The sequence below is a fragment of the Saimiri boliviensis genome, chromosome 5 (genome assembly GCF_048565385.1).
Source record: "Saimiri boliviensis isolate mSaiBol1 chromosome 5, mSaiBol1.pri, whole genome shotgun sequence".
In the NCBI taxonomy this organism is placed as follows: domain Eukaryota; kingdom Metazoa; phylum Chordata; class Mammalia; order Primates; family Cebidae; genus Saimiri; species Saimiri boliviensis.
The window spans coordinates 15,306,952-15,379,040 of record NC_133453.1 but is presented as its reverse complement, the minus strand read 5'-3'; the positions used below and the strand labels follow the sequence as shown (position 1 = coordinate 15,379,040).

The following is a 72,089-nucleotide window of genomic DNA, read 5'->3' as shown; positions in this document are numbered from 1 at the left end:
CTTTCTCCTATTCTCAATATCTGCATGCCATATTATCTGCAGTTTGGATTCTCCATCCTTCCATCATCAGAACAGCCAGCATTAAACTCCCTTGGTTTTAATTCTTAAGAGTTCCTACATTACTGGTGGGGTCCTGAGAAACACTCACCTTAACACACAAAGACTGAAACAGAGAAAGTGTGTTGGAACCTAAAGTGACCCCCAGGCAATCTTACTCCAGAGTCTACCATATTGGGCACCATTCTAGATCTTTCTCTCAATTGAATTTACTCCTGCCTATAATGTTTACATAAATTTTGGCTAAGTCCCTTAGTCTACACTTTGGGAAGACCAATGTGCACCCTGAGGTTTCTGCATAATTCTATAATCTAATAATCTGGTGTCTTCTTGTTCTGGAGCTCCTGCTTTCAGTGGAATTAATGTCATTTATCTCCCTGCTCTACTTTTAGGAAGAGCTCTTTAGCTTCTTGGACTCCTTTCTTGAGATCATGCCTTCTGGGCCTCTCTTTTCTCTTTCAATGTGACAAATTAAGATACTTTCCTAAATAAAGATGATTCCCTACCTTGAAAAATCTCTAGTGCAAACTGCTAAAGTAACAATTTCTCACTTATCCATAGGGGTTATTTCTGGCTAGTGAGATGATGAATGACTGTTTTATGTTAATTTTTAATTTTGCAGTACTCTGATGGGATTAAAATAATTCTGCCAGCCACAATAACTGTTTGCATTTTCCTAAAGAAAAATTTTGCTATTAGTTCAGAGCTACATAAACTGAATTCACCATTGCCAAGAAGTTGTGATACATTTTTCAAGCAAAGGCGTAAATGATTGAATACATAGGCTTTAAGAATGAATGTTTAAAAAAAAGGAAGACGAGGGCTTTATTCATTTTCATACCCCGAAAGAGATAATTATTGTTATAGAATAATTTTTAGGGTCTATAGAATAGTCTTCACTCACAGGCTTTGCTTCAAGACTATTTCTTAATTTTAGTATTACACAAAGGGATAAGAAAAGAACAGAGAAACTGTCATGGATGTATTTTTCAGAATATAATTTATTCTTTTACACATAAATTCCACCCCACTCCCTGCCCCCGACAAAAAAAGGGAAATCTACTGCTGGAATTGTATAAAATCTTAGTTATTGTAAATGGACCACTAAAAGAGGTTTATATATTTTAAAATCCAATAATTTCATTTTAATGGTGTTTGTTGCAATGAGATTTCACCTGTATAGATCCCTGTACAAGATAAATGCATAAAAGTATAATAAGAACAAAGAGAATGAATACTAGTGGCTTGCATCCAACTTAGGAATACCTAGGCCAAAAAAAAAGAGAAAATCCCTACAAATAACAAAGATACTTTATTAGAAGCAAAAGAGACCCTAGAAGAATAGAAAATAAAAGATAGGGCATGGCGGACATGGTGGCCCATGCCTGTAATTTTAGTGCTTTAGGAGGCTGAGGCAGGAGGATTGCTGAAGGCCAGGAGTTTGAGGCCAGCCTGGGCAACATAGTAAGACTCCATCTCTACAAAATATTTATTTTAAAAGAGAGAGGATGTATAGACAGATAATTTTACATTTTTCTTTCAGTTCACACATAGTTGTTACTTAACAAACATTGTTAAACGTCTAGGTGACAGGAAATGTGTAAAAGTTAGGAGTCTAAGTTATTTCTCTGAGAGAATTTTCAACCTAGAGGAAGAGCAGACGAATTCTCATAATACAACAGAATGTGACACATGGATTGCAGAGATACTTAGAGTGCTATTAAAACCCAGAAAACTGTAAGAAGGAGTGGAGAGCGAGCCCTGTCTGGGACTTAGGGAAATGGCAGACTCTCTCCCTGACAAGCTTTAGTCAGGCTCCTCTGAGCCATCTTCTCAACTATGCCTCCATCTTGGCACTAGCCCTGTCTTTGGCGTGATCAGCCCAGTCTTAGCAAAGAATCCTGCTGGTTCATCCCTGAGTCTTTGTTATCTAATCATCCTTGATATTTGATCTAGTTCTTCCTCCACCAAGGATACATAATTCCTTGGCCTGTTTTTAGCAAGAATCTTGTTAGATCCGTTTTATAAGAATCTCTCTCCCCTTGATTTCCCTTCTTAGCACTTGTTCCATCTACTGACCTCGTTCCTCTGCTCCTTGGCTGTAATTCCCCACTTGCCCTTGCTGTATTCAGAGTTGACCCCAATCTCTCTCCCCTATTGCAATATCCGTATGGTGAGTTTTGTATACAGTCTTCCTTACCACTTCAATGAGTGTCAGAATATTTTTTTCTTTAACAGAAGGCTTCCTTAAAGGTGCTATAATGACACTAAGTCATGAAGGATAAGGAAGAGCTGATGGAGAAGGGGTAGGGTGGTGGGGAAGAGCAGTGAATAGCATTCTAGGCTGAGGACAGGCATTTGCAAGGGCAGTTGGCTGAGAAAGTCTGTGGCTGGAGAATAAGTTGCGTCTGACATAGTGGTATGGGATGAGGCTGGAGATCTTGGCCAGGGACTGCTTATGCATGAAAGGCCTTGTGTGCCATGTCAGGGAATTTGCATTTATAGTAAACAATATTTTATCCCCTGCAGGATTTTTTTTTTTTTTAATGAGATGGAGTCACATTCTGTCACCCAAGCTGGAGTGCAGTAGCCTGATCTCGGCTCACTACAATCTCTGCTGCTCGGGTTCAAGCGATTCTCATGCCTCAGACTCCAGAGTGTCTGGGACTACAGGTGCGCACCACCATGCCCAGCTAATGTTTTGTATTTTTAGTAGAGATGGGTTTTACTGTGTTGGCCAGGTTGGTCTCGAACTCCTCACCTCAGATGATCTACCTACCTCAGCCTCCCAAAGTGCTGAAATTACAGGTTTGAGCCACTATGTCTAGCTCCTACTGCAGAATTTTAAGCAGAAATGTGACACTGCTAGATTTGTATTTTATTTATCAGCTCACTGCAAACTCCACCTGCCAGGTTTAAATGATCCTCCTGCATGAGCCACCCTGTGTGGCTAGATTTACATTTTAAAGAGACTTTGGAGCCACTATACTGAAGAGTTAGTAAGGGCTGTATGTTTGATGAGTTACATACCTCATGAGGAGGCTCAGAAACTAGTGAGTAAGGGGGAGCAGATGGTGGGGGAGATGGGTGAGACTGGGCCCGTTCACCTAGGTATTTATGAGGCCATAAGAATTGAAGTAATGAGTAGATGAGAGAAGCTGAGGTGATTCCTGGGTTTCCCTGATTGGAGTGTCTGGACGGGTGGTGGCTCATTTATTGAAATAGAACATATAAGAGGAAGAGATAGTTTTAGCAAAACCCTGATGATGTCATTTTTTCATTCAATCCCATTATGAGAAATTTAGAGAATGGAAATTGCTAAATGGGGCTGTTCAGTCTTTTGGAATTAGCTGTGTAAGACCAAATTACAGTAATTCACAACTATAATCATTCTAAATCCACTTGATTTTAATATGTTTCAAATATTTTTTTGCTGTATAATTTAAAAGAAAATTGTTCTATATTAAAATGGTCATTTTCTCTAATTGCATATTACCAAATCAGGATAGACTATGAACAGAATTTGAGTAAATCTGCAAGGCAGTATTAGCTAGAATTGCTGAAGTAGCTTATTGCCGAGCTCTCCTGGGTAGGATAGCACAGAAGATACCAGGATGTCTTGTTTTTGATTGTTTATTTACACTGATACACACAGTGAATTTAAATCCTCGTTATTTAATGAACCTCTCTCCTTTTTCTCTCTCATTTAGATGTTAAATGTAAATCCTTCATAGATCAGCTGATTCAAAAGAATGTTTTCAAGTTGTCTTTTGACAAAGACAATTTTAACTAGAAAACACAGTGCTAGAGGTTTCCAAAAAAAAAAAAAAAAAAAAAAAAAAAAAAAGAAAAAGAAAAAAAGAAAGAAAGAAAAAGAAAAGAAAAACAATCTTTCTCAAATATAGATAGAAAACGGATGTCTAAATAAGATTTACTAAGTCACTGGAATATGTTTCAAGATGTATGGAAATATCAACATTTTTGTGCAAATACCATTGGCTAGAATATGTAAACATCCAAAGATGGCTATTTTTCTAGCAACTTTCAAATGCTCCTCACAAAAAGACTTGACAATAATGCTGAATGAAAACAGTAAACATGCATACATCCTCATTTTCATCTTAAGGAGCTAAAAAGGCAATATTCTCTTAACCCTTACAAACACTCAGCAACATAAGGCATTTACCAATTATATGATAAAATTGTAAGATTGTTAATAAGTCAGGTGATAAAATTATTCACTAAGCATATATTGCTGGTGAAAAGAGTCTTCAGAAATATGTTTATACAGATATGCAAACAGAAAAAAATCAGTAAATACTAGTTGTTGGAATTGTACCAAGTACAAGTGGAAAGAGGCTAAATGTGTGAAGGTAAACTATCAAATACCAAACACAGTATAAACTCCTAGTGTTAGTCGTAAGAAAATGTAATATTTATATGCAGGAAAATGGGCATGTGGGGAAAAACATCGTTGGTAAACCACGCAGTATCACCTTGGATGAAAGAAAACACTTATTAAAATTCAATGGAACAGAATCATTATAATATCAGCTTGGGTTTTACATTCTAATCCTAGAATTATGCAAAACAGCAATAGGAGATTTTCTTTCCCAGTAGTAGTAGAAAGTGTAAAAGATAATAAAGATAATTTATCATCTTCTATAAAAATGATTTTTAAAAATTAAAACATAATTTCAAAGGGCTTTTCATTTTATTTTTTTTAATTTTTACTTTTAGTATACTTTAAGTTCTGGGGTACATGTGCAGAATGAACAGGTTTGTTATATAGGTGTATATGTACCGTGGTGGTTTGCTGCATCCAACACTCCATCATCTAAATTAGGTATTTCTCCTAATGCTACAGGTTGAAGTAGTTTAGTTTCTTCCATTAAAAATCTTTGTATTATAAATAAATGTATAGTAACAAACGTTCTGAAACCTCAGAATATGTACTAGCATCCAACTAATATTAGATTTGATAGCATAGGAAATGCATTTAAAAAAATTCTTCACAAGGTATCATATGACCTATTGGAAGATCAGATTTAACCTAATTTTCTGAAATTTTCCCCAAGCAACTAGCAGACTGGAGTAGATTTAACTTTTTGTTGTTGTTGTTGTTGTTGTTGTTGTTGTTGTTGTTTTTGAAAAATGAAAGGACTCAAATTATTAGTGGCTTTTTTAAACTAATGGAATAATGAAAAATACATACCACAGGACACAGGATTGAGAAAAGTCAAGTAGTACAGGAAGTAACTACAGCATTTACTAACATGCTCAGCCAAGAACATAATTGCCAAAATAACCTTGAAAAGGGGTGAAAGTGCTGAATACTGCAGTGGTGATTATGCTGATTTCAATTACTCCAGTTTAAATGGAATGAAATAGGGCTCTAACTCCTTTAATTAACAAGCCTATCCACAGGTGATCTCTAAATGCTCCGCATATAACTCCTATTAATGCAGAAAACGTGCATGCCTAGAAATGGCACGTCTGCATATTAAAACCAATTACGCAGTTTACAAGACAATTGGCATTCTTTTATTTTTCCACAAGAAAATTATAGTGAAGAGTAGAGAGAGGAAAGAGTGCGGCAGAGGGAATGTTGCATACATTCATGAATAATGATCTAGAGGCAGCGCCGTCCTTGAATTAGTTCATCTTTAAGAACAAAGGGGCCATCCTGCTGGGTCCATTTTCAGCAGGGATGTCTGACTGGCTTATTTTCGATCTGCACCATGACGTGGTTTCAATTAGCAGTAGCACTTACAAAACTGGTAGCAGTCATTGTAGCAGAAAATATGAGCCTAAAGGGGTTGAAAGGCACTTTAGCTGTATGCAGGAGATGTCTAAGAGCGCCATGCTTTAACTTCTCCATGGATAACCATCCATGTCCACAATAGTCCTTTCAGCTTTTCAGAATTTGAGGTTGGTGTCTTTTCACACCTATATAATGTCCCCTAACTTTGTTTCCTTTTTTCCTTGCCTAACTCTGTTTGGGGCAAAGTCAAGAGAGACTTTCTACTTTCATATTCAAAAATATAAGTTTGAATGTCTTCAGCATTAAAGAATTTACAACACAGATACATTGACTCAAACACTACTGACACTTTGTTAAAATTTTTCCAGATAGGACATGATTAAACCAAAAAGCTTATGCACAGCAAAAGAAATAATCAGCTGAGTAAATAGACAACCCACAGAATGGGAGAAAATCTTCAAAATCTATACATCTGACAAAGGACTCATATCCAGAATCTACAAAGAACTCAAAGAGATCGGCAAGAAAAGAAACACATACTCTCATCAAGAAGTGGGAAAAAGACAGGAATAGATAATTCTCAAAAGAAGATGGACAGCCAACCAATATAGGAAAAATTGCTCAACATCACTAATCATTGGGGAAATACCAATCAAAACCACAATGAGATACCACCTTACTCCTGCAAGAATGGTCATAATTAAAAAGTCAAAAAACCACAGAAGTTGGAATGAATGCAGTAAAAACAGAACACTTTTTTTTTTTTTTTTTTTTTTTTTTTTTTTTTTTTTTTTTTTTTTTTTGAGACAAAGGTTCTCTCTTGGTTCCCAGGCTGGAGTACAATGGAACGATTTTGGCTCACTGTAACCTCCGCCTCCCAGGTTCAAGTGATTCTCCTGCCTCAGCATCCCAAGTAGCTGGGATTACAGGCACGTGCCACCATGCCCGGCTAATTTTGTATTTTTAGGAGAGATGGAGTTTCTCCATGTTGGTCAGGCTAATCTCAAACTCCCTAGCTTAGGTGATCTGCCTGCCTAGGGATCCCAAAGTGCTGTGATTACAGGCATGAGCCCCTGCACCCAGCCAAAAGAGAACACCTTCACTGCTGGTGGGAATGTAAATTAGTACAAACACTTGAGAACAGCATGGAGATGCCTTAAGTATTTAAAAGTAAAAGTAGAACTACAATTTGATCCAGCAATTCAACTACTGGGTATCTACCCAAAGCAAAAGAACTCACTTTATGAAAAAGACACATGTACATGCCTGTTTATAGCAGTACAATTCACAAATGACCATTATTCTAAGTGAAGTAACTCAGGAATAGAAAACCAAACATTATATGCTTTCACTTGTAAGTGGAAACTAAGCTATGGGGATGTAAAGGCATAAGAATGATATAATGTACTTTGGGAACTTGGCAGGAAGGTTGGGACGGGGGTGAGGGATAAAAGACTACATATTGGATACAGTGTACACTGCTCAGGTGATGAGTACACTAAAATCTCAGAAATCATTGATAAGGAATTTATCCATGCAACCAAAAATTGTTGAAATAAAGAATTTTATAAAAAGACACAAAACTTTCAAAAAATAAATTTCTAAAAATGAAGGAAGGCTAAGGAAAGAAAAGATCTATGAAACAACTGCTTTTCTGGGACATGGGCAGAAAACAAAACAAGAAAAAACCCAGGAGAATGGTAAGGACTTTTTTCAGTGTTAGTACACCCTTCCTGATTTGGAACATTTCAGGAAATGTTCTAGGAAAACCCTGACACAAAAGAACCACTAACTGAAACAGCAGCTCAGCTTGTTGGTGTCTCTCAAGATGCTCTATGGGTTTTACTATCTGGGCTTGCAAGTGTTAGTACCCAGGGATGATTTCCTTTTGAGTGTTCCATCTTTATGAGAATATTACCTACTACCAGGTGTGCAGTTGCAACTTGCTTATGACCTTCAGAACCAAAGGGTTTTCACAGGTAAGACTAATGGAACTGAAGAGAAAATCACATTTTTCCTATATAGTTATACATAGATGAAATCTTTGAGAACACAGTCAAGTGTGAATTGAAAGAACAGAATTAACAACATAAAATGTAATTACAAAATTCAAATACCTATGCCAACATTATTTACCTGTTACCAATAACCATGCAACTCATGGGTTGGCAAGCTATAGCTCTACCTGGTCTGCTGATTGGAACACAGTCACACTTACTCATGTGTGTAGTGTCTGTCTGCTTACCTGCTAGAATAACAAAGTTGAGTTACTCTGATAGCAACTGTATTGCCCACAAAGCCCAAATTATCATCTGGCCCTTTATGGAAAAGGTTTGCTAATCTTATTCTTAATTCAGAGAAAAACAAAATATTTTCATCAACTTCTCCTGAATCATTAGTGCCTCTAGAAAAAGCTAAAGAAAAAATTTCAAGAATACACATTCAAATTTGATGTAAACAGGTATGAAATGAAGTGTTGACAAACAAAAGCCCAATAGAACCATAAACAAATAATATTAGCTGCTTTGCAGTTGATGAGGAAGCTGCAGATGTCAGAAACCAAGACAAACCGTAGAGCAGAGGTTTCAAAGAAACAAGAAACCAAACTTCCAGATGATCCCTGTTGTTTTCTTTACCTAAAATATGACATTGCCTTAAAACCCTTCTTCTCTATGAACCAAGAGGTAAACCAAGAAATATTTCTAGATAGAGAAAAAAATTCACAAGCCATGTGCCTTCATTAAATTTCTAACTTAATATATTATAAAAAATAATAAATATTATTTAAAGTAAATCAATGGTTTAAATACAAAATACAATTAATGAAGCCTTGCAGGTACAACAGAAAAATGTCTCCATTTAAATGATTAGAGGCAAAAAAAAAAAAAAAAAAAAAAATCCAGCAAAGGGCAAGATCTCAATCCAGAATGAGTAAGGACAGGAAACTCTCCTGAGAGCTATTAGCAAGAAGTTATTATCATTAATATTGATTCATTGGTAACTTACACTTGTGTATCAATTGTGAATGACAAATGCTTATACACAAATATTCACATTTATGTCTATATGTGTGTGGGTATGCATATATATACTGTTTAAAATGTTATCTATATAGTTTTTAATACTGATCAAAATTTTCTCAACTAGTCCTTTAAACCTCTCTATAAATTCTCAAGTAAAATAATCCTTGAAGTTATTTTAATGGTAAGGTAATGTTATAAGTATGATAGGTTGTAGCTTCCATTTATAAATTACACAAGTGAAAGAGCTATATTATTTTTCTGACTACATAAATTAATACAAATGATTGTTTACTTGCCACTCATTCATATCTATTGTTAATTCATTTATTGTATTTAACATATTTGTTGAAAACCTCATATGCCATGAACTAGTTGAGGTGCTTTGGATTCAGCAGTGAGCAAAACAGAAATCTCTGTCCTCATGGACTGAACGATCCAGTCCATGAGACAGATAACGAATGGGCAAATTTAGCTGGTCTACCTTCAAATATATATTCTGATCTAATTACATTTTGTTACCTCTGCCATTAATATTTCAGCCATTATTTCTCATCTGGATTATTTCATGATTTTATTAACTTCCTGATTGTTCTACCTGCTTCGGCCCTTTCCCTTACATTATATTTTCCATATTAGAACTGGAATAATTCTGTTAAAACCAAATTCAGATAATATACCTTCTCTCCTAAAATCCCCCAGTATTTTTCCATCCCATAGGAATAAAATGCAAAATGCTACTCGTCTCTGAGTGTCTGCTCCCAGCTTCATCTCTGACCTCATCACCTACAACTCTTCTCATTCATTCTACTCAAAACCCACAAGCTCTGGTTTTGCTCCCTGAAAACACCAGACATAAAGAAACACCTGCTTCAGGAATATTGAACTTGCTGCACCCTCTACAGATTGTCTTTCTCCAGAAATTAATATGCGTTGTGTCTTCCTTTCATTTCTGTTTCTGCTCAAATGTCATGTTATCAGACAGAACATTCTTGTTATCCCATTTAAAATAACTAACACGTCATACATCATGACCATCCTCTTCTGTGTCATTGTTATTCATGGTATTTATGAATACCTGTCAAGATTTATATGTTAATTATTCATTTGGTTATAAATTGGATTATTGTAAATATTAATATCCATTTTCTCCTTTCTGCTTTTTCTAGATCCTTATACTTTCTATATATCTTGAATATTGACTGTTTTTCTCGGTAAGATTAAATGTCTTCATGATCCAATTTCGACTTTTACACAATCTGTTCGCAGAGTTCACTGAAATAATAAAAGCTTAGGAAAATAGAAGATTTTAAAATCATACAATTGTGATATATCACATATTTCATAACTTTTTATGTACAATTGATTTAAACTAAGGAATAATTAATTTTGAAAGTCTTACCTATTGCCCCTCAAAGATTTATTTTTAATAATTCACATTTTTCAATGTCTAGTTATGCTTTATCAAATTTATTAAAGGTGATAATACAAACATCTCTTTGTTCTTGCATTTCAGAAAGTATGCTCAGATATAATACACATCTTGTATCAAGAAAAATTATATAGCTACACACACACATATATATGCAAATTCATGTAAACTAAAGAATGAAAATGCTTTTATTTTGAGATAGGGTCTCACTTTGTCACCCAGGCTGAAGTATAGTGGCATAGTCACTGCTCACTGTGGGCAGCCTCCACCTCCCAAGTTCAAGTGATGCTCCCACTTCAGCTCCCTTAGTAGCTGGGACTACAGATATGGATCATCATACTTGGTAGGGATGGGGTTTCACTATGTTACCAGGCTGGTCTCAAACTCATAGACAGCTGGGACTCAGAGCACCAAGTCCCTAGGCTACACACAACAAGGGAGTCCAAGGCCCAGCCCACAAAACCATTTTTTTCCTCCTAGGTCTCCAAGCCTGTGATGGGAGGAGCTGCTACAAAAGTCTTTGACATGTCCTGGAGACATTTTTCCCATTGTCTTGGTAATTAACATATGGCTCCTCATTACTTAAGCAAATTTCTGCAGCCAAATTTAATTTCTGCTCAAAGAATGAGTTTTTCTTTTCTATTGTATCCTCAGGGTACAAATTTTCCAAATTTTATGTTCCACTTCCCTTTTAAAAATAAGTTCCATTCCAAACCATGTTCACTTTTATCAGTGAATACATAAAACTGAATGCTTTTAACAGCACCCAAGTGCATCTTGAATCCTCTGCTGCTTTGAAATGTCTTCCACCAGATACCCTCCATCATCTCTCTCAAGTTCAAAGTTCCACAGATCTCTAGGGCAGGAGCAAAATGCCACCAGACTCTTGGCTTAAATATAGCAAGAGTCACCTTTATTGCAGTTCCCAACAAATTTCTGATCTCCATCTGAGACCACCTCAGCCTGGACTTCATTATCCATATCACTATCAGCATTTTGGTCAAAGCCATATAAGTCTCTAAGGAGTTCCAAATGTTCCCACATTTTCCTGTCTTCTTCTGAGCACTTCAAACTGTTTCAACCTCAGCCTGTTACTCATTTTGAAAGTTGCTTCCACATTTTCGGATATCCTTAGAGCAGCACCCCACTACCCAGTACCAATTTACTATATTATTTCGTTTTCACACTGCTATAAAGAACTTCCCAAAACTGGGTAATTTATAAAGGAAAAAGGTTTAATTGACCCAGTTTCACATGGTTGGGAAGGCCTCAGGAAACTTACAATCATTGTGAAAGGAATGATGATAAGTCTTCTTCTGCTCTTTACAAGGCAGCAGGAGAGAGAATGAGAACCAAGCAAAGGGGAAAGCCCCTTATAAAACTATCAGACCTCATGAGAACCTACTATTACAAGAATAGCATGGGGAAAACTGCCCCCGTGATTCAATCACCTCCCACAGGGTTCCTCCCATGACATGTGGGAATTACAGGAACTACAATTCAAGATGAGATTTGGATGGGGAAATAGCCGAACCATATCAACCACTTAATATTTACCAACAGGTTTCTCAGGTTTAAGACTACAGAATTAACATGCATGAACTTTAATTCTGACTAGATGCTTATTGTAGCATTCTTATATGCATCCCCAGGTAGAATAAAATCAATGCAAACTCTCTTGGTCTTTATTTCTTGAGAATCATTTTCATAATTATTTGATTTGTTACTATTTTTACGCTCAGTAAATGTACATCTTTACTTAACAAAAATCCAGTATCCAAAATTCCAGCACACTTTGCCTAGTGTAAACTAGGGTTAAAAATAAATACTATCAAAGTTTTCCTCCCTAGTTTAGCTAATAAGAGTAAACCATAAGTGAAAACCAGGCTAACAAGTGACAATGACTGTGAAAAATAAGCTGATCAAACACTCTGTCTCAATCCTGTTTTCTCAACCTCCTGCTTTCTCAACCTCCTATTTTCTATTGCCTCTTTCCCAATAACACTCATACAACTCGGACTCACCCATCCCAAAACAAAACAAACACACAAGCTAGCAAGCAAACAAATGGCACATTTTCTCAAAAGGGAGAAAAGTGAAGCTGTGTGACATCAGAGCCTTGTCAGTATCACAAGCCTTCAGATTCTCTAGCTTCTAGGTTAAAAAATGCCAATTCAAGAAAACAAGGAAATCCACATTTCAGCCTGCCTATTCCGTCTACCAGTGATTAATTAACTCTCTTTATACTATGTAACCTCATATGTAAATGAGTATTACAGAAATAGAACCTACTTCACAGAGTCATCACGAAGAATTATAAATAATGCTTTACAGGTAGTTGCCCTGGAATTTGAGATGTGATCAATAAATACTAGTATTGCTATTAATCCTTATTCTATGTCACTACTTCACCTCTTGACTGGGTTCTTTAAAATACAACTCTCTTTTATGTTTTACCTGCAAAGATCTATGTGTGCCCTGAAATCTCTTTATTCTTGCCATTATCATTGTGATGAAGGGCTTCATTCTCTTTCTGAAAAGGATGCCAGCTAGTCGGAGAACCTACCAATCTCCTACAATTTTGCCTAATCAATATTCCTTAAATACTGTCTCTACCATGTTAGTCCTCTGCTCTCAAACCTTCAGTGGTACCCTCCACATCACCACAGTATGACTACATTTCTCAGCCTAACTTTCAAGTCTGCCTACACTCACTCCTCACTTCATGTTCTGTTGCACTGGTGCTCTCACCAACAACACTGTCCCTCACCCTGTTACTGCATGGCTCATGATGGCAGCATAGCGTAATATCTCCAGAATCACGATGGTTGAGTTGAAGGCAAGGCTTTTCCAGTATCTGCAGTAGGCAGGTTACTTAATCTTACTAAACTCGAGTTTCTTTCTGTGTAAAATGAGACTATTAATAGTAAAATAAGTTTTGGAGGGACTAAATAAAATAAAGCCATGCAAGATCAAGTGAGGAGGCTGAACCTTATGAAGCACACCACAAATATCCACACCTCTAATGGATGGTGCTTTTGTTCAGCTTTCTTCACTCCTCTCCCTAGCTAGACCCTTTTCATTATTTAAGACTGCCCTGGTCCACTTCTTGGGCAACCTTTGTTAAAAAGCTCTACACCATTACCACAGTGCTCCTTAGTGCTCATACGTTGTACTGTATTTCCCAATAGACTGAAAATCCTTTAAGGGCAGAGGATCATATTTAATCCTCTAGTAGGGTCCATGGTGCCTGAGGAAGCACCACACAGATTTTAGAGTCTTCCCAAACGATCTAACCACACTGTTTCTTGAGGAGCTATTAGACTAGAAAGTGAATAGGTGTTCATTATACTTCCCTGACTCATACTACGTGACATCATTTGTCCACATGTACAGCACTTAGATGCTAAACAGCTATGGGTGAGACCTACAATTAGAGCAAAGATGAGGAGATAGTACATCAACATCAGGCAACAGTCCCGTGTTTCTGGCACCAGGGACTGGTTTCACAGAAGAGTTTTTCACTCGTGGAGCAGTGGGAGTCAGGGATGCTTTCAGGATGAAATTGTTCTACCTCAGATCATCAGGTATTAGATTCTTATAAGAAGTGCATGACCTAGATTTCTCACATGTGCAGCTCATGAAAGACTTTGTGCTCCTATAAAAATCTAACGCCACCACTGATCTAACAGGAGACTGAGCTCAGGCAGTAATGCTGACTCTTCTGCTGCTCACACCTTTTGCTATGCTGCCTGGTTTCTAACAGGCCATGGACTAGTCCACGGCACAGGGGATAGGGACCCCTGATATACAGTAAGGTCAAGATTTTATATACTTGCTGACCAAACCATTTTTACTACGTATTTGTCCATATCTTCTGTTCTCTGAATAACATATGTAAATTTCAAGGGTTCATTTTCTCAAATAATAATTATGTCTCTTCAGATGGCATACATGTTCACATCTTGACAGGATAAAGGGTAAAGAGCAGTTGACCAAAAAATCTATTAATTTTACTGAGAAGTATAACATTTTGTAGGTAGCAACAGATGACTCTTCTTTCCTTGAGTACTTTTGTTCCACAAACAGAGATTATAACCTAATGCAGCCCTAAGATGCCTACTCATGATAGGCATGTTAAATTGACATCTAACAAAATTAGCATTAAAAGAGGCATTATATTAAGTGCTAAGATATATCACCCATTTACCTTTTGAATATTGATAAAATAGTGCACGATGTTAGAAACAATGATGTAAACTTGCACTCAGAGTAGTTTATTTGAATATGCTTATGCTCTGCTGTATAAATTTAATAGAGTAAAAAATAATGCTATTTGGAAAAAAAAAATCTTGAAGAGGTATGTAACGTAGAAGTAGATTAAAACTGTCCATGTCTGCAATCCTAGCATTTTGGGAGGCCGAGGCAGGCAGATTATGAGGTCAAGAGATTGAAACCATTCTAACCAATATGGCGAAACACCATCTCTGCTAAAATACAAAAAATTAGCCAGTCCTGGTGGCACATGCCTGTAGTCCCAGCTATTCAGGAGACTGAGGCAGGGGAATTGCTTGAACCTAGGCAGCGGAGGTTGCAGTGAGTTGAGATTGGGCCACTGTACTCCAGCTGGGCAACAGAGAAAAACTCCATTTCAAAAATAAAAGAAAGAAAAACTGTTCATATGTATATATGTGTGGCAGCTTTTTGCCTTGGAGATAGATGTATATGTAATATATAACACAAATGTATTGACAACATAAATTGTAACATATATATGTTATACAAATGTTATAATTTATTAAATATTTGTGAAATAAATGATAAATAGCTGCTTAAAATAATTTTTCAAGAATAAATACAGTAGAAGTTATATTTAAAAGACACAAATACGGTGGTCTTAGATTGGTTTTATTATTGAATACACTTAATTTTAGAATTTTAAACTATTACCTTATATAAGAAATCTATTCACCTGTGATAGACCATCCTGAAACAATGTAAGAAAAAAAAATGATTTATCTGATACTATTAGTGTTATCTCTCACAGTAAAGAAAAGAAATCCAGTTTCAGAGAGATTTGTGGGAGAAATAGACCCTGTGATGCACTTCTCTAAGCATGCTCACATACATACATATCAGCCAGTTGTTTGATAGGGGGACCCCCAAGAAGGTGGCATGCCTACCACAACGTGGTTTTCCTCAACTGAGGGAAAACCCTGGAGCTGCACTCAACTGAGAAAGTCAGCCTCCAAAACCCCAGTAGCTGAGGGATGAAATGTATCTGTGAGACACACCACAGCATCCACTACACTGATCTTGTGAGGTGATTTCTTAAGAGGTGTCAACTGAGGAAGGTAATGAGACAAGTCTCAATCATTGTAGGAGATATATTTGCCAAAGGTAAGGACACACCCAGGAGACAGATCTAACTAAGCCTTTCTACAAAGATGATTTTGAGGGCTCCAAATTTAAAGAGGAAAGGGTGGGAGACTGAGAAGTACATGTTTTTCATGTAAGCCAATCTGCCTTTTTCATGTAAGATAAGATAAACAACAGGATCAGAGGAAAAATGCAGGGAATCTGTATTTTACATGAAATATCACAGACAAAATGGGGTAGAGGTGTCTGGTGGGCTGGAGTGACTGCTCCTGTAAAGACAAGCTATCAATTTCCACTGCCATGGGGAAATTTTAACAGCTCACTATGAATTTCCTTGTGGGCAAAATACAGGAGAGGCATGTAGCTTTTTATCTGGCAGCCTTCTTATTTAGGAACTACAAGGGGAAAGCAGGTTTGCATGACCCAGTTCCCGGCTTGACTTTTCCCTTTGGCTTAATGTGTTTGAGGTCTCAAAATTTAATTTCCTTTCACAGAGGTAAATCTTTATGTCTGCTCTTTCTTCTTTTTGCTCAAACTGAAATGTGACTCATCTCCAAGGATACAACTTTCATCTCTGGTGACAACTACATGTTTTCCTCTACCATGCTGGCACAGGGCAGTTCACATGGATCAACATTGTCCTTTATCCTCACTGCCAGAGCTTTTTTTCTTCACTCCTTGGAAACTCCTACCTAGACATTTTCTTCCCTACTCTTCCTTCTTTCTACCAGCTAATGAAGGCCTTCTCACAAAAATGGCAGCACATGCCTCATGGTATTATTCTATAGGCTACATCCTGGCCCCATCCAGGTGACTTCATATCCACATGCACAAGTTATAAAATGTTTTATTATTTTTATACTTAAAGAGTGATCCACAGACCAGTGATATTGGCATCACCTTGAAACTTTGTAGAATCCACAATTCATCCCCCTGCTGGGATACAGACTTAGAAACAAAATTTTAATAAGATCTTGAGGTGTATGGTACACACATAGAAGTCAGAAAAGTTCTGTCTGAGACTCTCTACTCCTTGACATCTTCGTCTATGGCCTTCATATGCCCTCTGCTTTAGGACATCTGTTCTTTGACTGTATCAAGCTCGACATTGAGATGTCTAGACCTCTGGTCCTTTAATTTCTTCTCACAAATTGACACCCTTTTGTTGTTGGTGTTGTTCTTTGTGAAACTCTTAGAAGGACCTGTAACTCTAACTTGCCAGGTGAGATGTTCCCAACATTGCCAAAGAGCATCTGTATTACCATTAGTGCTATAAAAAATTAGCGGAATCAAGTGAAGCTGGGGTGGTGTGTACAGTGTTTGAGCTTGCCCCATTTCTCATCTTTGACTTTAGTTTTTGACTTAACTTGAAATAAATGACTAATATTTAAATCTTTGTTTACAGTTTATGAAGCAATTTCACACACATTACCTTGTTTGGTAATAAAAATTAAGTTGTGCAGCAGAAAAAGCATTCCATTTCACAATCAGGCAGTTCAGATTGAGAGAGAAAAGGTTTGTAAGGTATTCAGACCTCATAACCAATCGGGGACTCAACCTCAGATCCTCTGATTCCTACTTCAGCCCATGTTCTATGGCACTTAAAATATTGTCATTTATTCTAAAATTGTATAACCATTAGAACTTCATGTGACTTGACATGAAAACAAGTGAACTTATACTTCTCTAATCTGAATTTATATTATTTGAATAAAAGAATGGATTTTTACCTACAAATCCTTTTACACTGTAATATAATTTTATTCGATGAAATATTAGAGTGAATTATTTAAATATCATAATATTAAAAATGGCAAAAAGCAGCTTTAATAGAATTGACTTATTCCATCATTTTCTCTGTAATTCTTGAGAGGATATATATTTATTTCTTCATCTTGTTTGGCTGTTTAGCAGTAGCCATGCTGTTATTTTGGTAAGGCTGACTATTTATAATTCTTGGCACAGATGGAATCAGAGTCTTGGTTTTAACTATTTTACAAAGCGAATTTCTAAATTTTCTGTGATAGGAACCAAGTATCACAAAGCATAGTCTTTGTTACCATTCAGATAGACTGTTCGGATATATCCAAGTTATCCATTTCAGTTCCATCATCCGTAATAGAAACTATTAGATACTATGACCTAAATGTTTAATCCAAATGACCTTGTTTTTGAGGAATTTACAACTTAGTGTGGGAGACAGAATGCAAGAAAATTAAATAGAGTCTTTGATAATGATAACAGAATAGAAAGTAATTCAAAATATGAGACTGTCAGAAGAGGGAAGGGCAAATTAGGGGAAGAAATTCACACAAGAAAGAGCATTTGACTTGAATCTTGAAAAGTCAGAGCCATAATGAAGGGCAGGGCATGTTAGTCACTGGGGAAAAATATGATAGTGACCCCACAGCAGGTAAATAAAATGGAGGATGATGTGGTTTGGCTGGGTCCCCAACCAAATCTCATCTTGAATTGAAATTCCATAATCCCGCAGGTTGTGGGAAGGACCGGGTGGAGATAATTGATTCATGGGGGTGGTTTCTTCCATCCTGTTAGCATGATAGTGAGTGAGTTATCATGAGATCTGACGGTTTTAAAAGATCTTCTCCTCTCCTTCACTGGGCATTGATTCTTCTCTCTTCTGCCACCAGGTGAAGAAGGATGTGTTTGCTTGCCCTTCCACCATGATTGTAATTAAAGCTCTTTTCTATATAAATAACCTCATCTTGAGTATATCTTTACCATACTAGCAGTGTGAGAACAGACTAATACAAAGGGCTTGAGCCATGAGATGGTGCTGACAAGTTTGAGGAGGGAAGGAGGTCAGTGTAGAAGTTGATAATCTGAAAAAGTCAGTTGGGGCAAAATCACAAAGTTACGCAATGAATGAAAAGAGTGTGGCTATTCAGATGTAGGTTTTCAGGTAGTGGTAGCATGAATAAATCTGCCAAGAAGCTTTGGAAAACATTAACAGGGGGAGCAACAGAGCTTCAGAAAAAGTTAGGAGATGATTTTTCAAAAGGAGTCTATGAAGGTCTAAAATAGGGGTGAAGTAGGTAGAATGGAAGGATACTATGATTGAAAGGCACTTCAGGAGCAAAATCAATAAGATGTATTCATTTACTTTATGTGAGGAGGGGAGAGAGAAACCATGTGAAAGAGAAACAAAATAATCCTACATATTCTAAATAACCAGGAGAAGGTGGTTCCCAGTGCTACCCTATGAGCAAGTGCCCAAAGGTATCAATCTCAGAGCCCCCATGTGTTAGTCTGTTCTCACACTGCTAATAAATACATACCCAAGACTGGGTAACTTATAAAAGAAAGAAGTTTAACTGGCTCACAGTTCCACATGGCTGGGGAGGACTCACAATCACAGCAGAAGGCTAATGAGGAACAAAGACTCATCTTACATGGGCGGCAAACAAGGAAGCTGGTGCAGGGCAACTCCCCTTTATAAAACTATTAGATCTCATGAGACTTATTCACTACCAGGAGAACAGTATGGGGGAAACTGGTCCCATGATTCAGCTCTCTCCACCTGGCCCACCACTTGACATGTGGGGATTATTACAATTCAAGGTGAGATTTGTGTGGGAACACAGCTAGACTGTATCACTCCATTCCTGAAACTATTATTCAGGATGTTTGTGACAGTGCTAGAAATCTTCATTTTAAAAAAATTTTCCCAGGGAATACTTTCTGTGGTCATTTCTACCACAGGCCTGGTAGGTGGTAAGCCATGTTGTTAACGCTGACCTGTTCCATCAAATGACACCTCATGTCCAGTTTTACAGAGAGGATGTGTGTTGCTACTTTAGGAGAAAGAAGAACGATGCCATCATTTATAACTTTTGACAGTGGCTATGTCATATATCCCTATAAGAAAATAAATCTTGAGTATATTAATGTTTCTAAAAACCCAAGGAACCAGGAAGTCTGATAATTTTTATTTAATAAGCTGTTTTTCTTTTTAAAAACAATTTCAACTTTTATTTTAGATTCATGGGGTACATGTGCAGGTTTGTTACAGGGGTATATTGTGTGATGCTGAAGTTTGGGGTACAAATAATTCTGTCACCCAGGTAGCGAGCATAGTATCCAATAGGTAGTTCTCAGCCCTTACCTCCCTGCCCCAACTCCCTGATTTAATAGACTCATGTCTATTGTTCCCATATTTTTGTCCATATGTACCCAATATTTAGCTCCCACTTATAAGCGAACACATGCAGTATTTGTTCTCCTATTCCTGTGTTACTTCATTTAATAAGCCATTATTTTGATGCTTTTTCTTCTCTCCACAATCCATAGCCATTTGTGGAGTCTATTTACAGGCAAAGCCTTAGTTTAGTGCAGGGGAAGACGTACTCAGTGCTTTGGTAAAGAGAACAAATGAATGTAGAGTCCTACTGATTTATTGATACACTGTACACTCATTTTAATGTAGAATGGTCTTAAAGAAATAGAAACAGTTTTAGACAGCTAATCTGCCATCTGGAATACAAGATAAAAGTACATGTTCTTTATTAAATTTTAATTAGGACACAACCTGAAGTCTATAAAAGAAATTGCTGACAGATTTGGCTACATAAAAATTCAAATGTCCCTATGATGAAGTTTCCATAATCCGAGTTCAAAGATAAACAACAGGCTAAGAGAAACATTTATACTAAGTAAAAGAAACAAAGGTGTTCATCATATGTAAAGAATTTCTTGGAATCATAAAGAAAAATAAAGATCCAAAGAAAAAATGTGACAAATGTGTAAACAGGCAACTCAAAACAAAGAAAGAAGCAAACAAAAACTACAAATGTTCAATATACTTAAGACTTGTACAACCTCAGTAGTAACTAGAAAAGGCAAATCAGAGAAGAAATTTTGCTTTTTTTTTTTACAAAATATTGATGAAATTTTTTAAATTGACAACAAATCATGATTGAGAGACAGTGTAAAACAGTAGTCAAGTCATGGACAACTTGATGGAATATAAATTGTTTTTGTACTTTGTGAGAGTATTTTGGTAGTATCCATAAATTTAAAATGCATATATCCTTTCACTTACTTATTTCAATGCAATCTAGCCCATAAAAGTACTAGCATGTATGGTTAAAGATGTATACCTAAGAATGCCAGTTTCAATATTATGTATAATAAAAAAACCTGGAAATACCCTAATTATGTATCAATAATGTAATAATAAACCATAAAATTTTATGCAGCAGTGCCAAAATGAGACAAATTTATAGGTCTTGATTTTTTTTTTTAAAGATCTCTTTGGTATAGTAAGTGAACAAAATCACTTCACAGAATAAAACATAATATAATTGAATTTGTAGTTTTAAAAAATTTATCATTGCATATATACATATAAAAATATTTTACAAGGGCTGGATGGATTTTACAAGGGTTGGATCAATACTATTACAGGGTAGTATGAATTTACTTCTAGGGAAGGGAATAATTTGGATAAGTGGGAATTTATAAGAGATTTTCATTGTTTATATAGCCCTCCATTATGTAAATATTCTACAATAAAAATATTTTCTTATATAATTGGAAAAATAAACAATAGATATTAAAAACCTCCCAACATTGGAGAAAACAGTAAAGTTAAACACTCCTCAAAGGTAAAAACAAAGCACACCTGTTCTAATTGTAAGAAAAAATTCTAAACTTCCTGTCTATGCTTATCTTTGACAAAATGCTAGTACTGTGTTAAAAGAATACATTAAAATGTAACACTTTATGATTAAATGTAAGATTTAGGGTGTGGAAATTTCAAAGTGTGAATTTGGGTAAAATTAATTTGCTTGTTGCAGGTTTTTTTTTTTTTTTTTTTTTTTTTTTCTTGTAAAGCGTAGCTGATAAAAGTCTTGCGTGTGAGAGAGAGGAAAATGTAACTGATTCTTAGGCAAAATAAAGTCATATCACATGAGAAAGTATTTCTCATTCTATTCAAGCCCCTTAATAACTTTATTGGATCTCTAGCTCTAAAGATCATATCTCACTAAGGGAAGAAAAACTGCGTTATACACGCTGGGCGGCTGCCTACCAACCATTCTCATGCATTTGTTGTGAGGGCAACACCTGTGTGTGTGGTTTTTTCTACATGTAGGACGGTTCCACCGCCATCCTTCCCAAAACTTCTGGAGGTCATCCTTTTTACAACAGGAAATTTCCCGCACCAGTGACCTGCATTGTAACACTTTGCCCTGTTATCTATGGAAAGAGTTCTTTCCAAGTCCCAAGAGTGCTTTAAACTTATTTCTTAGGTTACTCAGACTCACACAAAGTTAGCTTTCCCCAAGGTGGAGGGGGGTGCCTCTGCAGAAAAATGTCCTCCAGTGGATAATTCATCATGTGATATTTCAAGCACTGAGAAAGCAGAAGTGACATTTGGAAAGAAAGGGTGGAATTTCCTTTCTTTACATGTGTGAGTAGCGCGCGCGCCTGTGAGTGGGGGGTGGAGTGGGGGGCCTATGGGAAAGAGGGGGTCTTGTAGTGGACAGCATTCTTTGAATATAAACATACATGTAAACATATAAATATAAATATATAAATATATATGCGGGTATTTTTCTCCTGCATAAAGGAGTCAGGCCTATCTCTTTCTATTTGATCTTAATCCCTCTCCCCTACCAGCGTGGCCCAGGAGCACCCCTCTCTTTCTAATAAATGGCTGGCAGAGCAAGCTGTTCACGCAGTTGCCTTTGATCACCTTGGAGCTGTCAGCCCGTGCTGCTGTTTTCCTCACAGTTCTTGTTCCTGCCTAAAAGTGGAAGTAATACTCCCTGAAAGAAATACCCTAGGTGTCCTGCAAAGCATTAATCTATTTCTTCTTTTCCTTCTTTTTTCCTGAGGCCCACCCTCCCAGCTTGAACAAAACCCCCTCTTCCTACCTCCTCCCCTCTCTGCAGAATCCCAGTTCCTTTTGAGACACCCTCCACTGTGCTGGCCTGACCTCCTGGGCCCTCGCTGTCTGAGAAGCTACCACCCGGCCAGACAGGGGAGGCCCCGCCCCGCCCCTGCACCCGGCTCCCTCTCCCCCGCCCCATGGGAGCCCGGATCCCGCAGGCATCTGGGCTCGCAGGTTCTGCCGTTTGCTTTCCAGAAGGCGAGCTTTTGCTGACCCACGCCCCGCTTCCTCAATGCCTCCGCTTCCCTTCACCCTCCGGGGACTTGGGATTGCCCTGCAGACCCCCTGGACTTGCGTTTTGGGCTCTGGCTGCAGTGTTTGGGAGGAAGGCTGAAGGTGCGACCCAGCTCCGGCTCAGCTGCGCGCATTTGCAAATGTGGCTGCGTCCAGACAGGGCATGGAACACATTTCCAAGCTCACGTCCCCGTTTCTTGTTTACAGCTTAGATAATAAGCAATCCATGTCCCCTCTTACCATCGTGTCAGGCAATGATATATAGATTGTAAATATTATTCAAAGGAAATCATTTGCACGGACAAACAATTGCAAGCAAAGTATATGGACCATGAGGTTTGTCTTTAACGTACTTACCAGAAGGACAGGGACGGGGGCTGGGAGACGAGAAAATTGTGGGGTGGGGTGTGTGTGGGGGCGGGAGGAAGGTGGTGGGGATGACTCAAAGGATTCTGGTGATTCGATGACAGTGGCATAACTAATTAAATGTAATGTTGCTTAAAAGCCTTTGCTCTCTTTCTGAAATTGCTCGAAAGTATGCATTACTAAAGAAAAAAGATAATGTAGAAGGGGAGGGCGCTTAGAATGACTGAATACAACTCATTGTGCTGGCTCAAAAATGTCAAACTGCAGTGGAGAGAAATACAGCATTACAGGCTGGTGTGCTGGGGCCCCAGCTAGGGAAGGGGGAACTGTTAAGTGGAAAATTCCTGCAGAGGACTCGTTTCCATTTCCAATGGGAAGAAAGAGAGTGTTGTTAGAAGCTGGCAGATCTTTGGAAAATACAGGGTCGCACAGAGAAAATGACAAAAATGATCTCATTGAACTCCCAGAAATCAAGCAAACAAATAGCTTTAGTCAACCTACCACATTCTTATAGTGACTGTGTCTGCATACCTAGATTGAAAGAGGCTGAAGTCTCAGCTCTCCCTCTCTCTGGTCGCCCATGTCTCCTGAGAGGAAAGGAATGATGCTTGAGACACTGGCAGCAGCAGAGGGTCACGGCTGTAGAAGTGTGTCTATGAGTACATGTGTGCTCCTCAAACAGACTAGTGTGATTAGGGAGATACCTACTTTGCATCCTGAATACTAACATGATGGGGCAGCTGTATTTGTTGGACATCAGAAGATTTCAGTTTAAGGAGCATTTTTCTGTCCTTAAGAACCACAAATCCTAAAAGGAGTCACCAGGTTTTGCCACCCAGGGGTGGCCTCTGTGTGTGGTTTTTCTGTCTAAGGATAGCCTAAATTGCATCACGAACAGCTAGGTGACGGAGCAGAGAGCGAGGGCAAGCACATCTCAGAGGCTGTGTGCAGGTGTATTCGTATCACCGCAGCCAGGAATGTTAGAATTATCATTTCATGTTCCAGTGAAGAAAAACAGATACTAACAAGAAGCCATGTTTTCTGTTATTCTGTAAAGCTTCTGTCGCGAAGAAAGAAAAATGCCAGACAGTGAATATATTGCATGTACACAAACGAAGTTCAAAGGATCTTCATTTGCTCTGCTGATTTTTTTCTCTATCAGATCCACAACACATTGACAAGGTAAAGAAAACCTGTTTTTTTACATTTATGAGTAGAGTATGTGTGTATGTGTGTTGAGTAACACTTTTTATTTTTTTTTCTGAGACATGTCTTGCTCTGTCACCCAGGCTGGAGTACAGTAGTGCGATCTCGGCTCACTGCAACCTCCGCCTCCTGGGTTCAAGAGATTCTCCTGCCTCAGGCTCCCAAGTAGTATAAATACAGGCTCACTGCAACCTCTGCCTCCTGGGTTCAAGAGATTCTCCTGCCTCAGCCTCCTGAGTAGCTGGAACACCACACCTGGCTAACTTTTTGTATTTTTAGTAGAGTTGGGGTTTCACTGGATGTTAGCTAGCCAATATGGTCTCTATCTCCTGACCTCGTGATCTGCCTGCCTTGGCCTCCCGAAGTGCTGGGATTACCGTGCCTGGCCTGAATAGCACTTTAAAATCCAATTCCTGTCCATAATAGTCTGAAAATTTAATAACTTTTGAATCATACTAAAAACACTTTATGAAAACTATTTACCATTTCAAGTAAGCTTTATTAAAAATTACAGATGACTGAATTTATGTGGTCAATATTCCACCTACTGACAAACCCAAAGCATAGACCAGCATTGCTTGTATCATTCCAATGTGTCCTCCAAAAATTTGATTTTACTTGTATATGTAAATTCAAAGATGCGATGGACCTTGGGACTTGTAAATTTTACATAGAAAACAATATTTGGTTCAGAACAATTCTTAAGCTATGTCCAATTGCCAGGTCAATTCCTATAGTTAATTGAAGAAATACACTGTGAGTTAGTCATACATTTAAGATATGAATGTTCTTGTCTCTTCTTACAAACAATTCGCTTACATAGTTTTAAGGAGATATAAGTCATTTCCCATAACATTCACTTACTTTAAGTGTTCAATTCAATGGTTCATAGTATTTTTACAGTTACACTACCACGACTACAATTTCATTTTAAGTTATTTTCATCACTCTGCAAAGAAAGATTGTGATTATTTACAATCACTATCCTTTCCACGCCAGCCCTAAATAATGTTTTTGAGGCCCATCCTTGTCGTTCCTGTTAATTGCCAAAGGGTTTTCCACTGTATGAGGTATACCACACTTCATTTATGATTCATCAGCCGAGGAACATTTAGGTTGCTTCCATTTCTGGGCTATGGTGTCTAAGGCCGCAATGAACATTCATATGGAAGTCATTGTGCAGACATGTCTTCTCATTTCTTTTTGGTAGATACCTAACCAAGGATGGAAATGCTGTGTCATATGGTATGCTTATACTTTTCAGAAACTGCCAGATTGTTTTCCAAAGTGACTATAGCATTTTACATCCTTACCAAAAATGTATAAAAGTTCTAATTGCTTCAGATCCTCACCAATACTTGTTATTGTCTGTCTTTTCGATTATAGCCATTCTGGTGAGTGAGAAATAGGATCACATGGCAGTTTCATTTGCATTTCCTTATGTTCAGTCATGTGAATCTTTATCTGTGCTTATTAATCGTTTGTATATCTTCTGAGGAGAAATATCTAAATATTCAAAACCTTCAACTATATTTTTAGCTGTGTTCTTTGGTTTTTATTACTGACTTGTTAGAATTATTTATATATTCTGGGTACAGAGCTTGTATCAGATATATGATTTGTGAATGTTTTCTCTCAGGTCATGGGTTAGTTTGTCATTTTCTTCATGGTGTCTAATGTTTTTATTTTGATTAAATTTAATTTAGCAATTCTTTTTATTTTATCACTTGTGCTTTTGTTGCCATATCCAACCTTCTGATACAGTCTTAAGATATTTTATTTTATTTACTCAATATATATTTTTAACCTACCATGTGCCTATCACTATATTAGAATGGAAATATAACTCAACTACAATCATACTGGTGATTTATAGCTTAAAACGTTTTAGAAAATCATGCATAAGGGCTTAGATTTGAGGGCAAAACCAGTAACACATGTTTATCAGCTTAAGATTTCTGATGATAGAGCTTCTCAAAGTTCCAGAAAGGATTGAGCCACTTTTAAGTTTTTGAATCACTTCTCGGCCTTTTGGCTAAGATCAAGTAAAGTTTTTGAGATTCCAAGTATATTTTTTTAAAGTGCAAGTGTTGTGAAATTATAGAATATCTGAAACATACCTTAACAATTTTAATGCAATATATCTATGCAGTCTTAAGACAAATTTCATGAGTCCCAGGACAAAAGTTTGACATTGATGATGAATATCTTTCAGTCTAGTTCCTGAATGTCTGGAACTGTATGTATAACTTGAAAACTACATCAAAGGTCTAAATTTCATGCTGTAAAGCACTTCCTTACCTCAGGAAATATATACAACTTCTGAAGATTTTTTTCTTAATTTTTTCTCATTCAAATACTGCTGCTTACATGGGTGTCCATAATTTGTTATGACTTTGTAGGAAAGCTGACTTTTCCTCCATAGGGAAAGAGGTAGAGAGAGAGTGTGTTAGGTCATTCTTATGTTGCTATAAGGAAATACCTGAGACTGGGTAATTTATAAAGAAAAGAGTTTCTGCAGGCTGTACAGAAAGCATGGCATGGGCATTTGCTTAGCTTCTGGGGAAACCTCAGGGTCCTTTTATTCATGATGGAACACGAATCGGGAGTAGATCCCTCACCTGGCCAGAGTAGGAGCAAGAAAGAGACAGAGCAGGAGGATGCCACACAGTTTTAATGAATCAGATCTCAAGGGAACTCCCTCACCATCGTAAAGAAAGCACCAAGCCATGAGAGATCTGCCTCTGTGACCCAGAACCTCCCACCAGGCCCCACCTCCAACACTTGGGATTACATTTCAACACGAGATTTAGTGGGGACACAGATGCAAACCAAATCATAGGTCTAAAATATCGGCAACAGAATATATCATACACTGGAATCAGTGTGAGCTGCAGTATGCAGTGGGGATAGTATTGTTACATAGGCATACTATCTTTTCTTGTGTTTCACTTTATTGAGCTTCACGGCTAATGTATTTTTTACAAATTGAAGGACTGTGGCAATCCTGTGTTAAGCAAGTCTATTGGTGTCATTTTTCCAATAGCATGTGCTCACTTTCTGCCTGTGTCACATTTTGGTAATTCTTATAATATTTCAAATTTTTTCATTATTATATCTCTAATGGTGATTTGTGATCAGTGATCTTTGATGTTACTATCATAATTGCTCGGAGGTGCCACAAACTGTACCCATGTAAGATAGTACACTTAATTGATAAATGTGTATGTCTTCACTGGTGCATCAACCGACCATTCCGCCATTTCTTTCCTTCTCCTCAGGCCTCCCTATTTTCTGAGACAAACAGTGCTAAAGTTAGGATAAGTATTTTATGAAAGAGTCAATCAACTCTAAAATGGCCTTCAAGTGCTCGAGTGAAAGGGAGAGTCACATGCCTCTCATTTTAAATTAATAGCTAGAAATAATTAAACAGAGTGAAGCAGGCTTGTTGAAAGTAGAGAGAGGCTGAAAGCTTGGCCTCTGGCAACAAATAGCCAAGTTGTGAATGCAAAGGAAAAGTTTATGAAGGAAATTAAAATTGCTACTTCAGTGAACACACAAATGATACAAAAATGAAAAAGACTTATTGCTGATATGGATAAAGTTTGAGTGGTCTAAATAGAAGATCCAACCAGTCACAACATTCCCTTAAGACAAAACCTAATCCAGAGAAAGGCTATAATTCTCTTCAATTCTGTGGAGGCTGAGGGAGGCAGAAGAAGAGTTGGAAGTTAGCAGAAGTTGGTTCATGATGCTTAAGGCGAAAACTTGTGTTCCTAACATAAAAGTCCAAGGTGGAGCAAGCAACAAATTATTTGGAAGATCTACCCAAGATCATTGATGAAGGTGAATATGCTAAACAATACCTTTTTAATGTAGATAAAAACACCTTCTAACGGAACAAGTTGCCATCTAGGACTTTATAGCTAGAGAGGTGAAGTTAATGCCTGGCTTCAAATCTTCAAAGAGTAGACTGACTCTCTTGTTAGGGCCTAATGCAGCTGGTGACTTTAAGTTGAAGCTGGTGCTTATTTGCCATTTTATAAATCTCAGGACCTTTAAGAATTGTGCTAAATCTGTTCTGTCTGTGCTTTATAAATGGAACAACAGGCTGAGCACAGTGGCTTACACTTGAAATCCCAGTATTTTGGGAGGCCAAGGTGAGTGGATCACTTCAGGTCAGGAGTTCGAGACGAGCCTGGCCAAAATAGTGAAACCTCTTCTATACTAAAAATACAAACATTAGCCTGGTGTGGTGGCATGAGCCTGTAGTCCTAGCTACTCAGGAGGCTAAGGCAGGAGAATTGCTTGAACCTGAGAAGCAGAGGTGGCAATGAGCCAAGATGGTGCCACTTCACTCCAGTCTGGGCGATAGAGTGAGGCTCCATCTCAAATAAATAAAATAAAATAAAATAAAATAAATTGATCAACAAAGCCTAGATGACAACACATCTGTTGACAGCATAGTTTACTAAATATTTTAAGCCCACTGTTGAGACCCACTGCTCAGGAAGACGTAAGTTCCTTTCAAAATATTACTGTTCCTTGACAATGTACCTAGTCAGCAAAGAGTGCTGACGAAGACATAAGAGAATAATGCTTTTTGTGTCTGTTAACACAATGTGCCTTCAGCAACCCATGGATAAAGAAGTTATTTATTTCAACTTTTGAGTCTTATTATATAAGAAATACATTTTGTAAGGTTATAGCTGCTATAGATAGTGATACTTCTGATGGATACACACAAAAGAAATTGGAAACCTTCTGGAAAAGAGTCATCATTCTCAGTGCCATTAAGAACAGTTGCTATTCTTGGGAGGAGGTCAAAATATCAACATGAACAGCAGTTTGGAAAAAGTTGAATCCAACCCTCAAGGATGACTGTGAGGGGTTCAAGACTTCAGTGAAGAAAGTAGCTGCAGATGTGGTGGAAACAGCCAGAGAACTAGAATTAGAAGTGAAGCCTGAAGATGTGGCTCAGTTGCTTCAATCTCATGATAAAACTTAAACAGATGAGGAGTTCCTTCATATGGATGAAAAAGAAAGTGATTTCTTGGGAGCAAAACTTCTGGTGATGATGCTGTGTACACTGCTGAAATGACAGCAAAGGATTCAGAATGTTACATTAATTTTCTTCATAAAGTAGCAGAGGAGTTTGAAAGGATTGACTCCAATTTGGAAAGAAGCTCAGCTGTGGGTAAAATGCTGTCAAAGAGCATCACATACTACAGACAAGTCTTGTAAAACAGTCATTCAATACAGCAAATTTCCTTTTTTTTAATTTTAAGAAGTTGCCATAGCCACCCAACCTTCAGCAACCACCATCCTCATCATTCAGCAGTCATCAGCATCAGAGCAAGACCCTCCAGCAGCAAAATGATTATGACTTATTGAAGTCTCATAATCATTATCACTTTTGGCAATACAATATTTTTTAAATTAAGTATTTTTAAAAATACATATTTTTTGTTACACATAATGCTATTGCACGCTTAATAGAGCACAGTAGAGTGAAAAGTAACTTTCATATGCACTGGAAAACCAAAACATTTGTGTAACTTGCTTTATTGTAGTGATCTGGAACCAAACCCACAATATTTCTGATTTATGCCTATACTAAAGTGATGCATTTTTATTTCTTCTTCAAATTACTGAACACTTATATGTTTCTCCTTCTCAGAGGGATCCTTTGGGTTACCATCCTAGAGACAGGGACAGTAGTTAAGAAACTTAACAAGAAAATAGGTTCACTGACAAGTCTGGGTGAAAAGGATGCCATGCTTAGCAAACTAGACTGTCGGAGCTCTTCAGCGGCATTTCAGACAGGAACAGCAACAGGGAGAGTTCCATTCTTTCAAGTCCCTGGAGATTGAAGAGGAAGAAGGAAATGACATAATAAAAGGTTCTCTCCTCATTTCCATCCCCTATTTCTTGGTAAATCCAATCCCCAAAAACTGAAGGTAGCTTCAGAAAAACCTAGACATGTTGGGAAAGAGTGTGGGAGGGACACCAAGGCCACTAGGAGCTTTCTCCCTTCCAGACTTTGAGCTCTAAGAAAGACCATCTTGAAGGCTACCCCCACACCCATTTAGGGCATTGCTATATCAAAGTAAGGGGAGTGTGTTGGGAAGAGGAGGCCTCAGTGTTTAACTCGTCCTAACTACCCTCAGTTCCTGTTTGGCAGGGATATGGCTCCCAAATAGATCAAAGCCTGTCCAGAGCTTTCTAGCAGCTCCTACCATCACATAGAGTAAATGGACAGCAGCTGTAGGGTGGATGCCTGGGCCAAAATGGCTGGAGACCATTAGTGCTTCCAGGACCAAGAACACATTGCAGATTGAAGCAAAACAAAATAATAGCAAATAAAACAAAAATAACTTATTCCGTTAGAGATGGGAGTGGACACAGAAGGAGAATCTGTCTCAATTATGAGCAATGCCAATGGGAGTTTAGAGTCCCCAAAAAGCCAGTTTAAATTATAGGATTGTTTTCGGATTCCCAGATGGAGAATGTGCAATTCAGAATTCAATCAGAGAAATAGAACCGATAGTCTATGTATATTAAGACATTTATTGCCAGGAATTGGTTTATGAAATTGCAGGACTGGCTGAGAAAGCCTGAAATCTGTGTTGCAGGATTTCAGAAAGGATGATCTGGAATTCTCAGGCAGGAGCAGAAGCTCCTGTTCACAGAGTTTCTTCTTCTTCAGGGAAGCCTCAGCTGTGCTCTGAAGGCTTTCAACTGCTTAGATCAGGCCAACTCAGATTATTTAGAATAATCTTTGCATCAGTCACCTGATTATGGACCTTAATCACTTCCATAAAATACCTTCATAGCAACGTCTAGATTATCAGACACACAGAGCTGATCATCACAGGGAAGTATGTTTATTCTCTCACTATACTTTTTATCTACAAGTGGGCTTCAAAGAAGAAGGCTGGGTACATTTCCCCCAAAATGTAAAAGCACTCTTTCTTTTTGCAGTTAAGTTGTCCTGTGAACTTATTAAGTGTAATTCTGTACAAGAAAGAGAGATGCTTCATCATGGTCTGAGACCTCAAGGAGGTAATCTTCCTGTTATTCTCCACCTGGAGCAGAGCCAAAATTTAAAAAAAGTGGAATCTGTTCTGGAAACCGGTTCTAAGGGAATAACCTTGATTTCAGACTTCTGCCACCAAGTTCATGGTAATTTGTGACAGCAGCCTTCAGAAAGTAATACAAGCACTGTGTAAATCTTGCTTTAATTAAAAAACTTGGAAAGCTTCTTGGAACTCTGACTTCAGGACATTCTTTGGGCTTTTTTACTTTTATTTATTTATTTTTTTAGCAGTCTTTTCTTCTCCCTAAATAAGAAAACAAGCATGACTCAATAAGTGCTCAAAATGAGTTTTTAAAATATCTGATTTTGAGTGGTCTCTAGGATTTTGGCTTTGTTACATTCAGAGGGCTTTTAAACTTTTCTCTGATCACCAAGGAAGCACATTCTTCACTCCAGTGAATAGTACCACTGAGCATGAAGTCATGCGAAGTCTTTTTTCCCCTCTCCCCAAAGAGCTTGCTTTCATGTGTCTGTCTCTCTCCACCTTTACAACTCATAGCCATGGTCTCTCCTGGCATCCCTGCTTCAGTTCTTTCTCCCCTAACAAGTCACTCTACATATAAAAGCCAGGGCAATATTTTAAATACCTCAGTCAATCTTGTTACTCTACCTCTCCTTTCCCAGCTTAAAAATCATCAAAGTCTTTTCCATTGCCCTTAGCATAACATCAAACGCCTTACCAGGCCCTGGAAGGCCCCGTGTGATCTGGCTTCTGCCAACACAGCCACCCCATCTTACCCTCCCTTCCTCCTGCTCACTGGGGTGGGGAGAGGGAAACAGGCTCATAAGGTTAGGGGACTTCCCCAAGATCACTGAGCTGTAAGAGCCAGGTTAGTGTTGAAAGCTGGTGTTTTTTAAAACTCATGTTCTTTCTCCTTTTTCATGAGCCCAGCAAAGTGCTAGGAATAGGCTCCAATTTAAATTCTTTCTCCAGTTTTCAGGTTGCCCTGTGAATCCCAGGACCCATTTGTGTGGTCCCTACATCCCCCAGCTATGCCTAGGCAAGACCATCTCATGCCTCCCTAGTTCATTTCCTCTCCTCCTCCTCACACCCTTCCTCCCGCCCAGGGATGCAGCAGAAGGCAGAGGGCCTCAGCCTGGGGAGTAGAAGGCATGTGGCAGGGTTTGAGCTATGACTTCTTTTTAGAATTAAAAAAAAAAAAAAAAAAAAAAAGAGGCAGAGTGACTGCCCCAGTCACTCTGGCCTAATTCCGGTTCGTGCGCATGGTTACCTCTGGGCCTTTGCATTTGCTGTTGGCTCTTCCAGAAAGCTTTTCCCTTGTCTGACTGACATCTTCTTGGCTTTCAAGTCTCACCTTAAGTGTTGCATTTTCACAGAGGCTTTCCCTAACACATCCCAATTTGCTAACTCTTATATTCACTTATCACAAACTATAAATACCAGTTTATTTGCTCACTTGCTTATTTTCTGCCTAAATTCACCAGAAGGCAAACTCCTTGGAACTGGAATTTTGCCAATTACATTCATTTTTGTATCTTCTGCATTTAGAAGAGTGCCTGGCACATAGATATTCGATAAATATCTGCCAAAATTATCAATAAATAAATATTAAAATAGAAGATGGTGTGCTATGCTGTATCTATATATGTTATGAACTATATACAGCTTAGTATATAAGTTACTCATTAGATTCTGTTAACTTGTATCATTTGGAACTTTAATATCACCATTATTTTCTGTATACAATGTTAATAACAGCTTATAAAACATAACACATTTAATAACTTTTTAATGAGATCCCCAATCTCACTAATGCTAACACTGTATTTAGCTTTGGATCCAAAAGGTATAAAAATGGCACGATTTTTTCCTGTGCCTCACACTTCCACTGCCATTTGATTTTCATGTCTGAAGAGTCCTATAAGGCAGCAAAACCTTTATATGGGCATAGATGACATCATGACCATGGTATAGGTAATTTAAAATAATATTTGCCAGTTTTAGACACAGACGGTAACATAGATTAGAACAGAATTTCCAGGTAATTTGAGAGTTATTTATTTACTTTTTGGGAAGAAAGCAGCTAGCTATGAAAACTAAACACAAAGAAGAAAACATTTGTTTCTGCGAAAAGACCCCAGCTTGCTTGAACATGTGTCTAAGAATGTTTACTTTGGAGATCTAATATAACAGATTCCTTGCTAACATAGGTTCTTCAAGCTTCTGGTCAGCAGTGCCATAATTTATGCTATAAACGTCTGATTATTGTAGGAAAGAACTACTTTTCAAAGCACTCCATACAACTCACTCAAGATGTAAACCACCACAACTCCCTAAATTTATATGCACAGTGCAACTGACATGCCTTCACTATGTCTTCACAATTTAGACAACCAGCACACTACTGGTCTATGTCCAGAAAGCTTAGCACTCTTCTATTAGATATTAAAAGTCGGAAAATTTACTAGAAGTCTGAACTGCTTTTATATGGCATTTAAAAGCAGGAAACAATTGTATAAATTCATATTAAATTTGTTAAGAGGCTCCAGGGTTTCAGGAGTTATTTGGATGAAACAGCTAAAACCTTGGCAGAAGAATGAAGGCTGAGCTGCTTTCTAAATAAAGATGTTATGACACACAAAGCAATACGCATGATTTAACATAGGTGAAAATATGACTGTGACCCTGGCATACATAACATCTTAAAATTCTTCTTTGATGAATGGAAAATCATATTCCTAGACCCATGACATTAGAAACTGCCATTCTATATAAATTCAGCTGTAAAATTCTTTTTAGGATGTATATTCACCTCCATGACTTAATCAATTCCTCTTTCAACTCTTACAGATGTTTTCATTGAGCTAAGGTAGATAAATTCATAGAGTATGTGCTAGAATGTTAACTATAGTTTTTCTTTACAGCTCCTGGGTGATCATGCTTTAACTGATCTATAAAAAATTCCATTTTGGCCAGATGGGAGTTTGGTGTTCCCGGGAAAATGATATTTATACAACTAAGACAAAATTCTAGCTTGCCCATCTGAGATGCCAAAGCCTCATTTAGAACCTTTGTTGGGGAGAAGGGCAGTTAGCTTGGGGAAAGCCTTCTTGGGTACCTGTAAAATGTTCTCAAAAGCTGAAGACCAAACTCTCACTCCTCATATAAGTTACTGGTGTCAAACTCTCCACCGAAACACTAGAATATGTTGGGAAATTTATAACTATTAAAAATCACTTGGCAACTGGGGAAATGAGAATGAGTAAACCTCATTATTCTCCATATTTTACCCTTAAGTTTAAACCATCTGGGTACAGGGGATAGGCTCACAGGGCTTTAGTCTTCCTCTATCCCTGGAGGTGGCAGGATGCCGTCTATCTGATGGCCTTTATATAATACCAAACCCGCAGGGTATCAACAGTCCCGTCTCTGAGCCCTGGGGTCAGGATTCCCCAGAAATACTGGCCAATGGTGATTGAAGTGCACCGAAGTCCCCTTTGCAGTTAAACTCTGTTTTAATGAAATTACTTCACTTTCCAGTATTTAACTCTGTGTAATGTAACTAACATAAATAGTAGTAAATCTCTCCAGATTAAGTCTAATTATGAAAGGCCAGGGGAAGGAGAATTAGAAAGACTGTATTGTAAGTTAAGAATCTTAGATGCTGAAATAAAACTATTAGCAGCCAAATTATAAGGCAATTTTTTGTTTAACAGATAAGATTTTTCATCTTAAAAATTAAACGCAGCTGGGTGTGGTGGCTTACACCTGTATTCCCAGCATTTTGGGAAGCCGAGGTGGATGGATCACAAGATCAGGAAATCGAGACCATCCTGGCTAACTCGGTGAAATCCCGTCTCTACTAAAACTACAGAAATTAGCTGGGTGTAGTGGCATGTGCCTGTAGTCTCAGCTACTTGGGAGGCTGAGGCAGGAGAATTGCCTGAACCTGGGAGGTGGAGTGAGATCGTGCCACTGCACTCCAGCCTGGGCAACAGAGCTAGACTCCATCTTCAAAGTAAAAAAAAAAATTAAAAAATAAAAAAAAATATGTGGGTGTGGTGGCAGGCACCTGTAATCCCAGCTACTCAGGAGGATGAGGGAGGAGAATCACTTAACCTGGGACATGGAGGTTGCAGTGAGCCAAGATTGTGCCATTGCCCTCCAGCTCTGGGTGATGAGAGTGAGACTCCGACTCAAAAAAATAAATAAATAAATAAATAAATAAATCAACAAACTGTTATCAATATATTCAAATAAAAGATGGTCAGAAAACTTAGGTTACATACACACACACACACACATATGGTATATTTAGTGATTCAGTGTTTAAAATTTTTATTGAATGTGTTTTGGTGATTTATAGCAAGAAGGAGAAGATGACATCAAGAGTTTGTGTGTGAAATTGAAAATTATCTAAATTTAAATGTTTTTAAACCAATTTATATTTTTATAAGCACTTTCTATTCTCCAGAAGTTTAATTTGGGAGTAATAAGAAAAAATCATAGGGTAAGCCTTCTATAAGAAATGTGGACTTAGGAAAAGCTTTGAAAATATAGCCTAATAGCACGGCCTCAGTGGGAAACTCTTTTTCAGTAAAAGATTCATTTTTAATCTTTTGCAGTGTATCCATATAGATACGCAGCACATACACACACAAACACACAAACACACACACATACATATATACAAGTAAAATATATCATTCATTGAAAACTTGGGAATTTTGTCTTAAAGGTTTCTTGAGTTTGAAAATGTGGTTAGAAAAATAAAACATTAGCCGGGCGCGGTGGCTCAAGTCTGTAATCCCAGCACTTTGGGAGGCTGAGGCGGGCGGATCACGAGGTCAAGAGATCGAGACCATCCCGGTCAACATGGTGAAACCCCGTCTCTACTAAAAATACAAAAACTTAGCTGGGCATGGTGGCACATGCCTGTAATCCCAGCTATTGAGGAGGCTGAGGCAGGAGAAGTGGCTGGACCCAGGAGGCGGAGGTTGCGGTGAGCCAAGATTGCGCCATTGCACTCCAGCCTGGGTAACAAAAGCGAAACTCCGTCTCAAAAAAAAAAAAAAAAAAAAGGAAAAAGTAAACATTAACAATTATTAAATTTATTTTAAAATATATGCTTTTCTTTTATTTTGCACACTGGTACATGAAGTTACTGAAGAATGCAAAATGGGGAATTTTGGGCTTGGCATGTTTAATTCCATGGAAGAGTTTGGATTTCCTCATTAAAATTACACAGGTAATGTTTGATATAAGTATGAGATTTCAATTCAAATGTGATCCAATTGGGTGAAAAAGATTATCTTTATGAAATGGTTTTATCAGGAACCAATCTGAAGATTATATAAATTCTGCAAAAGAACCCAGCTGAATTATTAGATATGGCTTAAACTTGCAATAACATCCACATTTTTTAGTCATTAAAAAAAATCATTGTAATTTATTTTGATAAACTATGACTTTTATATTATCTCTAGTTATCTTTGGAAAGTTGGAATTCTTATAGTTTTATTTCAGGAGATATGTGTATTTTTCAAAAAGCTTATGTGAATATGGAGTTCTGTATTATGTTTACCTGTCATTAAAATAAGGATATTACTGATACATACAAAATTAAAAGAGGACTTTTGTCTAAACCTCAAGTACATTCTATATTTATATAGACTGTTCTTTGAAAATTATATAGATATATAAGGTACTAAGAAACATCCTGATCCTGCTACAGGAAAATTAAATAACAAGTTTGGAAAAAAAAATACTAATTGGGATAACTATTTGGTTTCAATACTATAAACCTTGGTGGGTGATAAAGAGATACATTATACTATAAAATTAAGAAGAGCTAATAGTACCCAAGAAATAGGCTTGCCCAATTTCTTGGGTACTATTGATGGGTTAAGAACTGTGTTAGCCTTGGCTTTGGGCTGGTAGTTAATCTGCCTCATTTCAACCTGCATGAAAATTGTTTTAGAAAAAAGCAGAAAGATATGGCAAAAATCTCCAAAACTACTCATTTATTTCCTTAACATTATTATTTTTTTCAGAATTACTTTTCTATAGGTTTAGCATCTTATTTAATTGCTTATTTACAGGCGGATCAGCATTATGATGCTGAAGAAATGTGATTAGTGTCATGTCCTGCCCATCTTTATGTACTAGGCACAACTTCATTAAATGTTAAATAATAGGGGAATCAATGAGGACAGTATTTATCTTCAGTGGAGGATTTGCAGATGTATTTAAAGTATTTAGTGAAATTTGTTGGCACTTCTAGATGGGTTAGGAGAAATGAAAGATAAGCTGTAACTACCTGAAAATTTTTTAGCATCTTTAGGAACAGATTAAATAAGAGGGATTCTTGCGGTATTCACTACCTTAGTATTGGAAGCAACCGATATTTACCCAAAAGATTCTAATAACAATATTTTAGGTGCAGTGACTTAGATAAATCAACAACAAACATCTGGTTAAATATTTTGTGTTTCTTCAAATATGTTTACCAGGCCTTAAATAAAGGCGAAAATGTCAAATGATAAACCAACCCTATTACAGAGAAATTACATTGGAAAAAAAGTAAATGTCAGTTATGTATTTTAAATGTATCTTACATATTATGTAATATATACATTTAAATAATGTACAATATATCATATATCACATTAATATGCAATAAGATAAATGATTATAAAATTTAAAGTAATCATATTTCACAGATTAGAGGGAAAATTTGCTTTGCTATTTTGCACATATTCAATAATGACAAAAGTATATAATCTCACTTGGTCAATTGTGGTATGGAAATAAAATAGAAGTGTTTACCACTCTGTGTGTATGTAGCTAATTTTAAATGTTTGGTATATGTAAAATAGAACTATAATATATATGTACATAATTTCTGAATAAAGGTGAGAGACAGAGTTAGAGAAAGAGAGAGACATTTTTCTCTCTGTACAAAATTTGAATAAAAATTATTTATGTTTCCTTTGGCTTCATGTCATTTGGGTAAGCATTTTGAAAGGATTTACTAACTATCCTGTAGAATCTAATTATGAAAATATTTTGAGTCAAGCTTAAGCAAATTACTACTACTCTTGGATATTATTTCAGAATTCTTCACAATTTCTATTTAATTTGGATATAAAAATTTCAAAAAAGTAAAATGAAATTAAAAATTTTTTGTAGATATATAAAGCAGAGGAAATCACAGAACTTCCACCTCCCGTACTCTAAAACACCTTTGAAAACAACATATGTTTTGATCTGTCATATACCTTTAGTCTTCTAATCTCTGCAGCGCAAATCCATTTTTTAAAATGTTTGATCAAATATTCAGATAGCGTGCTAATGTGCATGTTTAAAAAATAATCCATATAGGGCATTTAGGGGAAAAACATTAAAGGGACTTTTTTTCCTTTTCTTTTTCTTTTTTTAAATAAAATCAATTTCTATTTGATTTTGAATTGCCCTTCGTGTGTTTCAGAAGTAAGATGCAAAACTGAACACTGTTCTGAGAGCACGGTGTGCCCCTGCTCCAGTACTGTTAGCAGCCAGGGATTCTGACCCTGCTGGAAACCCTACTGCAGAGCTGTGATGGCAAGAACTGAGAGGACATCAAAATCTCAAACAAGGTACACTCCTGTGGATTTGGAAAGAAATAAGACACTTAAACATTCCTGCTATGGTTTCCTTAGCAACATCCATAACAACAACTGTAATACTATGAGGTTCTGTTTTCTTAACCCTTCAGGGTGTCAACTGAATGAAAACTTCCTTGAGGAAATATTTCAACTCACTAGGTGGACTGGCATAAATTAAACTCAGTAATGTATGATCTTCTGACCCCTTCCCTTAGCCTGGGTGGGATGGGTAGGAGGGAAGTAGGGACAGGGAGCAATGTACAAATTCTACCTTGACTGCCACGAGAGTTTACTTCATAAAAGACTTGGATCGGCACTGTTTAGAGGTGACTTGTATGGAAAAATAAAAACACATTCCAAGGCAGTACGAAGTTAAATTACCCTTGGAAGTCTCCATCAAATATATTTAGTAAAGGAGAAAATCCAAAGCCAAAAGAGTTTCTATAACCACATTCTCTGAAGTGACAGAAAACAGCAAATGGCCCTTAAGTCATGTGTATCCAGAATAAACGAAGGGTTTAGGAATGTTTTATTGAACCAATTTTATGTAACATAACTCAAAGGTAATAATTCAGAGCAATCATCTTATATTAAATTAGTTAAGAAAATTAGGCACTTAGGAAAGTATGGGATGGGAACAAATATATAGCAATATGCCAATCATTGAAACATTTAAAGTGTGTAATAAGAAATTATTTTTATTCAAGAATTTAATTATTTGGCATGTACTAAATAATTTGAATATAATAACTCATAATAATATAATGATAACTGTAAGGATAATAGTAAGAAGATGAGAAAGAAGTAAAGAGAAAAATATATCTTAAGAAATTTATATATTTCTGAAAGTATTATCATTCAGGAATATTGTGGAGCTGGAGTAAATTAATGCACATACTGCTAAAAAGTGCAATTATTTCTTTATCCCAGGCTAATATTCTTTATCAATTGTTTTATAATCCATTTACTCAAATGTCTGTTTAATTAATACATTAAAATTTAAAAGTTTCTTGTCTACATTGAATAACTGATATTTGACAATCAACAAAATCAAAGAAAAATATCACCAATGTTTATAGGTAAATAATTCCAATGGAGAAAAATCTTTAAAGTATTAAATCACTGATGAGTGTTTTGAATTAGCAGGAATTAGATTTCTTTCTTTCTCATCTTCTTCCTATTATTATTCTTATAGTTATTATTATTATATTAGTTATAATAAAATTCTTATTTGGGAATTGATGAATTCAAAATTAAATGAAATCTTGATTTGAGGGAGTTTGGAAGTAACTGTGCTCAAATCATTTCAGTTTAAAATACAGTCATACATCCCTTAATTATAGAGATATATTCTGAAAAATGTACCATTAGGCAATTTCATCATTGGGTGAGTATCACTGAGTGTATTTACACACACCTCAATGGTATAGCCTCCTACATACCTAAACTATATAATGTAACCAATTGCTCTTAGGCTACAAACCTATATAGCATGTTATACTACTGAATACTGTAGGCAATTGTATATCTAAACATATCAAAACAGAAAAGATACAGTAAAAATACAGTATTGTAATCTTATGATACTGCTGTGATAAATACAGTCTGTTTTTGACCAAAATGCCATTACGTGGTTCATGACTGTGTATAAATTACATACATTATTTAGGGTCAGTTACAGGATCACAATATTTGTGTTTTCCTTAAAGTATGACTACCACTAGTAAAAATTATTAGTAACAATTAATAACTGTTAATAATAGCATATATTCTCTACATGCTCTATTCAGAGAGGAATTTATATTTTCAATGAAACTTTTTTCAGATTAACGTAAAAACACTACAGGCTATATGATCTATGTTATGAGTAAACAGCAATACTGTAATATTTTGATGATACACATAAAATTAAAATATGTAAATACTCTTCATGAACTGTAATCTTTAACTTCCTGTTTTATACCTTTAAGTCAAATCAGGCCTGTGACTAGCCAGAAGGCAGCTTTTGTTTAAGACATAAAAGATGTCAGAATATCCTCTTGACCTTTCACATATGTAGCTCTCACTACTTCAACAGTAAGACCCAACACATTTTCATTAAGTTATTCAGGCTGCGGAAATATTAAGGTTGCTTTCTTGAGGAAAGGCAGGCGGGAGGGGAACATGTTGGGAGGAAGACGTTGCTTATGTTTTATTGGAAAGCTGTTAGTTAATAGAGTCCAAATGATTTATCAATTCGATGCAAGTAACAAATTCATTGGTTCATTGAATTGTTTAGGAAAGTGGGAAAATCACGCAGTTTCTGAACATTTCCGATTATTTTAGTCTAAGAAAGGATCATAGGTTTCATTTAATGCCTGTTTCCTGCCTTTTAGACCTCAAGCTATCTCCTGAATACCTGCTTTTTTTTTTGCTTCTACTTGATATGAGAATGATAGGCCCAAAAACAATTTGAAAGAGAAAAAATAAGTAAGAAGTAATAATGAATTACATTAGCGCAATTAATCTTTTCATAAAAATCAAGTTTGATCAGAAGAGTAACAGCACACCCTTCAAGAAATCATGGAGATAACCAAGTTGAACTTGGATAAGGGAAATCTGGATTCATCACATTTTTTTCTTCTGGGTCTGCAAAGAAGATGCATACCCCATGAAACTTCAAAATATGCAAATAGATAATGCAAGTGTTGTTTTTTATCCCGACAATGAGCAGTGTACCCAAATCCCACAAGAGAGGAAATAGATGGGAACATAGAGTCAAACAATGAGGCTGGTGTTCCTAACACTACAACTGTAAGCAAGCCTCACCCATCAACAAACAAGAAGCCCTCTACAAATCACACCCCTCCTGGGAAATGATCCAACACCTATCCATGCGTGCTGTGTGGTTGTTATTGTTATCTTCTTTTGATTATTATATTTCTTCTTTCTCATGACACATGAAAACATATTCACTCATCTTGCAGATCTTGTTCTGTCTCTCTTCAAGATCTGCCTGATTGCTGATAGACTCCTGCTTTTCAGTCCACCAAATCCTTTCATTACTGGCTAGGACAGGTACTGACTTCATCCTAACACAGTTGTCAGTAGACATAAACTCCTGGGCCTACCCACATCGTCTCAGAATCCCAGCCCTCACACATGAAGGCTATGTCAAAGACCAGCGTGTCCATGCTGTTGATCGGTTTGTAAAGAAATCTGCAACATATAGGGGGTAAATGCAATAGGATGGTAAAAAAATATGGTGGAAGATGGGCTGATCTGAGGCATAGCTCAGCAGATTACGATGGTAATAATCAACAAATAAGCATATTACTGTCTCCAAGAAAAGTTAAAACAGGAACCTAGAGCCATACAAATACAAGGGAAGGAGTGGGTGGGGTAAAGCGAGTAGAAGAGAAAGGTCCTCAAAAATGTAGCGGTGAAGATGGCCCTATACAAACAGTCTTGGAAAGCAGGTCTTACAAGAGGGAATAAACAATTAAAGGAGAAGAAGAAGAACATGAGTGAACGTGTAGCTACAGTCAGACAAAAGAATAAAACAATGGAGCCTTTTAAGCAGTTGATACTTCAGTTATTCTTAGTATTAGTTATATAAATCTCCCAGTATGGAGCCTCTTCCCAGAGAAAAGTTTATTACTTTTGTCTTAATCTAAAAAACACAGTCATAAAAATGAGCACACATCTTCAGTCTCTACCCTTTGCTTATCTCCCTGGTCACAACCAACCAGAGTCATCTTCTAAAAACACAGTTCTGATTATGTCTCTTTTCTGTTTAAAACTCTCTTTCATTCGCTGCTGTTAAAATTAGGTCATACCCCTATTCCTGGAATGCAGAGTTCTCTGATATTTGGCTTATAACTCTTTCCAACATTTATTTTTTCTTCTAATTCTACTTTCCACATTTTCTACCCTAGCCAAGTCAAGCTGCCAATCACTCTTTGTGCATGCACTTCTGAGAGTTCCCCAGCTTTCACAGCTTTTTCAGTACAATTTTCTATTTAGTCTCAGTATCATTTATGGCATGTTTCAAATGCTACTTCTTCCATGAAGAAAAGTGCAAGTAATTCCTGACTTTCCCTAATGCTTACAAAATTTCATATGCATGTTATAAATTCTCTTTCTTCCTCTTTTGTATTAAGCATAGGTGAATGTAGATGAGTGGATGGATGGGTAAATTCACACATCCAAAGATATTCTCCACTACTATGCTAAATGAGAGCCAGAGACTATCTAAGATGCATAAAGACATTAAAAGTACCTGCTCTGAAGCTAGAGAAAGCCAGGTTTGAAGCCAAGCTCTGTTAGTTTGTAGCTGACACCTTGAGTTAGTTATCTATCCTCTTTAAACTTAGGTTATATTACCTGTCAAAAAAAAAAAAAGAAGTGATGATGAAGTAGAAGGAGGGAGAGAAGGAGTTTGATAAGGAAGAGGAAGAAGGAAAAAGAAGAGGATGAGAAAGAAAAAGAGGAGGAGGAAGAAAAACAAGCAATGGATGAAGGATGGTAATTGCATATTTGGCATAGTTTTTAGAAAATAAAATATATTCCCTTAATATTAGCAATTAACAAGATTAATATTATCAATTAGCATTAATATATCAGAATTAGTCTTTTTACACCTTTTAGTTTTGCATGCCTTATGATGCTTAGCATGCAAAAGGCACTCAATCTATACTGGCTAAATGAGGGTATGCCTGTTTTATGTTTCATTATGAGAAGTCAGTAGGGCAAGGAGATAACCAGAATTAAAGGACCTCTGGGTAAGAACATCAGAAATGAAAGTTGAAAATAAAAGGATGTGGTAAAGAAGGTGGCAGAGTGGATAGCAAAGGCCAGTGACACAAAGTCGATCATACTTGAAAAACGACACCCAGTTCAATATCTGAAATATACAGTTCAACAGATCAGAGCAGGTGTTTGTAATATTTGGTTCACGAATGGGCCTCAGAGGCCTGTGAACTCCTAATATTGTATGCAGTATTTGGAAATGAGCAAGAAAGCATGGGTTTTATCAGACTCTCAAAAGGATTGATGACCTACAAGTATTAAGCAACACATTTTAGAGATGGAGTACATCAGAAAGGTCAATTAGAGATAACAGAAAATAAGGTAACATAACTTGTGCTTCATGTAGGGATGCTGTTTGGATGTTCAGCATAAATTTCATGCATAATATGAGGCTCCTAATAGAAAACAAAGGGAGGCATGGTCTTAAGGCTGAAAAGCACCTGCCTTTCATCTCCCCCTGGGAGAGAAAACATTAAGTCCTGGAGTGTGGGAAGTTGTCAGGAGATAACTCACCAAAAGGGTGAAGCTCACTGGAAGCAGAAGAGAGAAGCAAAAGAGAACTAAAGAGCAAAAATGAAAACTTGTCATGTATGTGGGAAACTGGCATGCAGTTGATAGAGAACAGAAACTGGAATGGACTTAAAAAAGAAATGCTGGAAACTTACATATAAACAAAACAAAGCAAACAAAAGACAAAGCACCTTGTTGGAATAAAACACAGCACTGTTTCTTAAAATGACCATGTAGTACAAACTTGTAACGCATTGTTTATAGTTTACTTCTTTTACATGTTTGCTTGGGTTGAGTTTCAATGGAAGAGACATTATCTTCAACTGCCCATTCACATTAACCACTGTTCATTGGACCTTTTTTTTTTTTTAATACTTCTATAGAGATTAAATTGCATCATTTTCTTAAAATTCTATAGAATACCAGAGCATCAAAGCCACTATGGACTTGCACAATACTAGTGATATTGATTTATACTGTACATTTTCCAAAGAACAAATCTATCTCACTCAGGAACCAATTGAGAAAAAATAGAACCTTGCAATTTATCTCAATATCTAACAATCCTATATTAGTTCTCTGTCCATAAAAACATACTATTTTTAGCATTTCAGTTATTTTTGCATCTCAAATATTATTCCACTCAGGGTAATACATGAACACATACACTTGTAGGATCCAAATTCAATCTCAGTTTACACAATGTACTTAGAGTCCGAATGAAAGAGATTTAATTAAATTGCATGAAAAAATCCTCAGTATTTTTATCTTCTTTGAAATACTGATTACTATATTTTAAATTGGAATTGCAATTATTCACGACTCTTAGAAGTGTAGAGCAAAGAAGAGAAAAATGGTTTATATAAATTAAGAGACTCTGTCTAAAATAAAGTAATTGTTTCCATGTAGAAGGTGATTTTAAATAATATGCAGATGCACAAACTTTATTTTTACTGTAAAAGACAAAGTCAATTATAGAACACTGGTATAAATCCAAAACCCTAAGGGCTTGTTTGCTAATGCAACATTGGAATCCTAAAATAGAAAGTCCATTGGGACACTTTACTTCCAGAGACTTAGCCTCTGAAAATCAACTTATCATAAGAGGAGTTATGGTTCCAACTTAATAGAAGTAGTCAAAAACTGAGTCCAGGGCCAGCAACATAATTTGCAAGACCCAGTGCAAGATGAAAATGCTGAGCCCTTGTTCACAAATTAAAAATTTCAAGATGATGACAGCAGAGCATTAGACTAAAGCCCAGAGCAGGGCCTTGTGTGAGACTGCACATCCATGACATGGGTTCTGCCAAGGCCTTTCTAAGTCCAGTCTGAGATCTCTAGAATTAGATACCATGATTTATATGATACCTTAGGTGCCAATGGAAAATTTAAGTTTCTATTATAAAGACCTTAAGAATTACATTGATGGGCCAGGCACGGTGGCCCAAGCCTGTAATCCCAGCACTTTGGGAGGCCGAGGGGGGTGGATCACGAGGTCAAGAGATCAAGACCGTCCTGGTCAACACGGTGAAACCCCGTCTCTACTAAAAATACAAAAAATTAGCTGGGCATGGTGGCGCGTGCCTGTAATCCCAGCTACTCAGGGGGCTGAGGCAGGAGAATTGCCTGAACCCAGGAGGCGGAGGTTGTGGTGAGCCGAGATGGCGCCATTGCACTCCAGCCTGGGTAACAAGACCGAAACTCCGTCTCAAAAAAAAAAAAAAAAAAAAAAAAAAAATTACATTGATGAAAAGATTTAACAGCTTATTTATGACCATTTGTTTTTACATGTTATGGAAGAATCAAGTATCTACATACCTTGGTAGGCCTAAAGAGAAAAAAGAAGACATTACAGAAACTTTTACAATTTCTTAACCATGGCCCATAATCTTTTTCACTATAACCTTTTTCAATTATGGACAGCAATTGCCTAGCAACATGAGGATCAAAGCTAAAGGCAGTACTTAGGAAGAGGGAACTCTGTAGAAGTAAGCTCTAGAAAGTGTTTGACAACAAGATAGTATAAAATATTAAGCCATAGACATGAATGTTTCATGGCAGAACTTTTGGAGGAATCTGAAACCAAGCAAAGTTGAAAGAAAGAAGGAAGGGAGGAAGGGAGGGAGGGAGGGAGGAGGGGAGGAGGGAGGGAGGAAGAGAGGGAGGAAGGGAGTGAAGGAAGGAGGAAGGGAAGGAGGAAGGGAGGGAGAGAGGGAGGGAGGAAGGGAGGGAGGGAGGAAGGGAGGAAGGGAGAAAGGAAGGAAGGAGGGAGGGAGGAAGAGAAGGAGGGAGGGAGTGAAGGAAGGAGGAAGGGAAGGAGGAAGGGAGGGAGAGAGGGAGGGAGGAAGGGAGGGAGGGAGGGAGGAAGGGAGGAAGGAGGGAGGGAGGAAGAGAGGGAGGAAGGGAGTGAAGGAAGGAGGAAGGGAAGGAGGAAGGGAGAGAGAGAGGGAGGGAGGAAGGGAGGGAGGAAGGGAGGGAGGGAGGAAGGGAGAAAGGAAGGAAGGAGGGAGGGAGGAAGAGAAGGAGGAAGGGAGTGAAGGAAGGAGGAAGGGAAGGAGGAAGGGAGAGAGGGAGGGAGGAGGGGAGAGAGAGAGAAGGAAAGAAAGAGGGAGAGAAAGTGGGGAAGAGAGAGAAAAGAAAGAAGAAAGAAAGAAGAAAGAAAAAAGAAACAAAGAGAAAAAGAAAAGAAGGAAGGAAGGAAGGAGAAAAGAAAGATTAAATTTTGGGAGAAAGCTGGCATTTGCTTGAGCTGTTAATTGATGACCACGAGAGTTAATAACAAGTCATTGTCTTCACTTGATTTTAGGGCTTTGTTTCAGAAGTACCATGTTTTAAGTTTTAATAGACAATGGATCTCATTTCAGCCCAAGAATTTATAGGCGTGTATTCATGGATATACACACATCCACATGCATATATGTTAACTTATATGGCCACAGCCAAGGGAGTTACCACCTGTGGCAGCAGTGTACATTTGCTGCAAGATGAGATTTTCAGTTAGAAATATTATAATTTTATATCACATCTGCAATTACAAAAGTAAATATTATAATGATGAAATCTTGAATAGAATGGATTCAAATAACCCTCATAATTTTTAAAATTTAAGATATAAGCTTCTTTCATCCAAATAATCTGCTTTTGTTATACAGAATAATGTGGAATGGATTTGGCTGACTTACCTGGATATATCTTCATTTTTTTCCTCAAATTTTACAAATAAGAGTTAATTAAAAAAAAAAAAACTCTAATGTAGTTGCAGTGATTTTTTTTTTAAAAAAGTATATTCCACTCTCCTCATCCACAGCCTATATTTTCCTGAGTTAGAATCTAAATTGGCTTGAAGAAATATTCATGGAGAGAAGTAGTGATCTTATATTTATTCACTACAGTACACCAGGAACTATGCTTAATACTCTCCACACATTTTTTAATCTTCAAAATATTTCTGAAATGGGTTTGGTAACATTTCCATTTTACAAATTAGGAAACTGAGGTCGACATATATTATGTAACCTGCCAAAAGTCTCACAGCTACTACATAATTTAAGCATAAAATTTGGCTATAAAACAGACCAAAAAAATACTTAAACAAATAAGGGTTGACATTTTTTTCTTGTAACAAGAAGTCTGGAAACAGGTATTTAAAACTCAGGAACCTCAACTGAAAGGCCCCGTGATTCTTCCGGTTGTTAAATTATTGTTGCAAGATGGCTGCTCCAACCCCAGTGGCCAGTTAGTGGCAGGCTGGAAGGAGGGAAGAGGAAAGTGCCAGTGGCTGAATAGGCTCTTAGGTAGTTTTTTTCAGAAATCCAAGTCAACAAGTGCAAGGTGGATTTCATTGACCCATGGTGCAAATAAGTCTAAGAAATGCAAGTTGGTTTATTTGCATGTTTGTTTATTTTCTAAACTGGGCTTTTTGCTACCCCCTTCAAAATCAAGTCTTTTAGAAAGAAGAAAGAACTACTGGCTAGAAAACCATCAGTCTCCCCAGCTGATTTGTGCCTTTTCCTTTTGGCATTTTTCTATTTAGGAAGGATTCCCAGCCCAGAAGTGGTGATAAGGAAGCTTCCTTCTTCTTCAGCCTTTACCATCTCCTCCATTTGGGATAAGGAGACGGAAATCACATTTGTTCTTAGAGCCACAGGGGCTTCCAAAGAAAAACAATGCCTTATTTCTCTCTCTCTCTCTCTTTTTTTTTCTGCTCACAAATGGAACAAGCTCATGAAACTCATGTTCAACTGAACTAAGCCAACAACAGAAAGGCTAAGAAAGGCATGCTTTTAAGTAATTCAAAGTAGGTGACAGAGAGCAGTGAGAATATCAAATGTACATCTCATACACCAAATGTATAAGATGACCAAGGTGGTGATGATCAGAACAGATCTTTTTTCCTTCTCAAAGAAATTATTGGGTAATTGGTAGAGTGCTGTGAGTCCATCTTCCAATTCAACTCATTGTCCCTCATTTCAAGACATAAGCTGTAATCCAGCCAGGAGTTTGGTGGTATATCATAGACATATGCCTGACAAAAGCCAAAACACTTTAAAGGCAAGAATCTGCAGCTACTAGCTGTAAACTGCAGGACAGAAAGTGTTTGGCATGTTTGTGTTAGCTACAATTCTACAATAATTCATGAATTTTTCTTATTGTCTAGAAATGGACCATGAAAGAACAGAACCACCTGACACTCCCTACAAAGGCCACCTTAAAAAATGATAGGACCAACAGTGAGACATGGTGTAAAAGGACCATCATGAATTAGAGGCCGATGGGAGTCCAGAGGACTAAGATTACAACATCTGTGTCATAGAAAGTACGGTTGACTCCTCCAGTGGAAATGCTCAGAAACAGAGACAGGTTTGAAAATCTGCCAAGACCTCAGAGCATGAAGCCATGTTCACATTATCAGTTACATAAGAACCTTCTTTACCTCTTATCTCTCCCCTTGACTCCTCCAGCAGTGTTCATCTTGAAACCATTCACAATAGTAACCAAGGAGTGGTGAGGAGGTGAGCAGCAAAGAGAAAAGATGCTTAGCTTTTGGAAAAGGTTACCAGCCCAGGATAGGTAAAGTGAAAATCTTTCCCTTCAATAAATATTGGATTATAAATTAACATGTTATATTGAGCAATTGTAATTAGGTTGGTGCAAAAGTAACTGCGATTTTTTGCCATTAAAAGTAATGGCGGTCTGGCCAACATGGTGAAACCCCATCTCTACTAAAAGTACAACAATTAGCAGGGCATGGTGACGGGCACTTGTAATCCCAGCTACTCAGGAGGTTGAGGCAGGAGAATCGCTTGAATCCAGGAGGTGGAGGTTGCAGTGAGACAAGCTCGCACCACTGCACTCCAGCCTGGGTGACAAGAGCAAGACTCCAACTCAAAAAAAAAAAAAAAAAAAGATAATGGCTGTCTCATTACCAAATCAAGACCGTTTGCCACTTAAGGAAGCCATTGGATCTTTGATTACATAAAATAACAGTGAGCATAAAAGGCATGCACCTGCCTAAGTTTTTAATCCCTGAATTTCCATCTCGGACAGAGGAAGAGCTTCCTTCCACTGAAGAGATTTAAAGGAAACAGTGAGAGACAATGTACTTGCACTGAATTATCCTCTGGGAACCTTGCGTGTTCCCCATGCTGGTTGCACTCACCAGTTGCTTTCTGTCTTCCTATACTGGGCCCACCAGACACAGTCTGACCCTGGTTAGCTCCTTAGTCTCCTCTCTTGCTCTGACTTCCTCCCCTGGTCATGCTGGCAGGTTGCTTTGACTTAATTGGGAAGGAAAGAAGGAGTCTTCAACTCAAGTGAAGGCAGGATAATTGCAAATTACTTCCCCGATGCATAAGTCAGTCACGTCCTTCATTAAACTGTTACTATAAATAAAACTGATCTTCTCATTCCTCTGTGTTCATGCCATTGAATTTATACAATACAAATATGCATCCTGAAAGAAACAGTGGTGGTTAGCCCAATAAACCTAAGCCTCAACTGTGGCAGAACCAGGATTTAAACATGGAGCTGCTGCTGAAGACCAAGCTCTTAACCCGTTTCCTTTATTCTCTATCTCCGGAGAAAGAGAGAGCTGACTGGACCCTCCCTGTCCTGCCCTAAACTTGAGCTCTCCAAGGAAATAGACTTTACAGAATTCACCTGGAAAATGACTACCCTGAGAATTACTGGTATGGGTTCTAGTCCAGTGGAGATTTCTGTCAAGCTAAGCTGAATCATTCGGTACTCCTACCTGAGCTAGGGTAGAGAAAACAGGTCAAATGAGCTTCTGTGCACGTTTTCTCTAACCCACCACACATATTTGACCTTACAGCTGTAAAACCTGGAATATCTGTGCAGAAGAATAAGGATGGCCAAGAACAGGAGCACTAAGGCAAGAACACACGAAATTGAAGGACCCTTTCTTTTTCTCCCAAGTTTGGAGCTATTTGAGAAACAGAAATAGTGCGTAAGCATATGAAAAGGACAATGTCAATAATCATGCTGATTGAAGAATACAGCTTTAGGTGGGCTGCCATTTCTATCCCCCATCAATGGCTTTAGGTGGACCGCAATTTCCATCCCACATCAATCACCAGTAAGAACATTGGACAGCTTAAGGCCTCCCTCATGGTAGAAGCACTTACTGCACGGAAAGGCAGAGAAGAAAAATGCCCTGTGGAGAGTTTTTGAAAAGGAATGACCCTGGAGGGGCTGAGCTGAGGGCACTGAGTTCCTCTTGTTTGACTCACTAGGAAGCAAAGTCATTTTTCCACCCTGGGAAGGGTGAGTGAAGGCACAGTTAAGCTGAATGTGCTTCCCCCAGGCTTTCATATTCTCTCCACTTTATGGAAACACAGAGCATGAAGAAAAAATCATTCCCCCAGCATCAATGCTGTTACTTTTTAGAAATGAAAACTGGAACTACAGTGACTAAAAGCAAGGATTTAAATCCTGACTCCCACCTCCAAGCAGTGTGATCTTCAGCACATTGTCTCTTCTTTAACATGGGGCTAATCAAATCTATTTCATAGACCTGTTAGAAAGACTAAATTAATTGAGAAATATTCAGCCCTGAGAAGAGTGCTTTGAAGATATTAAGTGCTCAAAATACCTCAATTACAATGTTTTAATTATCTTATTCCAATGCAAACTCATATTTCTCTGCATGTCTATTTCAGCTTTGAAACATCTTTGAAACATTTTATAAATGCTAGTGAGCCATCTTGATTTTGTTATTTACATTAATCTGAAACACCATCACTTGGCTTCCTTTATTCTATTTTCACCTGAACATAAAATAGTTTGATAGAGATAGTATGCTGTATCTGTAGATTTTGGTACAGGTTTTCATGTGATTTTTTAATTCTTTATGCTATCATGCTTACCTAGATTTGAACTCAAAGATGTCCGATTGGGTAATTAATTGCAACTAAAACTGAAAATTAAAACCATATAAAACAATGCAAATTTTAAAGTTGGATAATAGTACCCAAATTCTCTATTTGCACACTTTTATTTAACTGCTCATAGAGCCTTAAATAATTTTTCTACTATGCCTTAGTTCGATCCTACTGCCTTAACACAATACCAGAGACTGGGTAATTAATGAAAAACAGAAATTTATTTCTCACAGTTCTGGAGAAAATTCTAAAATTCTATGGTCAAGGTGCCAACAGTTTGGTGTCTGGTAAGAGCCTGGTCTCTGCTTCCAAGGTAGCACCTAGCTGCCGCGTCCTCAAGTGGGGAAGAGATATGAGGGCCAAAGGGATGTATGCCTCCTGCACTTCTTTTATAAGGTCACTAATCTCATTCATGAATTAATCACCTTCTAAAGACTCCACCTCTTAATACTATCACCTTGACAATTATGTCTCAACATGAATGTTGGAGGGAACAGAAATATTCAACCATGGCACACTAGTACAGAATTTTCTCCCAGAGTTTATGCTTAATTCTCAACTGCACACATATCAAGTGGTCCATGCAAGTGCCCGGTGAAATCAACAGCTTTATTTGCTTTCAGAAGAAAACACCATTAAGACAATGTTAAGCTCTTTTTGTGGTTGAAGCTGGGCTAAGAAAGATGTGGTATCTTAGTTGTTTTCTGTTGCCAGTAACAGAATCTCTGAATCTAGGTAATTTATAAAGAAAAGGAATTTATAAGGCCAGGTGCAGTGGCTCACACCTGTAATCCTAGCCCTTAGGGAGGCCAAGGTGGGTAGAACATGATGTCAGGAGTTCAAGATCAGCCTGGCCAAGATGGTGAAACCCCGTCTCTACTAAAACTGCAAAAATTAGCTGGGCATGGTGACAGGGGCCTGTAAACCCAGCTACTCTGGAGGCTGAGGCAGGAGAATTGCTTAAACCCAGGCAGCAGAGATTGCAGTGAGCCGAGATTGTACCACTGCACTCCAGTCTGGGTGACAGACTGAGACTCCATCTCAAAAAAAAAGAAAAAAAAAAGGAATTTATTATTTATGGTTATTGTGGCTAGGTCCAAGGTCCAGGGGCTGCATCTGATGAGGGTCTTCTTTGGGGTGGGGGCTCTTTGCAGAGTCCCCAGATGGTAAAAGGCAGCACATGATGGGAAGGCGGAGCGTACTCGTGCTAACTCAAGTCTTTCTTCCTCTTCTTATAAAGCCACCAGTTCATCTCCCAAGATAACCTATTAATCCATTAATCTACTCATGATAGCAGAGCCCTCATGATACAATCACCCCTTAAAGGCCCCACTTCTTAATCCTGCCACATTGGGGATTAAATTTCAACCTTAGTTAAGGGGGGCAAATATTCAAACTATAGCAATCAGAAGTACTTTGACACTCTTATACTAATAAACAGTTTATTAGAGCTCCTGATATTTGCAAAAGGTAGCTTTCTGAAATCCCATACCCCTCCTATACCCCTCTTACACTTACGCACATGTAGTCATGTACAGGCATGTGCGTACACACATGCACACACATTTGTACACGTCATTGACTGCATCACTGAAGAGAAGTTACACTTGCATTTTTCAAGAGGATAATTTTTAATGGACTTCAAATAGGAAGAGAATACCAAGAACCAAGCCAAGTTCATCAGAGAAGCTGAAATTCAAACCCATGAAGACCAGGAACCAACAACGTTCAAAAGCCAGGAGCAAGATTGAGGCTCCATCATGTAGAAGTTAGAGCAGAAGCTTAGGAGACAATGCCTGGGTTCAAACCCTACTTTTGTTACTTATCAATCTGTGTAACTTTTGTGAAACTTACTTAACCTGCCTGTGCTATAATGTGCTTATCGGGGTACTAGGAGTACCTATATCTGTATAATGGGGGTAAATAATAGAACCTGCCTCAGATGGTTGCTCATTGGTAAAAGAGTGATGATAATACTATTTGTCTAATAGGGTTTCGGTTTTTTTTTTTTTTTTTTTTTTTTTTTGAGACGGAGTTTTGCTCTTGTTGCCCAAGCTGGAGTGCAATGGCCGGATCTCGGCTCACTGCAACCTCCACCCACTGAGTTCAAGTGATTCTCCTGCCTCAGCCTCCTGAGTACCTGGAATTACAGGCACCCACCACCATGCCTGGATAATTTTTTGTCTTTAGCAGAGACGAGGTTTCACCATGTTGCCCAGGCTGGTTGTGAGCTCCTGATGTCAGATGATCCACCCCCCTCGGCCTCCCAAAGTGCTGGGATTACAGGTGTGAGCCACTGCGTCTGGCCAGGGTTTCCTTTTTAGGATTAAAAGAGTTAATACATATAAGCACTTAGGAAACTGGCATGTAGTGAGAATTAATTAATCATTTACTTTTATTGCTATTATCATCAAAGCATGAAAAATGAGATTGGCACAGCAGCTGCTCGAATATAAGCATAGCAAAGATAGGAGAATCAGGTAACCTACATGGTGACTGAGGAACAGGGAGAACTGTGACTCAAGTGTATGAGCTATAGAGTGCTTGGTGTGTGTGTGTGGATCAGGCCCCCCAAAAATACCATCAACAAGGTAGACAGAATACTTTTGTTTCTCTAAAAGTCCAAAGCATAGCTCCTGGGTAGATTTGACTTACAATTTAGTCAGCTTGGAACCAAATAACTTAAGGTTAGCATTGTCAAATGCCTTTGGTTGAATTTGTCTTCATATAAAGACTTGGTCATGCCAAGAATGAAGTTTTCTTTTGAAGTAAACCCTTTGAACTCCCATGAACCAAAGTGATCTGTGCACTACAGTTGTATTTCACAATCAATAATTTATGTATGCCACTTCCTGCCATAGCAAAACTTACAGTCTCACTTTCACCAGTAATACAATCACATAGATTTTACTTCAACAGTAATAAAATTACATAGATGTGTTAACTGCTCTTTCTTAAACTGTAAAAAATGTATATTTTTGTTAATTATAGAGCATGAATTTGTTTTCAGCTGAGGATACGCCCACTGATTCTCAATGCCTTCTGTATGAGAAGGCAGGATCTTTTCTCTTATCATATCAGGTACATATTTCTACAATTTCAGCTGCTACATATATGCAGCTCTTTGTTAATTTGTTCCACATGACACTTAATGGAAGTTATGAGTTTCAAGACACCATCATCAACTTTTTAAATATATATTTAAATATTTTCTATCAAACTACAAATCCATCTGAAGTACCTCTGTAATGTTTTAAGTTCTAGCCTTACACCTATAACTTAAATATGGAAGTGATTGCTTTATATGAACATGAGTGTAGTATCTTGCAATTATTTTAAGAAATGCTTTGTAAGTTAGCCGTTTTGAGAAAAAGTGTTTTTTTACCTCAGCAGGTATTTAAAAGTGAATTATCAATGACAGAAAAGTAGGGAGCAAGAAACAGAGGTAGAATTCCTTTTTTTTTTCTCATTTATAAGGAATAAGTAGATTTTAAAATTTTTAAAAAAGGTTATTATTTCTTTTTTGTTACAAATGGAAAGACAAACCAGAAGGGAAAATAACCTTAAGCTCTACATCAAATTTATTATCCTCAGTGGCGAAGTGAGTAAGTGAGTGTAGAGGTGTGAAATTCCAGCAGACAGAAACATGGTGTTTGAAGAGGAAGTGGTGATATACAGACTACAATTAGACAAAAAATATGATTGCTGAAATTGACAAATCACTCAGAAAAAGAAAACAAGGTGGATGATTATATCATCATCTACATAGTTCACAGCTTCTCCTGACCTAAGTGTGTATATTTTTAAATATAATTCAGTTAGCAACTACGGCAATCTAAGTGATCAATTACAAAAATTAAAAAAAAAAAACAGGAAATTAATATATTTTTACACTCTCGTTTCTCACTACATCATGATTATGATTTTACTATAAATTTACAAATTCACTAATTTAGGTTTGTTAGTGTTTGTTTTAGTTTTATTTGCGGTTTGAGAGTTTCTACAACCCTAAATAAATTTATAGCATAGCACAGATACATTTAATGTAACTCTGAAAATATTAAAAAATACTCAGAATTTATATCTTCTTGAGATAACATGAGGCCTAACATTATTAAAATATTTCAACAATATTAATTGACAAAAATGCACACCAATGACAATAATAGTATTTTCTTTATGAAACTTACTTAACAGTAATTTAAGAACAAAATAATTATTATTGACAAGAAAATACCATGATTTAAAGGCTTTGTAATGAATGAAAACAGCAAATATTGGTGGGAGACTATTAATAAGTCCAATGGAAGACCAAGTTGAATTTCTGTCATAAACATTAAAAACAAATATTTCAGTGACTTTTGGTTTCCAGTCAAGCATGTAAGAAGTTTAGAAGGCATCACTGCAATCCTCACAAGAAGAAAGAAAGCTGTACCTACTGAAAATAGACAACTTTTCTTAGATCTGCCAGAATTGAGCTCACAGGGCAAACCAGTATCCCCTAAATTGAAATGGCAGGAAGATATGAAGAATCACAACTTACCTGAGTAGAAACGTTTGAGGGAACAAATACGGGGAAGGAAAACCTTAACTATAATTGACAAATTGCTGGAGCTCAGTGTTGACAAGTCTGAGAGTTAAAATCTCTAAAAGGGGCCAGTCTTCTGGGGGTTGCAAACTTTTATGGAGTTTTAACTCCAGAAACCTTATGAGGGTCTCACAGTGAAGATCTGAGAAAAATCCCCTTCTGCTTTCAGCAAGAGAAAGGGAAAAGTAGCCATTTTGAAATACACCAGGGCATTCTACTTTTCTTGATAAGGCCTACCGTCAAGAGAAATCATTTTGCCATAGGTATCCTATGGAGGTTTTATTGGAACCTAACTGATTTGGGGAAAGGGAAGAGAAACACCAAACTCCAGCCCTCTCTTACCACTTATCCCGTCTAAGGTAGAGGTGAGGGAATGAGACGGAGAATGTGCATGTGTTCACAATCCAGTTCACAATGTGGAGGCACAGGCATACTAAAAGACTAAAAGACAGACATAATAACAGGAGTATAGAAGGCATCTCTTCCCCCAGTATCTTATGGCCGTATCACCAAAGCCCTACATATCACAGTTGTCAGTAAGAAAACAATCCGATTAGAAAATGGGCAAGAGATCTGAACAGACCCCTCACCAAGGAAGGTATACATATAGAAAATAAGCCTATGAAAGATGATCAACATCAACATGAGATACCACTATAAACACAGTGAAATGTTGTCAATCCAAGGTGCTAACAGTGTTAGTGTCAGAAGGAGTGAGTATATGAGAATTCTCTGTATTCTGTATTCTCTACTCAATTTTTCTGTAAACCTAAAACTGCTCATAAAAAAAAACAAAGTTTCTTTAAGTAATAAATAAGGCCAAATGTTAGTGAGGTTGTGGAGAAAAAAAGCGAAAGCAATAGTTGACCTAGAATTTTAAAAATGTACATAAATGTATATTGAAAGTTAGATTAAATAGATGAATAGATGATTGATAGATAATAAATAGATAAGCTGGCTGTCTTAGTTTCCTTTATAAAGCATTTTTAGCATAAACAATAATGCTAGAACTTCTGCTTTTTCTTATAATATTTTTCATGTACTTTAATTTTAAAAATAAATCCATTCATTAGGACTCCTAATAATTGCTAATAAAAATGTAGCTGATTCATTTCTTTTTTATTTTTAAATAGTATGGATTAAGTTCAACATTTGAGCATTTGTATACAGTTTGTCTCTGTTTGAAACAAATCTTACTATTATAATTTGTGAAACCAACATTGTGTGTCTGGCTGATTCCTTTTAATACTTTAAATAATAAAATTATTTATGGCTTGGGCTATTTCCATTAGTTATAACTGACAATGAGAAATGTAGTAAAATATGATGTGGTTTGAAAGGTACTAATTAAGCTATAAATGACAGCAACGTCATGACTCTGAAGCTCATGAGTCATTTGTAATTCAAGTACAGGAGTATTTTTTGGTAAGGCCTCAGTTGTGGAGTAATCCCAATGGAAGTATATCTCATCTGTCTGGAATTACCTAGGTGTGGTTCTGCCCAGAGGCAGAGGGATGGATTGATTGATCTCTGGGAGCTACTTCCCAGCCCAGAGTCTCAGATGGTAAAAGCCTGCAATTGAAATAAACTTCCTGTCATCACTCAGCCCTTAATCCCCTCCCACCCCGGTTTCTATCCATGATTAAATTTTACCCTGACTCCCTTATACTTTCCCAACCCCTTTCATGTCCACACTTGTCAGGATGCCCAATCCTCACTTAGTCTCCTTTTAGCAATAATTCAAATGCTGATTCACTTGAATCAAAAAAGAGGTGAAAGAGGTTACACAACTGGAACACACCAAAGAATTTTTAAATTCTAGCCAGTGAATCCAATTCCTTAACAGAATTCAAAAGGATTGAGACAGAGAAAGCTCTTAACTTAGAACATATGCTGAAGAAGTAAGAGTTTTGATTGCCATGGTCTATGGAGATGCCACATACACACATCCCTATACTGGAGGCCACATATACATAATATCTATATATAGATATATATAAAATATTATAGATATTCTTACATATATATTATGTGTGTATATATATATATATATATGTATATATATGTATGTATGTATATATGTTCACACACATTCCCGTGTGTGTGTGTGTGCGCCTGTCTGCCCATTCCACCTTCTACCTACCCTTTTCAGGGCTGAGTGACTGATCTTCATGTTTGATATGGTTTGGATCTGCATCCCTGCCCAGATCTCATGTCAAATTAATCTCATGTCAAACATAATCCCTAATGTTGGAGGTGGGGACTGGTGGAGGCAATTGGATTATGGGGGCAGATCTTCCCCTTGGTGCTGTTCTTGGGATAATGAGTGAGTGCTCATGAGATCTGGTCATTTTAAAGTGTGTAGCACCCCCCACCACCTCCCTCCTGCTCCTGCCATGTAAGGCTCCTGCTCCCACTTTGCCTTCTGCCATTCGTAAAAGCTCCCTGAGGCCTCCTCAGAAGCAGAGGCTGCCATGCTTCCTGTACAGCCTTTGGAGCAGTGAGACAACTAAACCTCTTTTGTTTATACAGCACCCAACCTCAGCTATTTCTTTATAGCAGTGGGAGAATGAACTAGTGCAATGTCCATATTCTATATTCACACAGTTAATCAGTTCTTCAGTTCTCATATCATTCTTTATATTAATAATGATAGTTATTCCTCACTATAATTAGCAGCAGTTATAGTTCTCTTTATAGAGATAGATCTTGCTGTGTTGCTGAGGCTAGCCTTGATCTCCTGGGCTCAAACAATGCTCCTCTTCAGCCTCCTGAGTAGTTAGGACTACAGGTGTGCACCACTGCTTCCAGATAGTAATAGTTTATATATATTATATATAATATTTTTACATATTATATTTATATATATAATTGAACAGTGGTTTTATACACATTCACACATATATACACTCACCATATATACACACACATATACATACACACACCATATATATACACACATGCGAACACACACCCATGGGAGCACAAAACCACTGTTTAATTTTATATATATATATATATATATACACACACACACACACACACACACACACACACACACGGATGTGTATGTATATGTGTGTGTATAAAAGCACTGTTCAATTCACAAGGCATCCTGTGACCTAGGATCAACCTTTACTTCTAAAAGTCAACTTAAAGTTTATGCTTACAGAATTATTTGGGAGATGTAGCCAGAGAAAGCAAGTAGCTATGTGCAGGAGAACACATTCTTGGCTTTATGTTGAACAGCCATAGCCTTTAGGAGAATTTCTGTCATTTTCAGCTAGGTCATAACTAGCAATCGGCTCACACTGTGAATGCAAAGCAGCCAATTGCGCCCTGGGATTTTCCAGCCTAATAGATTCTCACTTCATCATGTGCTTGGAGGCAGAACTAGTTAAGTGGATGACAAGAGAAGTGGCAAAAATAGTAAAGAGAACTTCGAAGGAATCATGAAGAGGAATATATATTTTCCTTCTGCCTTCTGTTCTGTTATTTCTTCTACCTACTTTGTTAATTTCTTCTTTTCTTTTTTCCTCCCTTTTACATTAAAGACACTCTGCTTTGCAATTTCAGTAACATGAAGCAGATACAAACATGTTTGCAAAATCAGAGTTCCCTCCGTCTATTAAAAATCTCTATTGTACATTAAGAAACGTGAGCTATATGGCACCAACTTCTATCTTTCACTTCATTATCTCCAATTTAAATCATAATTGTAGCAAGAAAGAGGTAATGGAAATTCAATTTTATAGTAAAAAATAGGGAAATAGGGCATTGTTTTGTTACACTGGGAAGAGGCCCACGCCTGAAACAAGACAGAGTAAAGCAAAGCAAAACAAAACAAGATCACTTCTAATCTAGCTGCCTGCTCTGTGTGTGACTTAAAATTCAATTAGTGAATTGCAAATTAGAAATTGGGAGGCCATAAAAGGCCATTTAGACATATCATCCCTCTCACAAGTATTTTCCTACTTATTCTCTCCATTGGTTTCTGCCCCTCTACCTTTAAATATAAATAAAAAGATTTGCACAAAGTGCTTATATCTGTCTGCTCAGACTCAGGCTGCCACAGCAAAATACCAGGGACCAGCTGCTTAAACAACTGGTATTTATTTCTCATAGTTCTGGAGGCTGGAAAGTCCAAGATCTAGATGCCTGCTGATTTAATTCCTCGGTGAGGCTGTTCTTCCTAACTTGTAGATTCTGTGTCCTCACAAGGTGAAAAGAAAGAGAAGATAAGCTCTCTAGTGCCTCTTCTTATAAAGCCATTAATCTCATTATAAGGGCTCCACCCTCATGACTTTATCTAAATCTAAGGGTCTCCCAAAATCTTCATCTTCAAATACCATCACATTGGGATTAGGGCTTCAACATATAAATTTGGATGGGACACAATTTAGTCCATAGCAGTGCTCATTCTCAATCAAATAACACATCCTTTAAACTAAAAATTCCTAGTCAAGACTTCCAGCGATACAGTGCCTAGGATTCTTGCAAGCCCTTTTTGCATATACCTGTTTAAAACTCACAACGAACTATTTGAGGCAGTTACTATGATCATTCTCATTTTTCAAAGGAGGAAATTGAAGAAGAGAGAGGCTTAGCAACTTTTCTTGGTTATAAAGCTAGCAAGGTCTAAGGTCAAGTTTCAAACTCAACTGAATTGTCTCCCAAACCTGCTAATCTATAAAGCCAAAAACTTAAAGAAACCTGTACATATTGCCTCTTCTTCCTAACCTTCACCACCACTGTATATAGCACCCTTGACGTAAGTAACTCCATCTAAAGAAAAGTCTCCATCTTACATTTATAAGGCAGTTTGGCAACAGGGACCAGATATTTGGTCAATAAATAAAGATAGCATTTAACCAGATGAGGACATAACCAAGCACACTTGTTCACTATCAGTCCTCACCAGAGAACTCTGTGGTCATAAAAAGAAGAAACTGGCACATTCTTGCTGTTACCTGTGGTAAGTACCAGCATCTGCCGCTGAGGGCTCTGCCCACATCAAAGGTTCTTCCTTGCAAGACCAATGGACTGCCTGGCCCAGACCAGAAGATTTGTTTTGTCTACCTCACTCTCCCTGGACTGGCTCATTTACCCTTTCTCTTGATAGTCAATGTGACTTTATTATGGAATGTTTAATTCATAAAGCTTGTTCATATGTTGATTAAGTATACTATTATGTATAGTTTGCAATATCAACTGACTTGTTTCACCATGTTAGTCAGGCTGGTCTTGAACTCCTGGCCTCAGTCATAAGGAGTAGCTTGAGTCTGTGTGCCATAGGCTGACTATCGAGTGAACAGGAATTACTAAGAATTGCCTCCTTGGGAACTCCATATAGCTTCTGGCTTTCGTGATTGAAATAGCATCGATGAAAGCCTGACATTGTGGAAAGATGCAAATGTGCATGAACCTGGTTATTTCTGACCTTGTATCACTCATGAGAATCACTGTGTTAAAACTTCAAACTCTGATGGTTTCTCACTCCATAGATCTATTTTTAAAATACAGTATTCTTTGTGTAATTACTCTGCTTTCTTTCCTGCTGAACACTGTACTTTCTCTGCTGGCACTGTATAATGTTTACATTTCTCTTTTATTTTTTCTTTCCTTCATATTGCTTTTCTCCTTCCCTCTTTTGTCTGTACTTTCTTCTGTTTTTATATCATCCTCAAATGATACATTTTTGGGTTCAAGTTTTTTTGACATTTTAGTTTAGTTTAGTTTAGTTTAGTTTAAGTTACTTAATCTCTCTCTCTCTCTCTCTCTCTCTCTCTCTCTCTCTCTCTCTCTCTCTCTCTCTCTCTCAGAATTCTGCTCTTCTTGTCCAAGCTGGAGTGCAATAGTGGATCTTGGATCGCTGCAATCTCCACCTCATGGGTTCAATTAATTCTCCTGCCTCAGCCTCCCAAGTAGCTGGAACTACAGGCGTGCGCCACCATGCCTGGCTAATTTTGTATTTTTAGTAGAGACAGGGTATAACCAGTGTTAGTCAGGCTGGTCTCAAACTGCTGACCTCAAGTGATCCACCAGTCTCGGTTTCCCAAAATGCTAGAATTATAGGCATGAGCCACCACACCCAGCAAGTTACTTAATTTCTTCACTTGACTTAAAACCTACTCACTGTTTCCTCAAAGTCAGTGAAGAACTATGAAGCATGGACCTATATTTAATAACAACAGGGGAGACTTAGATACCCAGGTCTTTTGAATGTGGATATACCACTATGTTATTTGACTTCAGATTTCTTATGATTAAAATGGGGAAGTAATATCTTACCAAGTTACATTACTAAGTTGTTAAGAATAACAAATAATACATTGCACAAAGATAATTCTTTGTAAATATTAAAGTATTTTATAAGTAAAGATGATAAAGGACATGCCTAAAATAAATTCATTATCTTAATTTGCTATAATTTATCTCATAATTTTTTTTTCCTCTTTCCCCAAACCAAATCTTGCCACCACTGATAGTGTTTCTTTTATTTCTTCAGGTATCAATTGTTCAATTATTCAATCAATAAACGTATATTTATTCAACTCCTACTATATCTACCTCTCCTAAGAACGCAATACCCAGGGTGTATAAAATACCCTGCCATGGACCTTTAAAGAACTAACAATATAGAGGAACTAGTAGACAAATACACATACAATTATAAGAGGCAGCAGCAAAAATTCCACCACTAAATACGTTCAAGGTTATCATCTTAGGGCATCTACAACTTGTAACTTTATTTTCACTTCCCTCTCCAAACTATAATCTTCTTGTTTTAAGGAAATTGAGGTAGTTCGTCACATAGAAGGCAATCCCATTTTGAAGAGGCTCTAAATTGTAACACTCAGATATTCATTTATTTTGGGTGACTGTGAAATTATAAAAAGGCTCTTAAAGACAAAGGTAACAAGAATTTATGACTTTGTGCCATATTGGTGGCATGGCAAGATACCAAGAACTTATTGGTGATAAGTCACTGAGAAGATAGTTACCAAAATCGTTGCAATGATAAATTCAAGAATACATCTAATGGGAACATACAAAGAAGTGCATATGATGATTTTGGCCTATATCAAGTCAATTGCATGCATACCAGTATGGCTACTTTATCTGAGGCATTTTAGTATCCATTCTAACTTCTAAATATAAAGATTGTTAATTTTTCTAAGGAATATATGTAAATTTTATACAGAAAAGTGTCTCAGCTATGCAGAATTTTCTTATTTAAAAAAAGTAAAGTACTATTTTGGATAGAATCAGTCTTTTGACAAAATCTAACACATTTTATATCTGCCACTTAAAATATTTTAATTACTAAAATTAGAAATGACACATCAAATTACTACTAGAACAAGGTTCTGCATCAAGATATTTTAAAAAATACTATTACTCATAATTTGGGAAATAAATCCTTGTTCGAAATGTTACAACATAGCCCCTTAATGATTTTTAGTGTAAATTTCAGTGTTACATGGCAATACTTGATTAGGCTTTTGATGGTAATATCTTGCTGACTTCTATATTCATATTAAATCCTGTACGAAAGTCACTTGAAAAGAAATGTTACATCATGTCTACAACCGTGTCAGGAACCTTAGGGAAAACCACAGACTCAGTTCAATAAAGCAGTCATCATAGATCTTAACACAATATTGGCCCCCAGTAAGCATATACTATCTGGTAAAATGATCTAGTTAGTTTAAGAGAAGTAATTAGGTACCTTCTGATGTGATTTGGCATCTACTTTTAGAAGAGAAATTTTAAATGTGGATCATTTGAAAGAGATAAAGTGAAAATTAAACAAGTCAGTAGATTGAAATTTTATACTGTATCTTCAAGGTTACAGGTTTGAAATATTACAGGTAATTTCTTCATACAATTTGTACATCCTATCATGTCACTTACATAAATTCCTGTGCCTGGTTTAAATACAGGAGAAGAGTATAAAAGAAAACAACATTTAATAGAGCTATTTAGAAAATGATACGGTTTGGCTCTATGCTCCCACCCAAGTCTCATCTTGAATTTGTATTCCCCACATGTCAAGGGAGGAATCTCCTGGTGGTAGATGATTGGTTCATGGAGTTGGTTTCCCCCATGCTATGCTCGTGATAGTGAGTGAGATCTCATGATATGAGATCCGATCCGATGATTTAAAAGTGTGGCACTTCACTTTCTCTCTCTCTCTCTCTCTCTCTCTCTCTCTCTCTCTCTCTCTCTCTCTCTCTCTCTCTCTCCACTCCTGCCATATAGGACATGCCTTACTTCTCTGTCGCCTTCCACCACGATTGTAAGTTTTCTGAGGCCTCTTCAGCCAGGCAGAACTCTGAGTCAATTAAACCACTTTTTTAAAATAAATTACCCAGTCTTAGGTAGTATCTTTATAAAAGTATGGAAATGAACTAGCATGGAAAATAAGCAGGAAGAAGAGAGAAAGCTCTTCCTATGTAAGATATAAACAAATGAGTTTTAAAAATTCAGCACCTCCAGTACCAATTACTAAGTGCTTATTTCTCAGCTATGGGAAAATCTGTGGCAGTCACCTATGTTTACATATAAACTCAGTTGAATTTCTTGTCCTCCCTCTAAGATAAATGGCATCCCCATTGCTATAACACACAACAAATGAGAACAAGCAATCCTCAATATCTACTGACCTCTTTGCTTTCATCTTCCTGGTTTTCATCCAACCTTCATCTACTCTGGTTTTTCCACCTCCTTTTTACTCTGTGTGTCATTTAAACATAGACAGTATATGTCTCTGAGTTCTGCTCTAAATTATTCCATTCATTCTCTAGACACAAGTCTTTTCCATTGCTGATCTTATTTAATATCATAGGCTCATATGCCATGCCATTGCTAATGATCCTTAAATGCATAAATTCAAGGTCTTTTTCCTTGAACCCTCCACCTAAAAGTCCCCTGGCTCCTTGATCATTAATATCTTAAACTATATTCATCCTGCCCAAAACCTGTTCTGTTTTCTTATGATTCTGATTATTAAGGAATAGCTTCACCATTCAGTGTCCAGCATGGAAATCTGTGCATTATAATTGGATGTTCCCTTTCCATATCCAATCAGTGCAAGCAATCACCCCTCGATGTCTGAACTACCTTCAAATTTCTAGAGTCAGTCCCTTCTCCTTACGGCCGATTTTAGGTAAATGTGATTCCTTTTCAGGATTACTGCCATATTCGTCTAAAAAGAATACCTTTCTTCAGTCCTTGTGACTTTGTGATTTATGCAAGCCCCCTTGACACCAGCACAAAATACTTAACTACTGATCCTCAGAATCTGAGAATGTGTTATTTTATATGGGAATGGTAATTTGTAGCTATGACTAAGATTAAATAACTTAATTTGGGGAAATTAGCCTGGATTATCCAGGTGAGCCCAATCATATCACATAAATTGTTGAAGCTGAGAATCTTTGCCAGAACTGTCCCATTAATAAGTAAAAGGCATGATTATTACCACACAGAGTTGGGGAAGAGGTCAGGGAGAGATTGGGCATCCTGTCTCTTAAGAAGATTAGAGTCAATTATTTTTTAACCACACCTTCCTTCCCATTTTCAGAGTCATCTGATCATCTGGGGACTCTAGAGTCTTTCCATCGTGCTGATTTAGGATTTCCTGTCTCTGCCTGTTATTTCACTGGCCTTTGCTTTCAGGCATTCAAACAATTTATTCTATCTCCTGCCCCCTCTTTTTATACTTGTAAGTGTATCTCTTTCATTGTTAATGTATCTTTAGTATGGTTTTAGGAGGTTTGAAGAGGGAGTTTGGCTAAATGTGTATCTTCAATCTACAGTCTTAAAATAAAACTCCACCCTCTTTAATTTTTCTTCCTTACTAAGCTGTTTAAAAAAAAACAATCTCTACTGACTTGATTCTTTCTACACTGGTGCATCTGAATGATGCTCTCTTAATGTAAGACTTAGTGGAATCAGGGAAAATTTTATAGAACCAATGCAATTTTGAGATATAATGACTTTGATACATATTGAAGATTTATATAAAAGGCAATATCAAAAGTAGTACCTTTTTGGAAACCAACAAGAATCCCAAACCTGTATTTCACTACAGAGGTTGGAAACCCAAGAGACACTAACAGAACATAATTTTTTAAATTTAAATAAAGGAAACACCTCTACTTTTGTTTTGCTTTGTAATGAGCACAGTTTTCAGTTTTAAGCAGGAAATTTAAGGTCAGATGTCAAAAACCAATTTCTGATAACTGTCAAGTGTTACCTTTCCCTTAGCTCCATATTTTGTACTCAGTAAATATATTTATATAACTTTAATCTTCCCTAATTTTTTGAAGACGAGCCAGACTTAAAATGCATGTTTTCAAGGGACTTGAATAGAATCTTATCTAATATGCAATTAGGATTTCTTTTTTAACGTTGATGGTGTGCTTTAATATTTCTCCTTCTATCTTCATGGTTTTGCTGGCTTCTTGGAAAAGGGTGGAAACAACAAAGTTAAAAAAGGAAGAGGAAGAGAAAGAGCGAGAGGAGTGTAGATATAAGTCACCAATAATTACCGTTTTATTTAAATGTAAACAAAGTCTTCTTAAATCCTGTCCAGACTGAGTCTTTGCTCTCTCTATAATTTTTTAAGATCAGCTCAAATTTTATTCAAGTAAGACATTTGCCCTTATTTTGGCCCCAATCATGGGTGTTATGAAGTCATCATTAATCTGTTTCAAGATTCTTTCAAGAAAAGATATTTGATTTTAAAATAGAAATGTGTTTCATAGAAGCATTTAATCATAAATTATAAATTTTACAGAAAGCAGAATCTGCAGTGAGACCAATCCGAAATTACTCTTAAGGTCACTCTGCCACTTGAGCCAATTGTCTTGGTAGTCAATCGTGATATTGTTTGTTATAGGAAACATGACACTTTTCAAGGAAAATTTCTTATGACAAACCTAATGATTTGCATGCAAGTGACAGTCAATAACTTGAAAAAATAAGTATGTAAATGGAATGCAGAGAAGAGATACAGAAAGTAGTAGCAAAACTTTGATTATATTTTTAAAGGATAACAGTAACCAAATATGTTGAACAATAGTTTCCAACTTTGGCATATGATCAGACCTCCATGAAAAATATTCCCTGAACTCAGTTTGAGAATGAAAGAAGAAAAAATAAACAAGCATTGTGACCAATTGAAAAGTTATTTGTGAGCATTCACAGATGACATTTACTAGAATATGACAGGAGCTAATAAAGTTTTGCCTTGTATATATATTATGTAGAACTTCAATCTGCCATTTTTGCATAAATAAGAAAATAAAAGTTGAATATGATTCATTGACAAGTTGATAAAGAGAAAATGTTCTGACACATTTATAACTTGTCCAAAACACATTGATCAGAGGATGAACACATTTGGACATACTGTAATTTAAGGGTACAGATATTGCATCACTATTCACTTTGGCCTGGGTTCAATGTAAGGCTACTGCCTAATGGATTTAAAATTAAAGTTTGACTCTGCTATCAAGGTTTGTGTTATCCTAAATAGCTAATGTGAGTCTCAAAAGTGCCTTACAGGTTGTCTTGAAGTGGACCTTACCTGACATTGCCAATGTGAATCACAAATCACAGAAGTTTAAACCTGGTCATGTGATGTAGAAAGGGAAAATAGAGCATGTCTAGCCAGAGGAGAGGGCCCAGAAGGCAAGGCAGTCCACAGCAATTAAGAAACATGAGTAAATATTGAAGAAACCAGGGTTAAATAAAGAGGTTTGTGACAAGATTTAAAAATGTCTGAAAAGCTGAATTGTAAGCAAACAGCAAAATCCTAAAAACGAATATTGCCTTTTTTTAGCGTTTTTCTGATTGGACCTAAAGGACAGACCCAGGAGTAAAGCAAGGTATTTATACGGAGATACAATTTTGTTAAAACAAGGAATACCTTTCTAAGAATTTGGTTCTCTAAAACCAAGTGGTGTACATGAGGAGAAACTATATGAATAGTTTACTGTCTCATGGAGAGTGATAAAGCAGGTCTAGATGATGTGGGTTGGGGAGAGGGGTAAGGGGCAGCAAAGCATCAGAGCAAGTTGAATTTTATGACTTCTAAGATCCTCCCAATCCTTTCAGTTAGTAAATGACCCAGCTTGGTTCCAAACCCAAGCATGAGGCCATGCCTACCTCCTGTGTCACTATTCCACAAACCTTATTTTATCCAGATACTTTGGCAATGTGGATTAAATACAGCTGTTACTTGATTCATATATTTACCAAAAAATAATAAAAATACTATTGATAGTGACAGGAGGCAGCCAAATGCCTAGGCAGATAGGGGTGGGTACCCAGTGAAACCCCACCTCCAAGCCAAAAACATTTTAAAGCCTGAAAGCCAAACCACAACTTAAATACTCAAAGCGGATTTAGAACTTGTCTTTTTGTTTGGTGTGCTTTCCTCTGATTGATCCCCACCCGTTGCCTATTTTACATAAACCTACTCTTTCCTAATTAGTTTTCTGTGCTGTCTTGCCCACCGTTGAGTGATGTCTTTGCTTTAACCTTTTTTTCACAGTCACAAACCATCAGTATGCTCTTAACCCTCCTGTGCCTATAAAGACCCCAGGCTCAGTCAGTAGAAGAGAATATGGCCTGACTTCAGGGATGGAGAAGATGACTTGACCACGGGGAAGAGACAATCTGACTTTGGGGAAGGTGACCTGCCCTTCCTGTCGCCTCTCCAGCAAACTTCTCCACTGAGAGCCATTTTTACTGCTCAAGAAAATTCTCCACCTTCACCCTCTTTCAACTGTCCACGTGACCTCATTCTTCTTAGATGCTGGACAAGAGCTCAAAACTCACCGAGTTTTGTGATATCCAAAAAGGCTGTCACCCTGGCCCTTTGCAGTTGCTGGCAGAGGACAGCTGCCTCTCATGATGAGGCAAGGGGCCAACAGAGCTTCTAACATACTGCTGTCTATGAATAGCAGAACTAAAGGAGCATTGTAACACTTGTCTGGGGTTCGGAGTCATGGCCACCCTCACCTGGGTGCCACCTTGTTCCTCGTAAGGCAACATGCCTGGCCTGGCCACAGGCCCTGCACAGAGCTTGCTCTTGTGTCAGTGCCTGAAGAAGCCAGCTGGGTCCCACATTTGCTGTCTCACATGTTCCCTCCCACAAGGGAGCATGGCAGGCTGAGTGGAGGCAACCCTGCTGTGAGTCCAGTGAAGGGGCCAAGAAAAATCCTGCATCACTAAAATAATTCGTAATTTGGACATCTTTTTCCAGGTATATGTCTTTATAGAAATCTCATCAGGGGATATGTATAACATCATTCATCAGCTATTTTTAATCACATGATACAGGTGTCAGGTTAATAAAATGTAGAATTTGGATTTTATGGATGGCATGGGGTTTCTATTTCATTAGAAAGTTTTCATTTAAATTCCTAAAGAATCCTTAAAATAGCTGCTTACAGGGTTTTGAATTGAGCCATGGCTTGCATGTTGAGTTGCATTCTGGTATCACACAATTCCCCTTCCCGGAATCTCCTGCTCAATCCAGCATAGGAGGTTCTGATGAGGCTGGTAGGCAGGGAGAGATCTGGCTTACTTAGGAGGTTGCTAGTAGCATCCAATATACATGGATTGCCTTCCTGTGCTTTAAACCAGGGTAATTCACATGCCGGCTGACATTGACTTGTAAGGGAATAGTATTATTTTGCCATTCTAGACAGTTTGCAGCAAAAGTCTTAAATTCTGTTGATTCATTTCAGCTTCTGTTTCTACCTTCACATATCCCACTCCTGCCCTTATGTGATCGATTACTTTTAACTTCTCTTACTGATTCAGGTTCTTCATTCCTTTGATTTTTGCTCTGGATATTTTTTGGGGTCAGAATCTGCACCTGGCCTTGGGCACTCTTGCTCCTGCCTGCTCTGAGTTACTCATCTACGTTATCAACACCTGGTTTGGGTCACTATCCTATTTGACCAGTCCCTGGATCTACTTCCAGGCTTATACTAAATACTCATGAGGATGGACATATAGGGGTCTCCTTCCAAATTATTATAAATGAAACTTAGAGATTCAGGTGTTTCTAAATGCCAAATAATAACAGGTTGTGTGTTCAACTTGGAATTCTTAAAATAAGCTGATAGTGCTGGGTGCTTTATCTGAGTGTGATTTCCTGGGTCCCATTGTCTACCAGATTAATATCTTACTCTATAATATTTTGGAGACTTTCAACATGTTTCGACTGAATGTCAGAAGAATTTGAGCAAGAACAATGATATGATTACTTCTGGCATGAATGTGGCCATTTATCTAAGCCAAGCACACAAAGCAGGGTTAGTTTTTGAACCTGACTCACAGATTTATGAGAAAACTTAAGTGGGTATAATTTTAGGTGCAACTCTATCAGACAAATGCTTAAGCACAATATTTTCCTAGGAGAAATAATCCATTTTGAGAACATTGAGATAAAAATTTAATGAAAATTAAGGTGAAATAGAAAATCTTAACTTTAGCATTTACACAAGTTATAGGAAAATTTACATGAAAAAGACCACGTAAAAATGAATATAAAGAAAATAGAAACACACTTCTGTGTTCATGCCATACAGAGGATGAATTTGTTTCTGGACAGGTTTAGAGAGCTCTCTAACCTTCTGTCTTCAAATTTCCAATTAAAATATGAGCACAGGGAGTTGGGGAATGTGTTTGTTTACAGTTGGCAAAAACTGATTTCCTGTTTCTAAGAAAAAAAAAAAGCTTTTCAAAGCTTTTTTGGACTTCAAATAGCTCTTGCAAAACAATATTTTGATGAGCTAAGTGTAAATGAATCAGGAACATATGGATTGGATTTCCATTGAGATACACATGGGTTTAAACATAAGCTGAAAAGAATGCATGGTAAGTTATACTTAGAATTGATAAAAACCAAAGTGTAGTACATTTTTCAGAACTTGTTTTGAGACACATTATGTCCCACCTCCCAGCCCAAACACTGCGAATTTCTTTTCTTAAATCTTTTTTGAACGGTGCATGAAAAACAAAAACAAAAACAAACAAACAAACAAAAAAAACCCATGGAACCTAAAGTACAATAAAAAATGAAAGAAAGATGTGTGTTACTTGTTCATTACTGAAAAAGAGTCAAGTTTTAAGCAGCAGGCTTCCAAGCAATGTTCTTACATGCATCTAACTTTCAGGAGTGAAGAAATCCTCAGGGCCAGCAACACAAATAAATTCTCATTTTGATAATTGTTCTTGCCCTTGCTCTTTTCTATTCCACATCCCTGTCCTCAAACAGAAGTATCTAAGCATGGGAGGATAGAGAATGAAATCTTGTAATTGCTAAAGCATGCATACCCAGCTATAGCAATAATTGCATTTATAAAGGTGGCTTTACAATAGTTCTAAAAATGTTTAAAGTGAATAATCTCCAAAAATATGCCATCCTCTCTCCTGAGTGATATTTACATTGCATTAGTGACCATCTTGAGACAAGATGTTGTAACACTAAATAATTTGGGATTCAAAATTCTTACCCATAGAAGAGATGACTACATGGTTAATGCTATTTATATAACCTAATCCTTCAAGAGTCTCTGGGGTTTGTGAAACAATACAACAGATATCTCTGTTAGCCACTCACCAACAAACTTGCACCAGATGTGATATGAATGTTGTCTGTCTCCTAGGATTCATATGTTGAATCCTAG

General features: G+C 37.2%; 1 long non-coding RNA gene across 1 annotated transcript; it reads left to right on the top strand.

The window, feature by feature from the left end:
* Positions 1-22,725: 22,725 nt before the first annotated feature.
* Positions 22,726-57,443, top strand: LOC104650976 (uncharacterized). The gene is made up of 5 exons (XR_012517601.1): positions 22,726-23,138; positions 24,226-24,350; positions 36,597-36,683; positions 38,925-39,072; positions 49,040-57,443. It is a non-coding gene; the product is annotated as an uncharacterized LOC104650976 (long non-coding RNA).
* The last annotated feature ends 14,646 nt before the right edge of the window (positions 57,444-72,089 follow it).